Below are 72,089 nucleotides of genomic sequence, written 5' to 3'. Positions count from 1 at the left end.
GTTTCTATTTCTATTTTTCATTTTTTTTTTAAATATGACATGTTTTTTTTTAACTATTAAGTATATTAAATATGACATGTTTTTTTTTTTCAATTTTTATATCAATTTTTTTTTTAAGTACAATAGCGTCTTAATAATTTCCCAGTTTGATGAAATGTATTAGCTCGCAGAAATAATACATTTAAGAAAAAGAAAAAATAAACACAAAGCAGCTAGACTGGGCTGCATGTATTAAGAAAAAGAAAAAATAAACACACAATTAGTAAACAAATTAAAATAAACATAGTAACAAAAAATGAATATAGAATTAATTTATATATATATTCATACTAGTGTAAAACATATTTACAAGTGCATCTAATTAAATCACATTATAATGTCACTTTTATATCTTAACTAGTATAACTTACCAGTGCATTCGCACGGGTTAATGCTCAATGAAAAATATAAGATCATTTTTTTGACGCATTAAAAATATGAATTATTAAAATTTTAATATTTTTTGATTTTTTTAATTATTTGTACAATTAATTTTATATTTAATGTAATAATTTATTTAAATATGATAAATGATACAAATTTTGAATATTTAAGAGAGGAATGATGGAATAGAGAGTGATAGTGATACTCGACTCTCCGTTCCCAACTCACATGTTATAACATCATAAAAAAAATTAAATAATTAAATTCTATATTATTTTGTAGATGAAGGTCAACATACTTTCTTTTTTTGTTAATATATTATTGTACATTTTATGTTTTATGTAAATCAAGATGTATTTATTATTTTGATAAATTCAATTTCTTTTGGCACATTTTACACTTATTTTGCTATACGAAAAATATAATGAACAAATATACAGATAAACACGATGAAATGTTCGAATATACAGAAAAAGATATTTTTTGCTTAATACTTCCATGTAGGTTATTTTTTTTATAAATAACCCCCACATAATAATATTTTATTTGGTACAAATCACCATGTATATTTGAATTTGAGTTATTTCCTTTTTAATTTATTTTTAATAGGTGTATTAAATACGATTTATAAATAATTGAGAAATGATTGAATTTTCAAATTAGCCAAAGGTCAAGTAAAATGTAGGAAATAAATATTGATTTGGGAAATAATAATTACAATAGATTAAGAGGATAAGATCAAAATCAACCAAAATTATGAACATCTTCTCAAATCAACATTTACTTCCTATATTTTACTTGACCATAAAATTTAACAACTCAGTCCCTGTTAATTTTATACTACAATTTCTCAAAATTTAACATTTTCCTACATTTTACTTGACCATAATAACTGAGTTGTTAATTTTATGGATAGGTGTCCCTGTGAAACTCAGTCCGATATAATTCATGGTTTGGATTTAAGGAATAAAATAATTGAAATACTCTAATACTCTCTGTGATTGAATTTTAAGGAACAAATCCATGCTTTTCCCTAATTGACGGCAAAATCCTATTTTTTTTCTCGTTGAAATAAATTAGAGAGCTTTTTTTTTATAGAATTAATGAATAAGAGAATTACTCTTGCCTCTACGTGTCCTCAATATATTATTAAATTGTACTCAAAATAGTGAATATTATCTTTAGGTTCAGTTTATATTAGGATTTTCCTCAATATATTATCTTTCGCTTAAAAATAGCGAATACTTATGCAGAACTAATGATCTAGTGAACTTCTTAATAGATAGCATAATAAGGAATATTATGAACTTTTTACATGATTCTGAAACCAACAAATTAAATGACTAACTCACTACAATAACAATTAAAAATAATATGAAGCAAATTACAAATTATAACGAAACTGTTCTTAATATTGATAACTTTGCAACAACTTTAGAAACGCACTATCAACAAAATGGCAACGACCCAAAGAGAAAAAAAAATAGAATTTAAAGAAAACTTTTGAAAAACTCAACCGTGATTCAAAATTAGTGTGAGATGTGTGAGAATCAAGAACACTATTTATAGCTAAAAATATAAGAGATCAAAATAATTACCCCCAAAATAATTACCCCCTTATTTTATGCATGTTGTAAACCTAAAAAAGTAATTGTGGATTAATACTCATCAATTTAAACAATTGAATTTGAAATTAGAAACAAAATCATACAAATTGAAAGCCACAAATGAACAATAATGTACCATTCAATCACATTAATTATTTTCGTTTTTTCTTATCTCCAAAGGATTATGCCTTATTAATACTAATGGCCAAACGGGCACGTTCCGTGCCAACGTGCCCGTTTGTGTGATACACATTTCTATTATTTTCATTTATGTCGAAGATTATTCTAAATTTTCATACATCTATATTTTTAATTTTTTTTATGAATGGTTGGCTTTTGGAAAATAAAATATTAAATCACATAAAAATCTTGAATTAAATGTAAAAGATTATTCACAATTTTTCATATACATCAATTTTACAAAATAAATCAATTGTCAAAATTCATAAATGCAGAACATCAATCCAATTATCTGTTCATTAGGATGAATAGTTGTAATACATGTATAAATTTTATTCATCTTCTAACCAATTTCAAATGAACACAAAAAAAGATGAAAAAACAAAATAGTGTAGATTATACTAAAAGTTAACAATGACAAAATAGTGAACATCATATTAAAATGTGTTCTTTCACATAAAATGTGTGAATATGTGATATCTATTCAATTAATTTGAATAGTCTGCAACGCATTCCTAATTGCACTTTTAAGGGTACCTGAACACCAAAATTTAGATGCATTTACTTCATCAATTGATCAATATTACTCTTCGTCCTTTCATCAATATTCATCAACCACACGAATCAAGTTAAATCTAAAAACAAAAACCAAACAAAAGTACATAAGTTAAAATCTCTAGACATGTTTTCTGTTTGTATATAATGTCATTATGATTAATGTTAAGAATATGATGTGAGTATTCAAAAAAAAAAATATGTGAGTTTCTCAATTATTGTTTTTACATGTGTGTTGTGGATTGACAATAAATAAGTATGAAATTAATATTATGAATAGAGAGACATTAAAATTAAGCAAAAATAAGGGCATAAAATTAAAAAAAATTAATTCTAGTTTTGATGAAGAGACATAAAATTGTATTTTTCTAATAAAGACATAAAACCTCAATTCCACCCTTGACAAATAAATAATATAACCTGTGATCATGGAATTGAAAACGCACAAAAACAATTAAGAAAATGCAACCATTTTATTTTTAAAGTAAAATGAAATCAAAATAGAAAAAAATAAAATAAAATCAAGAACACAATTTGTAGAAGAAAAATATAATAGAGAGAGGATGAGAAAAATCAAGAGATAATTGGTAAGTTTTTAGTCAAAGCCAAACATTCCAGTACCGACATACTATTTTACTTACAGTTCTGCTTAAAATGGTCATATTTCTCATTCACAATTTCTTCCTCTTTTTTCTATATACAAAAATGTGGTTGCCATGCTCCATCATTCCCCATTTCTTCCGCTTTTTTCTATCTATTTTAAGTTCTTAGATTTTCCTTTCTTTTGTTTTTGTGTTTTAATTTCAAAGAGTAGTTATATTTTGTTTTTGAAATGATATAACCGACTTCAACTTCCACCCTTTAAATATATTTTTATTTTTTTTAGATTTTTGCAATAAATGAAGTGTAAAATTGGAAAGAAAATAGGCTACACCAAAAGAGAAGTTTTCCCTTTATTATTGGTATAGATTCACAATTTCTTCCTCTTTTTTCTATATACAAAAATGTGGTTGCCATGCTCCATCATTCTCCATTTCTTCCTCTTTTTTCCATCTATTTTAAGTTCTTAGATTTTCATTTCTTTTGTTTTTGTGTTTTAATTTCAAAGAGTAGTTATATTTTGTTTTTGAAATGATATAACCGACTTCAACTTCCACCCTTTAAATATATATATTTTTTTTGAAATTTTTGCAATAAATAAAGGGTAAAATTGGAAAGAAAATAGGCTACACCAAAAGAGAAGTTTTCCGTTTATTATTGGTATAGATTAATATTATAATTAATATTATACTATTATAATATTATGATATTATAATATTATAATATTATATTAATTATATTAATTTATTTTATTTTATTTGTTTGAAATGGATACGTTTTATGTTATTTACAACATCATTTAAATATTTTTGAAAAATACGTTTTTTTTTATTTAAAAGTAAATTTCGAATTTTAATTTTTATGAAAAAAATCAAATGTGAATAAAAAGATTATAAAAATGGATTGGTCAAAAAAAAAATATAATAAGAATAATTCATAATGATTGTAAAGAGAAATTAAAGAGAATTGGTAATGTTATTAAAAAAAATTAAAATGTATTCAATTGTTTCCTTTTGAATAATTATTTTTGAATTAGCATTAAATTTTGATTGAGAATGACACCAAAGAAAAGAATATTCCTTATATGAGTACCACACATAATTTTTATTGAAGATCTTCTCAAAGGTTGCCACATAGGCAAAGATGTTCTTACAAGTTGTCACATGGATTATGATAAATGCGAGGTGGCACTCTTTTTGGCGCTAAAATTTAATTTCAAAAGTATCTGCCAGAATTAGAAGTCAACTATTTATGGTGTCATTGATTGAATATTTGATTTAATATGGTGCAGGTAATCACAATCGAAAATCATGGGAAATATTAATGAGGTCAACCATGAAGATTGAAGTGAATGGAAATAGAATGTCCATCAATATAGGGCTTATTTGAAGTTCAATGTGTGATGGCAGAAATCAATCATCAAAAAAACGTGTATCAATCTGCACCTTGACATATGATGGCAGAATTCATCATAGAATGTCCATCAATTTACTATTAAATTAAATTAATATTATTCCACTGACAAATTATTATTAGTATCAGAAGAAAAAAAAACGTGTATATAAAATTATTATTATTATTATTATGATTACTATTTTTTTTTGCTACAGAAAGTATTATTATGACTATTAATTACCAAAAAAATTATATGTTTATTGTTTCTTTCAGTGCAATAATAGTATACAATTATTCAAAATAGAAATATTATTTTTTATTATATACAATTATTTAGAATAAAATTAGAGTTTAATTGATATGCACCGACGGTGTAAAATAGTTTTACACAATCGTCCAATAAAAAACCATTATTTTGCCATGCAATATCAATAAAGCGGGGTGAAGTGGGGTGATATGGCGGAAAACATGGTTTGTATTGGTTGACAGTGTAAAATTATTTTATAACGTCAGTGCATATCAATTAAATCCATAAAATTATGACCTTTATAATGTGTCTTTCATCCGAAAAACATGTATTAATTATTATGCAATTGACAACTAATTCAAAATATCATATACAATTTGTACCAAAAAAAATTCAAAATATCATACAATTAAATATTACTATACATTTAATTTTTTTTTGACAATAATACTATACAATTATTCATAAAAAGAAATTTATTTTTTACTGTATACAATTATTTAGAATTATTTAGAATAAAAATCCGACATGAATGTTATATATTTATAGGTAATAGAACATTCTAATTCAAATTCTAAGTGCATTAAATGCTAATTTGTCTTGTGGAAGAATTAAATGCTAATTTGTCTTGTGAAAGAATTCATAAGAAAGAATTCTTAAGCATTTGCCACATAGGAAATGTCCAACCATAAGAGTGTCACCTATTACATAGATTAAGGAGAGGTTACCATTTAGGAGAAAGAACATGAAAGATAAACTTATAAACAAACTACACAATTTTCTTGTGGCTAGTTTTATATGAGTTACGAGAATGTTATAAGAACTGGTTGTAGATATGTTTGTTTGTTCCACTACTAGTTTGAAGGATTCATTGTGTAGTTTTAGTCAAGTAATGAAAATCTGATAAGAACTGGACCGTGTTTGTTTGTTTGCTTGTTTGTTACCTTAGCCATATAGATTTCCAATCATGTAAGCATTGTCTGATGTTAGGAAACCCAAATTAAAGATTATGAATGAATGTAAACGTGATATCTGCAAGCTTGTATTTGATATATTGATCGAAAATAGTGTCTTGTATGATTTATTTACACTAAACCAATGTGCTTGAAAATAGTTTGAAACTCGCCAAATTGGAAGTAGAGTTTTATAGTATTACTTGTTCACATGACAAAGACAATACTTTAACTATAGTCGATTAGACAAAAAAAAAAAAAGTATTAATGCCTTAAACATCAACTTATAATTGTTTTCTCTTCTTTATGTGGAATCAACATTATGTTGCTTTGAGTGATTTTCAAGTATTAATGTCTTATACTCTATGACAGTTGTCTCGATTCCTATCATGGTTCTTTCCAAACTGTCTGAATCTCTTTTTCCATATTGAGGAGTCCAATTATTTCTTCTCTTTCAAATACATAGAATTTAGTGCTAATTTTACTATATGATATGATTTTTAAGATATTATCTAAATTTCTTATTACTAGACCAAATCTATTGGTTTAATGCTAAATTTTTTATTTGGATAGTTGATCGGGTGCCCTTATAGCATGATACTCAAGCACTATAGTATATACACATGAGTTATGTGTGCCGGAATACATAAATAAAAAATTGTATTGAAAATAATATTTCCTCCGTCCCAAAATATAAGAGCTAATTTGACTAATGCATGTATGCCAACGCACAATTTTGATCACTAATATCTTTAATTCTCTATTAGTAAAAATTATAAAAACTTGATATTTTGAAAATACGCATCAAAACAAATCAAACAAGATCTTATATGCTAATATTTATATCTATATATTATTAAAAAAATATGGTCAAAGCATGATAAATGAATAGTGTCATTTAGTCAAAGTAGCTCAATTTCCTTAATAACATTTTTGTTGGTATTTAAACAAGGAAAATGCTAAACAGTGCCCCTGGGGCACTAGTTAAGGATGCAAAAATAGTAATTTGGCATTGGAGTTTGTGCAGTCAACTCCTCGAAAGTTTAAAAAATATATTTTTCTTTTCAAAACTTTCTGTTTTTGGTTTCCTTAACCAGTGCCCCCAGGGCACTGGTTAGCATGACCCTTTAAACAAGGATAAATGAATAGTGTCATTTAGTCAAAGTAGCTCAATTTCCTTATATCCTTGTTTAAATACCAACAAAAATGTTATTAAGGAAATTGAGAATATTAAAACTAAAATTTTGAAAGAGAGGAATAAGCAAAATCCTAACTACAAAGACGATTTGAAGATTATGGGAGGAACATTTTGGTCTCTCCTCTTTTCGAATCATCCTCAACTTGTTGATAGGTTCACTATGTTTGATGAAGAAGTATTCAATGAATATATTTAATTTCATTTGAGATCAAATTTGACAAAGCTTCGAAACATTCACTGTGTTTCAGATTTGACGAAAATCCTGAATTTCACCAATAATGTTCTTACAAAGAGTTATAGTGTAGATAATGATGGATATGCGAAATCTTTTTTACGTCACCAAACAGTGAAGTGGAAACGTGGAAACATTCCCATCGAAGTTACTAAATAAAATGAAAGGGACGTTGCCGCTTATTTTGATATCAGTTTCTTTCGGTGGTTTTGTACACCTTCGAAAGAAGATGTTTTAATTGAAGATTTGGAGTTTGCAGCAATTCTGAAGGATATCTGGTCAAACCCATTTACTTTTTTACCACAATTCTGAAGGTTAGCACCCTTTTTGAGTTACTTGTAATTAGCAGCTTGATACCTCACATAGATACTATAGAAATGAAGGATTCCTTGATAGATAACAAAAAATAACAACTTCAGATATAAATTAGGCTATTATCCTATTCATTGTTGTCAATTCAAACTTTTTCCATCATCCTCATCATCCTCTTTGAGGAACTTATCTAGGTCTATATCTGGTTCAGGAAGATTGTTTTCAAAATAAACATTTGTCTCCCTGGTATAGGCAATGTGGACCAATCGATGGGCTGCCCTATTGGCGGATTTCGGTACATATTCAAATGTGAGCTCATGTATCTTTCCTTGAAAAACTCTGATTTCTTCATACCTTTCCTGATACTTCACTTCTTTTCTTTCCCTTATTTCCCTAATAACATTCATGGAATCACTCTGAAGTTGAATTTTGTTCAACCCCAAAAGTTTTGTCTTCTCAAGGCCAAAAGCAATGGCTGCCAGCTCCATTGTAATAGAAGTCTCACCTGTAGCTTCGTGAACATATTCATGGAAGCCCATTATAATCGCACCATCATGGTCGTGTAATATCCCACCTATTGCGGTGGTATTAGCCATGCCCCTAAATGTAACAGCCCGGGCCCCTTTTCTACGTATTTAGTAGGCAATCCCGGCTGTCACCTCACGATCTTCTCCACCCCCCTCTCTAGTGGAGTTTTTGCCTTCCGTGGGAATCGAACCACGTACCCTGGGGCTCAAGTACGTGTTCAATCCATTCCCACTACCAATTGGGCTACGTAGCTCAATTGGTAGTGGGAATGGATTGAACACGTACTTGAGCCCCAGGGTACGTGGTTCGATTCCCACGGAAGGCAAAAACTCCACTAGAGAGGGGGGTGGAGAAGATCGTGAGGTGACAGCCGGGATTGCCTACTAAATACGTAGAAAAGGGGCCCGGGCTGTTACAAAAAAAGGCGCCTTTTTTGTAACAGCCCGGGCCCCTTTTCTACGTATTTAGTAGGCAATCCCGGCTGTCACCTCACGATCTTCTCTATCCCCCTCACTAGTAGAGTTTTTGCCTTCCGTGGGAATCGAACCACGTACCCTGGGGTTCAAATACGTGTTCAATCCATTCCCACTACCAATTGAGCTACGTGCCCGGGCCCCTTTTCTACGTATTTAGTAGGCAATCCCGCCTGTCACCTCACGATCTTCTCTACCCCCCTCACTAGTAGAGTTTTTGCCTTCCGTGGGAATCGAACCACGTACCCTAGGGTTCAAATACGTGTTCAATCCATTCCCACTACCAATTGAGCTACGTAGCTCAATTGGTAGTGGGAATGGATTGAACACGTACTTGAGCCCCAGGGTACGTGGTTCGATTCCCACGGAAGGCAAAAACTCCACTAGAGAGGGGGGTGGAGAAGATCGTGAGGTGACAGCCGGGATTGCCTACTAAATACGTAGAAAAGGGGCCCGGGCTGTTACATTAAATCATCCGCCGACATGTGTAATAACCAAATGGCGGTTGTTTATACCGCTCACCGCTGTTACGAGCCTTGCTACTGAACGCCTGCAATTGTTGAAATCCAACTAGCCGTGTAGAGAGCTAATGAATAAAACGTTCAGGGTTACTTCAAAACGTTTGTCGAGATGAAATTTTCAAAATGGACCGGAACATTGTAGCCTCGGTGGTTGGTTAAGATTGCCGTGGTTGTGTTTCTATGCAACCCCCTGTGCTATACAACCTACAAGCTCACAAAATCGGCTTTTAAGGTGAGGATTGCCACTTGCTTATAAACACTTGTCAAAGCCATCTCACAACCGATGTGGGACTTCTTAACAGGTTCACTATGTTTGATGAAGAAGTATTCATTGAATATATTTAATTTCATTCGAGATGAAATTTGACAAATTTTCCAAACATTCATTCTGTTTCAGATTTGACAAAAGTCTTCATTTCACCAATAATATTCTTACAAAGAGTTATAGTGTAGATAATGATGGAAATGCGAAATTCTTTTTACGTCACGGAAGAGTGAAGTGGAAACGTGGAAACATTCCCATCGAAGTTACTAAATAAAATGAAAGGGACGCCACCGCTTATTTTGATATCAGTTTCTTTCGGTAGTTTTGTACACCTTCGAAAGAAAATGTTGTTGTAATTGAAGATTTGGAGTTTGCAACAATTCTGAAGGAAATATGGTCAAACTCATTTACTTTTTTACCACAATTGCATGACAATGAAGAAAGAACTGTTGGAAGCTTTGAACAAGCTGTTGCGACGACAACAGGAGAAGCTTCATATGTTCATATCATAGATGAAGATTGATTTGAGGCTGATTACCTTGTTTTATCTATCGAATTTGTTTTGGGTTTATTTTACACTGGTGAATTTATTTTTACTTTGAGACTTGTTTAATGTTGGATTTATAATGTTGGATTTATTTTTAGATGTGTTTAATGTTGGGTTTATAATTACGTTGAATTCGTTAATATTTAAAGCAATGTGGGTCTTCAAACAAACTCACTCAAAACAATTCAACAATACTCCTTTTGCTCTTTAGTTTTGCTAGACTCAATGCTTCCGTAAAGATATCAGGGTATGTCTTCAAGGAATTTTTGTTAGCTTTTATTTGGACTATTTGGAAAGAAAGAAACAACAGCGTTTTTGGCCACAAGAAATCATCGCCTGACAAGTTAATTTACAATATTAAATTACTTGTGTGGTAGTTGAGAACTAAGAAAAAATATTGTTGTTTCGATTTAAATTTTTGGTTGCTAAATCTTTCCGCTTGTATAGGTTTTTTGACTTGATGTTGTTATGTTTCTTTTGAGTTTTATCTTTGTAAACATTTCTTCCCATTTTTAAGCACACCTTATGCTTAAAATATTTAAATATATTATTTCGCTTCTTCAAATGAAAGAAAGTGCTATATATCTACCGAAAAAAAAAGTTTATAATTCTACAGTCCAAAAGAGAGTCAAATCAATACTACATTCTAGTTATTGTGGTTTATATTTTTTAAATTACATTTCTCTCCAATGAATATTTAAATAGTATTTTTTTTTATTAAAAACTCTTAACTTAAAACTTCATCAAAACAATATTTAAATAGTATTCAATTAAATTAAAATTGGACTTTTGAGTTTTGATAAAACAACTAAAAAACCTAGAGAGAAAAAAAAAACTAATTTACTCTTTCTATCTCCTATTAATAATTGTCACTTTGTATAAAAAGTTAGATGATCAACCAAATTAGCCTAAAATTGATAAAAACAATAAACATTTAATTTTAGGTTAATAAAAGGGCAAATGCATGTGTTTTTTTTTTATTCTTATTTATAAAAACAACTCACAATTTTATCAGAGCCTGGTTTCGATCCAGGGACCTGTGGGTTATGGGCCCACCACGCTTCCGCTGCGCCACTCTGATTATTGTTTGCTTTTTATTCTTTAAGTGTTAATTTGTTTATCATATAAAACATATAATCTAATGTTATTGTTTATCATTCTTAATAATTTTTTATGAAATGATTAAAGATATAAAAATTATATTTCTATTTAATTACTTCATAAATAAATTATACTTAGAGTGAACATCTAAAACGACCCCTTCCAAAATTATCCGTGATCATAATATTGATTTCATCCCTTTTTGCTTGAAACTCGTATCACAATGGACTAATAGCATGATTTTATACGTAGTTACTAGTTCATAAATATAAACCTAAGAAGCACAACAATCAAAAGGTAAATGTCTCAACCACTAACGGGGAGTGTCGTGCCTCCAGTTGTCAGAGTTGCAAGAAGGAAACTGATTGTGGTGAAAGAATGGATGCTTAACCAACTTTTTTCTCTCCTTTCTTGTATACTAGATTAGGGTTTAAAGACTCTTTAAATAAACATATTATTGGATCATGGGTTAACCCGAACTTGGATAAAGATAGCCTAAAAGAATAAAGCATATTCTCCCTTTTGAAACGGTACTCTATCCTTTCCAAATCTTTAGTCCTTTTAACTTTTTAGTTTTGTCCCAAAACTTTGGTTCTTTTAAGATACCAAGACACAATTAACGTTGTTTTACCATTTGTACCCTTACAAAAGCTAGAACATTTATTAAACGAATTTTCTCTTTCTAAATAAAGTAAGGGTGGAAAAGACTTAACTTATCAATTTTTATGATTTCCTAATCCATGTGCAAAATTCTAAAAGGACTAAAGTTTTGGGACGGATGGAGTACCAGGTTAGATCAATTTGTAGCACATAGGAGGCTACAGTTGTCATGTCATTCAGTGGCAGTTTGTTCTTATATTCCTGTCATCGTAGCACTTTTGACTTGCATTCTGACTAACCACAATTTTCGGTTGTACATAATCATGTGTCGTGACTATTATTATCAAATGGAAGCATTGAACCCTTATAATTTTAGCTCATGCAGAACCATCAAGGCACTAGATATAACTAGGTTAAACTCTGTACATCAAAACAACGTGAAATATACAAAACATAGCACAAAACGTTCGTGACTCAAAAAACATAAAAATGACTCAAAACATGAAGTGATCACCATATCAGCGGGTAATAATCAAAGTATCAAAGGCTTAAATATATCACACAAAGTGAATTATCAACAATTAACATAACGCTCTGCATAAACAGTAGCACGTTAGAAATCCTCGCATACCTCAATTATGCACATAGTAAGCGCATTGTACCCGAACATAACATATATGTTTCAAACATACTTTAACTTCTTCGTTCTGTACTTCTTTTTGTCCTAAAATGAAACATAATATGCTATGAATATAACATGTTAGTAATCCAAATCAACAAAGAAGAAGGTATCATGAGAGCATGCTATGAACTCTCTCCATAACTGATAGAAGTAAACTATAACTCTCTCAGGGGTAAAATGGTAGTGGAACTTGAATGACGTTGGTTCAAGACTTTTTCAAAAGTCGATTTGGGCTCATTAGTGAGAGGATGTTGATTTCAGGGTTTAATTTTTATGGGATTTGGAGGTAGTCTTCAATTAAGTGGTATTATCTTAAGGGTCCATTTGGTGCACAGGATAAGAGACAGGATAGGATAACTGTATCATATCCTGTCGCAATCCAGTGTTTGATGACACAACAAGATATGATAAGTTAATCCTGAAGATTATCCTATCCTGTCTCTCTAGTTATAATTCTTATCCTGAATTTGAGCTAGGTTACCAGCAGGATAGGATAAGAAGAAAAAAAATTACTGATTTATTCTATAAAATATATTTTAAAATAAATAAAATAAAATAAAATATAAATAATAAAATAATTAATTTTTAAATATATATGTGATTTTCTCACAGGGTTAATTTTGCAATTAATATATTCTAAAAAATCAAAATTTTACTAAAATTACAATATTTTAAAGTAAAATAATTATTAAAAAATTGAAAAATATGGATATTAATTTAAATTTGATAAAAAATTAAATATAATTCTTTTGCAATAGTAGTTTTATTATTTACGTATGAGATATATCATATATTTATTTGGCTTATCTAACATGTATATTTTATTGAGTTATTTATTTGATCATGATTCATATAAAAAATTAAACTTGATTATTTTCTTATGATTTTTATTTGAAATTATAAAGTTATTTGATTACTTATTTATATTTTTTATTTATAAAATTCAAAGTATTACAAAATAATTTTAAAAAAATAACAATTGTTTTACAAGAGTAACTTTATCATTTAAATTGTTACATATCTTATCATATTATTATGAGCAAGTATGTATTAAAAACAAGATATAATAATTATCATGTTTGTTATCCTGTGTGCACTAAACACAAGATATGATAACTGAGGATAACTGTTATACTGCTGATATCCTATCCTTATCCTGTTTTATATCATATTTTGTCACTATCCTATACTGCGCAGCAAACGGGCCCTAAGTTTATTAACTCATAATAAAGAAACAATAAATAAATTTTATTACTCATAAATGAAAATAAGACATAAGTTAAAATAAAATAAAACCATAATAATGAAGACATTTCACCAAAATACAAAAATAGAAATGAAGAGAGTATATATTTACCAAAAAAAAAAACAGTTGATTTTTACACGTGGATCATGAATATCTCAAAGAAGCAACACTTGCACTATAGTGATGATATTGACATTAACCGTCATTTATATCCATTCTTATACTTTGGTATATGCATTCAATTTCCAACCAAATTTTGACTCCAAATCTGGCCAATATACAATTCTTTGATTAATATATAAGTTGAAAAAAAAGAACAACAAAATCAAATCAGAAGAACGAAAAGTTGAATCCATTACCGAATCAATGGATAACGGAGCGAAAGGACGTACTGTTTTGGAAGTTGGAGCTGACGGTGTTGCTATCATCACCATCGTTAATCCTCCTGTCAATTCCCTTTCTTTTGATGGTACTATTCCCTTTTTAACCTTTTTGATAGATCTGATTATTGAAATTTAATCTTTTATCTGTTTATTTACTACTATTTGTTATTTTGAATTATGTGATTGATGTATGATTGGTTTTACGGTGACAAAAATTGATTTTGAATGAATTTGTTTCGAATAAACCGTCAATTTAATCTCTGAACTATCAATAATAGTTTTACTAGGGACTGAATTGATGGATTAATAATAGTTTTTGGGATTATTTTAGTGTATTTCTATATTTTAAGGACTAAATTGAAAGGAGATTGTTGAGGGTTTATTCAATAAGTTTCTATTGATTTTGTTTAAAGTGGGTTGAATATATTTACGTAAAAGCGGAATTGAACAATAAATTTCATACAAAATCATTTAGGAAGGTAAAAACTTTTCAAATTCTAGCTAGAAGTTAGAATCAGTTATAGACGGAAAATCAATTCTATTTGAGAATACTAATGCATGTTTGGATTACGGTGAGATTGGTAAAGTTACGGTGGGCTAGTGTGATTTTTGCGAATGCTACACTTTGGAGCTTCAAACTCATCGCTCATCCAAACATACACTAAAATTATGTTTCATTCCACTTTTGGAGAAGGTAAAATTGATTTCAGAGGTGTAGAATTGACTTTGGATGTTCTCAAATTGAATTTCCCAATAGAATTGATTCTAAGTTTCTAACTTAAAACATATAAGAATCAACTTTTGACTCTAGAATTGTTTCTATCTTGAAACATATTAGAATCAATTTTATGATTTTAGAATCACATTTTTCTTTTAAAATTGAATCAAACAAGCACTATGTTTAGATTAAATTATTTTAGATAAATAGTTAATTTTATAACAAGTTAGAATTTTTAAACAAAATTGATTATTTCTACTGAAATATTCTAAAACAAACTGCAAATTATCTGTCATACAAGTTCTAATGAACAAATTATGCTCAGCATCCACGAAATTATTTTGTATGGGTTAAGTTAATTAATTCTGATTATGTATTTCATGGTGCAAATTAGTCTAAAATGTCAGGCAATTTGATTAATAATACAGTTCACATTCTGAATGCCACACACATGAAAGCTGTGAAGCATTGATTGACAAAGACAGTAGACAGTAGACAATAGACATCAGAGTTTAAAAATATGGAAGTGATTGAATGTAATCTCATGTATCATTGTTGTGTCCGGTCATATCGATGTCGGACACCAGATACACCTTTAATTTAAAATCATTTAAGTTCAAGTAAATATTTAGGAAACTAACTCATACTACATTACTACATCATGTTTGTTCATTTGTCTGTCCTTCCAGTGTTTCGCAGTTTAAAAGAGAGTTTTGATGAGGCTGACAAGAGAGAAGATGTCAAGGCAATTGTTGTTACAGGTATGCAAAGTGCTTCTGAAATCAACAGTTTATTATGAATGGATTGTTCTAAATTTGAACTTGATTTATTTTGTTCGGGTTAAAAATATGGGTTTGGTAACTGAGTAGAAATGTAGAAAGTGGCTACAAGGTTTTTAAGTAGAAAATGAAAATGAATTATCATTTGGTCCTGTAAAATCTCAGCAGGGGAAAAAATAGACATTACAATATCAACCAAAATCAGGGGAGAAAATAGACATTACAATATCAACCAAAAGCTTTATCTAGGCGAGGTTGAGTATATGGATCGATCAATGATCAATGATGCCTTGTTTAAGGGGGAGAAGATGCATAGCCAATTTGAATAATTTTAAATAAGAAAAGCAAATGTAATTGAGGCAACATGGTAAACAACAGTCAGAAACCTCTTAGATTTTATCTAATTAAATATTCAGGGCCTGTTTAGTTTCCAATAACAATTTCAATTACCATTTTCAGTTTTTATTTTGTATTTGAGTGGCTGGAGTGACATTTGGCTATGAATTATCCTTTTCAACCGTGATAGAGAGAAGATGAAAGCCTAGAGAGAATGCATTTCCAAAACAGTGAAAAAATGTTTTCAAAAATTTCAATCTTTTTTTTAAAATGCATTTTCAAAGACTTTCATTGATAGGACACGATCTCGATTACGACTGAACATTGATCAAGTAGTAAACTATAGAGCAGTATAGCAACCGTTATATTGAATATCTCATAGAACCAAGGTGATTCTATGGTGGAATTACAGAGTTTGGAAAGGAAATTACAATGCAGAAAGTGTAAAATAAGCTAGGTAGTTCGAGACACCTAGAATCTCCCAAGTAGAGTGACTACTAAAATCAATGCCTAACCATACTGAACCTTCATTCCTCCTTGTAACCATCAGATCCTATTTCTCTCTCTTCTATGCCACCTGTCACTATTCATGCTATTCCCGCTAAGTTAGTTACAACACTAGTGTCAATGCTTCTCTGTTGCACCTACATGTCCCTCCTTACATACACCTTACCAATTCTATCATTCATAATACCTTCTCCAATGTTTATTTTAAACCATAAGTAAACGGACCCTAAATTATTTGTTCTCAGCTTAATTGAAGATGGACACATGCAGTCTATATTAGAATAAAACAATTATTGGCCAAAAAGAAAGCAATTATTTGGCCCAGTCGAAACATTCACCGTTAAGAAAGATAGACCATGTAACAATATAAGCCAAAATCCTCATGTGAGATTTTGATTCCATGGTGCATCGTGAGATATGAATTATGCTAGGACATTGTTGCATCATTTAATCTACGTAGTTGATTCCACCTAGTGGAAAAAACTTTTATTTTTTTACAGGGAAGTGGGAAAACTCCTACAACTTGGTCGCCTTTGTTGTTACTTGTTACCCTTAAATTTCAGAGTAGTTTTAAACCTGCAAGGATAGATTGTTAAAACTAGAGTGATGTTTATTGTACTATTGTAACATTTTGAGTAAATTGAAGTATCTCTGTAAAGTGCTAAAGATAAGTGGAAAATGTGATCAAACAGTTCTCAAGTCGAAGTCCTCATAAGTGAATCTTTTGTTATTGTATCAGGTGAAAAGGGCAAATTTTCTGGTGGTTTTGATATTAATGCATTTGGTATAATGCAAAAGGGAATGGGTAATTTCTTCTCTTCTTTTGGTGGTTTTTCTATTTTAGTAAATGTATTTGCACTCATTTTCTAATTCTTTATGGCCATGTGTAGATCATACAAATCCTGGTTTGATATCAGTAGAACTTCTCACCGACACTATAGAAGGTACAATTTCTTTTACAGTTTTCTTTGCAACTCATTTGTCATTGTGTTCGATTTTTATTTTGAATCTTTTCATTTCGTCTTTCAGCGGCAAGGAAACCTTCAGTTGCTGCCATTGATGGCCTTGCCCTGGGTGGGGGACTAGAGCTTGCAATGGTATATGTTGTCCAGTGCTTAGAATAAGAAACCTTTTATTTTATTTTTTCTACAAAATATTATCTGTTCTTCCTCTTACAGGCATGCAATGCACGGATATCAACCCCAGTTGCTCAACTAGGTTTGCCTGAACTTCAACTTGGAGTAATTCCTGGAGGTGGAGGTATGGATCCTTTTTTGAACTAAATCCTCTGTTTATGGCATATTTATTTATTATGACTTATTATTCCTTTCTTTTGACTCCATCCATATATTTTTCTAGTTTATTTGGGTCTGTTTGGTTCAAATAGAGGGGGTTCAAATAGAGGGGAGGGAAGGGGAGGGGAAGGGAGGTAATGAATTTTTATTTCTTATGTGTTTGGTTCAAAAGGGGGAAGGGGAGGGAAGACATTTTAACTAAATTTGTATTTGGTTCACGAGGGGAGGAGAGGGATTTTATAATTAATTTACAATAACAGAATACATAACTTGTTCTAAAATAATAACAAATAAATACAAAATAGCAAGGTAATAGATTTAAAATTAGGATTTGGAAAAGAAAAAAAAAATAAGGATGATTAGGATTGGCGAAGAGATTATAAAAAATAAAAAAATTGGCAAATTGATACTGTGATTGATGATGATCATGAGGATAATTTTGGAATTAAAATGAATAAATGAGGATAATTATGACATTTTAATTAAGTATTAAATAGCTTACCTCCCCTCCCTTCCAAATCCCTCCAATTTGGGGGGAAGCAAAAAGTGGGTTTAGGAGGGATTTTGCTCCCCTCCCCTCCTCTCCCCTCATAAATATTGAACCAAACACATAAAATTTAAAATATTACCTCACCTCCCCTCCCCTCCAAAACCCCCGGACCAAACACACCCTAAGAATCCAAATTTGGTATGTTGAGATTAAAATGACGAAAAAGTTGAAATACATTATTATCATTCAACCCTAGTTTATGCATTTTGACATGATTGTAGTCGTAACGAGGAACATTTTTCTGGTTCACTGCACCCATAAGAGTTTTTTCTTTGACATTTTGACAAATGCACCCTAAGGAATTAAGGACAAGGTAAAGATGGAAAGTACCATGAATTTGATGGCCTTAAGAACCATGCTAAGTTTAATGAACTTAGATTTATTTATTGTCTAAGCTTTTCATGTTGTAAATAGTTGTTTCATTATCTTAGTTTTTGTTGTTGTTATAGACCTGTATGTGGTTGCGTGGACTAATGAAGTTTTTTACCAGAGATCATGTGGTGTAAAATCTACTTATGTTAGTTAGGCTATCCATATTCAAGTATTCAACAATATTAAAATATGGTTAGGCCATGAGTAACAACGCAAAGGCTTGTGAGTCGTGGGCTTGTGGCAATGCTCTTTAGTTAAATAATAGAATAAAATTGATCTGAGGTACTTTTTTTTAGTAAACTTGCATTTTAACTCTTGGCATTTTAAATTGTCTTAGGAACGCAGCGACTTCCTCGTCTTGTTGGCCTGGCAAAGGCACTTGAGATGATGCTGGTATGCTACAATTTATGCTTCCTTTTCCATAGAAAATATTTAAGAGATGTAATATAAACATGCTTATCCAGTGCTTGAGATTTAACTTTTTACCACTTCTCAATTTTTACAATTCAAGACCTCAAAGGCAATTAAAGGGGAGGAAGCTTATAGTTTGGGGCTTGTAGATGCTTTAGTGTCACGTGATAAGTTGGTGAGCACTGCACGCCAATGGGCTCTAGATATTGTGGACCGTCGACGACCATGGGTTAGAAGTCTTTACAAGACCGACAAAATAGAATCCCTTGGGGAAGCAAGAGAGATATTGAAGTTTGCAAGAACTCAAGCACAAAAACGGGCTCCTAATCTTAAGCACCCTTTGGTTTGCATTGACGTTATTGAAGACGGAATAGTCGCTGGTCCCCGTACAGGACTCTGGAAGGTTGTCATATGTCTGCAGTTTTTCTTTTTACTATTCAAATTGCTGTTACAGAAATATTTCTGACAATGTATGTAACCTTTGCAGGAGCTTGAAGCCTTTGAAGCACTGGTGGCCTCGGATACTTGCAAGAGCTTGATTCACATTTTTTTCTCTCAACGAGGAACATCCAAGGTTTGTAGACATTATTACACAAATTTTACCCGTTTATCTCCCATTTTGAGAGAGGGGGAGACCTCAAGGCTATACTAGTTGGTAAGGGGGGGATGTTCATGTACCAACTTATATAACTGGTTTGCATAGAATTGAAACTAGTCAATTTTTTGTTGAAATTTATAGAACTTCTGAGGCGAGAAAACTGTTTCTAAGTCTTAATTTTTTCTTCTAACTTAGCTGTGGCCAGTCAAAAGGTAGAACATATATTGTAAATTAAGGGTTATAAACATGAGAGAGCAAGAGAGCAATAGGGAGCTAATCATATTCAAAGGGAGTACCTGTAGTTCAACAAGATATTTCACGTGGTTGTTACTTTGTAGTTTAGGTGGCTTTATTAGTATTTAGTTCATATTTATTCATTTGATGCTTAAATGTCTAGTATTGATGTTTTCGAATTTATATTTCATTCCAACGGTTTCAATTTTGTCCTGTTTCAGTTTTTTTCTTTAATTGAAATTCAAATTTGTGTATTCTGACCATCTCAAATTGTGCCTATAATATATATATATATATATATATATATAATTTGATTAGTTGCATTTTCTGGCTTGGGATTTTATATGGTGTCGGTAAAGTAACCTCAAACGTAGCATATTAATAGTGATTAAAAAGTTAGAACCTAAATTAGCTATTTGGTTGCCTAGTACTTTTCATAATATCTGTATTTATGATTTTTTTTTAACATCTGTTGGCATGAACAGGTACCTGGGGTTACCGATCGTGGATTGGTTCCTAGACAAGTGAAAAAGGTTGCCATCCTTGGTGGAGGACTAATGGGCTCCGGAATAGCAACAGCTTTAATTCTTAGTAACTATCCTGTAATCTTGAAAGAAGTAAATGAAAAATTCCTGGAAGCAGGTCTTAATAGGGTTAAAGGTGAGAAAATATTTTTGTAAACTAGTTGGTGCTTAAATTTCAGCTTTAATTAAAAATACATAAGATATGTTCTCATGTAGCATATTTATTTATGCAGCAAATTTACAAAGCCGTGTCAAGAAAGGGCAGATGACTAAGGAAAAATTTGAAAAGACCATATCTCTTCTCAAAGGTACCATTGACTATGATAGTTTCAAAGATGTGGACTTGGTGATAGAGGTACTTTAAGAAAAATCCTAATATTAATTTGTTCATTGAATGTTGCAATTGCACTTTATTCAGAACCTCATTATAAACTGTTGGTTATGTTTGGACAGGCTGTAATTGAGAATGTTTCCTTAAAGCAACAGATCTTTTCTGACCTTGAAAAGTATTGTCCTCCTCATTGTATACTTGCAAGTAACACTTCCACAATTGATCTGAACCTGATTGGACAGAAAACTAAATCTGAAGACCGGATTGTTGGAGCCCATTTCTTCAGGTATTGCTTGCTCATGTTCACTCTTCAGAAACTATAATATTTTGTATTGAATTGAATTGGTATGCACTGTCAGTATAAGGAATTTTACACCATCATTAAATTATAATCGTTGAATCACTAAATATGTTTGACTTTAGTATAACTATTTTAAAATTCACATATACAGTATTTTTTTTTTTAATAAACATATATGATTTGTTGTAATTGATTGAAAGTGTAAATTTTTCTACATGGACGGTGCATCAAAATGAAACTCTTGGGGCACGTTTACTTTGTGAAAACTTTTTTTTTTTTCATTTTCTAGAAGATGGGAGACTTTTGAAGTGAGTCATTGTAATGCAGAGAAGATAAAATGCTATATCTAGGAATGATGCATTTCAGGAAATAATGAAAATAACTCTTGACTTTTTTTTCACTGTTACCAGAAATGCAAGACAAATTTGCACTTCAAGAGTCTATTTTCTCCTTATTACCAAGTAAAACTAACAAGTTTTAGAAGATGAAAATAGAAAATGTTTTCATAATGTTAACGGACCTTTATATTTTTCTATGGTATATTTTTGACTGATATATTTGATGTATGCCTCTACAGCCCGGCACATGTTATGCCACTTCTGGAGATTGTACGTACTAAGAAGACATCTCCACAAATAGTAGTTGACTTACTAGATATTGGAAGGAAGATAAGGAAAACTCCAGTGGTGGTTGGAAATTGTACCGGATTTGCGGTCAATAGGATGTTCTTCCCGTATACACAAGCAGCCATCTTTCTTGTTGAACATGGTACAGATGTTTATCAAATTGATAAGGCAATTACCAAATTTGGAATGCCGATGGGACCTTTCAGGTATTAATGCTTTGAAAAATTCTCGATATTCATAATCACTTCTTGAAGGGTCTATCTAATCAAATGTATGATATACTTCCAATGAAGATTGATTGACCTCGTTGGTTTTGGCGTGGGGGTCGCAACTGCCATGCAATTTATTGAGAATTTTCCTGAGCGAACTTACAAATCGATGCTTCTTCCACTTATGCAAGAGGATAAGAGAGTAGGTAAAGATAAATCTCTCATGCACTAATTACTTGTATCAATTGAAAATCTGAGATGTTCTTGTGAAATATATTTAATTAACAGTAACATGCTCAGGTGTTTTACCACTAAAAAGACATTGACATTCTGTGTGAAACTATAAAATTGCGCTTCTAACAGGTGAAGCATCTCGCAAAGGATTTTATTTGTACGATGACAGACGTAAAGCTATTCCTGATCCAGAGTTGAAGAATTATATTGAGAAGTCTAGGAACATTTCTGGTGTCACTGTGGATCCTAAGGTATTTCACCCAGCCTAACTAATTTATACCATTGACTTGACAGGTATCTGAAGCATAATTTGTCTTCATTATCATGGTTATCAAACCCAGATTCAAATTTTGAATTGGAAGAACCTTTTTTCAAATTGTGAATCAAATCTTATTATAAATCGTAAGATACATTGGCAATAAAAATGTCATTTTTATGTAAGAAAAAGTGACAAAATTATAAGCTGATACAATCATATATATGTGAACCTCAAAATAATTCAAAATTCCACTCATATCAAATGACAAAAGAAAAATGGTTGGATATACAAAGTTGACAAAAAAAGTACTCGGCTACACTAAGTTTAGGTAGTGATTTATTAGAATGAATCGGGTTTCACATAGTGAAGCAGGATTCATCATAATGAACTGAGGCTTGAGATGAGATTAATTTCCAATACACACTAGAGATGTGCCTCAATTGGGTTCATTAAGTATCGAATCGAGATACGACTCATGCATCGTAAGATACTAATAACCACGTTCATTATAAATTCCACTGGATCTGATTTTGTTGGTTTGGGTAGCTTGTAAAATTATCAGAAAAGGACATAATAGAGATGATCTTCTTTCCTGTGGTGAATGAGGCTTGCCGGGTCCTTGATGAAGGCATTGCAGTTAAATCAGCAGATCTTGATATTTCAGCTGTCATGGGAATGGGCTTTCCACCTTACAGGTTTGTCTCATCCATTTACTTTCTTTACACATTCAAAAGTTTGTGCTTCTGGTTCTGACTTTTGGCATTAATTTAATTAGGGGAGGTATCATATTCTGGGCTGATTCTCTTGGATCCAAATACATATACTCAAGATTGGCGGAATGGTCAAAACTATATGGAGAATTCTTCAAGCCCTCTGCTTACTTGGCTGCAAGAGCTGCCAAGGGAATTCCATTGGTAAGAAATCTAAGATCATGTGTTCTTAGTTTTAGTTATGGATCATATACTTGCCTCTTAGGCTGCATTCTATTTCTGTTTACCCAACTTCATTATCAGTTTGGTCATTGCCACTGGAGTAGGATATTTTTTTCGATTATTATATTGATTCTTTAACTCAAGATACAAGATATATACAATTCAGAAAGGTCATTGTTATATTGTCCAAAAAAAAAAGGTCATTGTTATATCTAAGCATCATTTCAACAATGCATTGCACCTACAATTATAATCCCTTGTATATATGAGGGATCTACGTCTACCCCCTTTCTAATTTAAAATTACAACCCCTTTAAACGGAGACCTTGCGTTAAGCAGCTATATGAACCGAAAAAATGAGAGGTTTGGGGGACAATGGTGGCAATGACATCAACATGGAAGTAATTGCATGATTTTTGAACTCCAAAAAGCTTTCATTTGTAGAACAATTATCTTTAGACCATATATATTATAGCTTCTAATGGTATCTTTACTGTCATGTTGCAGGGTGCCTCGGTGGAGCAAACCCAGTCGCGGTTATAAGTTTCAAAAGCACATTACAAGTTTTTTTATTAGATTTTCATACCTCCTTTCTTTCTCCTTTCAAAAGATAGGAACATAATTCAAAAAGTGCCAAATAATATATGATGGGGGAACAAGAATAAATATTCAGTTCTGCTAAAATCTCTTCCTAGAGATTAATCTGTGTTAGTTTGTTGTCACTAGCAGAAGAGCTTAGTCTGTTTAAGTTTCTTGTTACTAGAACTGATAATGAAAATGAAGGGTTAGATTTAATGATTTCTTGTTGGAGGTTTATGGAATTGGTAGTTTGAGTATCATTTCTTCTCTAAGTTTACTGTTGCTGAGAATTGTTAATGCATTATTGATGATAATCAAAATCGTAACACATTTTTTACTCCTTTATCAAACCTGAAATATTCATAACTACTGATATTAATTATGAATGAATTTGGCTGTTTGCAAGTGAAACTATAACTGGGTTGAAAACATTTAAAAAATGATAAATAGAAATGAAGATATCTATTCTGATTCACAAATGAAGATATCTATTAATATAATTTAAGGTGTTTGAACTATGAAGACACATTTTTTAGAATTGGTGATATAATTAGACTTGGGTTAATAGCTCTTTACCTATGCAATGTTGGTGATTTTTGCTTTATCCCTTGTAAAATAATTTTTTGCTTTTACACCCTTGCAATTCAAATATTTTTTGTTTTTAGACCCTCACCGCACATGTAAGCATCTGACTAGACATTTAGATGATATGGCTTGCCTACATGTCAAATTATTTTATTTTATTTTATTTTTTATGCTAGTTGGATATTTCTTTTTTTATTAAAATAAAAAATATTAAATTTCCTTTTTTAAAAAAAAAAACTGAAATACAAAATAAAAAATTGATATGTTCATCTTTCTCCTTATTCCATAGAAACCCAGAACAACTTGTTCCTTCATCTAACAACATTCCTCCTTAAGTAAAAACCCATAAAATGAAAATTTATTCTTCATATAACAACAAAAAACATTAAAACGACAACCATGAGGAGCAAAGATAGTTGCAGCAAGAGGAACAATTGAATCATTCTTTTGAGGCAAATCCAAACACCATATGAAACATTTCTCTCCAAAATCATTAACGAACAGATTTGCAAAACTGAAAATCATAAAACACATACATTAATCAAACCCTAAAACATCAAAAACAACACAAATCAAAATTAATGAACAGATTTTGATGAAGAAGATCCGTCGATTTAGTTTTCGCCGTCGTCACTGTCGATTTCATGGTATGGGTTTGGGTTAGTGGTATGGGTATCTATTTTGATGTTGAAAGGAACATCACAAATTGAAATTAAACCCAGATAATGGTGGTGGTGCGAACGCTTGCGAGAAACAGAGGGAATGCGTGCGCGAGAGAGAAGAAGGTTTTGGAGATGATGAAAATGCAGATCAAATAAGATGGAGAAAATGTAGGTTCAAGGAATGTTGTTGTTAGTAGAAGGAACAAGTTGTTTCAATTTTAAACAGAGGGAATGTTCTGGGTTTCTATGGAACAAGGAGAAAGATATGAATGTTTTAATTTTATTTTGTATATTTCAATATTTTTTTTTTATTTGTTAAAAAATGAAATTTAATATTTTTTATTTTTTTTAATGAAAGAGGGAATATCCAGTTAGCATTAAAAAATATTAAAAATAAAATAATTTGACATGTAGACAAGCCATGTCATCCAAATGTCCGGTCAAATGCTTACATGGGGGTAAAAGCAAAAAAAAAATTTACAGGTGATAAAGCAAAAATCACCAACATTGCAGGGGGTAAAAAACTATTAACCCATTAGACTTTTATATACTCAAAACTGATATAACTTAAGGTGTATGAAGACACATTTTTTAGAATTGGTGATATAATTAGACTTTTTAGAAAGTGGGAATTGATTTTAGCAACAAAAATAAAAAATAAAAAATCAGTCAAAATACAACTTTTGAAGTTCCTTAAATTTATCCTTTTGTAAGTAGTTGGTCATTTAATTTAAGTTATACTATCTCCGTTCCTTTTTAAGTGTCGTTTTAGATCACTGTACACATGTCAAAGTACAATTTTGATCACTAATATATTTAAGGGTTAAATATCATTTTGGTCCCTATAATTTCCCAGAATTTTCATTTTAGTCCCTGATGATTTTTTTCCACACTTTTTAGTCCATGAAGTTTTTTCCGTCAATGTTTTTAGTCTCTACTTTTCATTCAACTCGTGTATACTTTCACAATTTTGAATGATTTTTTGTATTCATGTTTATAATATTATAAGAGCATCGCCGATAAAAATTTAGAATTTTTTAACATCAGATTAATTATTTATGAATTTTTATATGAAAAAACTAAAAAATTCATATTAAATTTATCTTTTGTTAAAAGAATTTAAATTTTTATAACAGAGATTCATATATTGTACTAAACATGACCGCAGAAAAAAAATTAAAATTTAAAATGATATGCACGAGTTGAATGAAAAGTAGGGACTAAAATGAAAATTCTGGGAAACTTCTGAAGTAGCAATAAATGTCACAAGAAAGGGGGGGTTTGAATTGTGACCCTTTTTAAAAATCTTTTAAGTTAGTTTAAAATAACTCAAGACAATATTTCTTTTAATTGGTTAGTTCACAATTAACAATATAAAAAGAAATATAGTTAGCAACAATAAAATATAACTGAACAATATAAATATTAAGTTAGTTGCTGAATAAATAAATGTTTAAGGCCTAGAGCACTCTGGTATTACTCAGTTAGTTAGTTTAGTATGTTTTAAGGATTTTAGAGTCCAAGAGAAAAACACACAGAAGTTATCCTGGTTCACCCAACTTGGGCTAGTCCAGTCCTCACAGTCCTTGTGAGATTATCCACTAAAAATGCTAAGATCAGAACCTTCTGCTTCGCATCAAAAACTTGATCACAACTGGATCAATACAATCTACTTTTCTTCACTCGAAAAGACTTTTACACAAATGCTTTTCTTCACTCGAAAAGACTTTCACTCAAAATGCTTTTCTTCACTCGAAAAGACTTTCTCACAACCACTCAATCTAACATGAAAGAAAGACTTGAGAGGGTTACAATATTTGTGGGGAATATGGGTTAAATCAACTCAAGTGAGAGATTGATAATAGCAAGCTTTGTCTATTTGTTTTTCACAAATTTATGATATAACTTTGATGATTTGCTTTGCTTTTGAAGAGTTTATGACTTGTTGATTTTTGCTTCAACTAAGTATATGATTTGATTCTTTTTGCAAACTCTTAATCTTTCCTTCGTGTAGCTCCATTGTATTTATAGGCAAATATAACCTTTGGAGGAGCGTATGAGAGAGGGATTTGAATTTCAAATCCAACTTGACATGTCACAATGTTGTGCTGTCAATTTGCTGTGAATAGTGCGTTATCGTTGCTTCAGTAACATTACCGTTATGGCAATCTGCACTACACTTTTAATCCAATGACAACCACTGCATTTACGTGGCCCATATATGTCCATAAGAAGGACAACTTGTATGCAAGTGGGAAAAATATCATGTAATAATTGTACTTGTTTTGGTGACTCATTGTCCTTTGTTCACAAAGGATAGATGTTGTTGGATTCTTGTCCCCTCTATGTTCCCTTGATGAGAATGAGACTTGCTACAACTTGGCTTATGGTAAGACTTCACCTTGTTGGCCAATTTTCGTCCATGCCATCATTGTGTGATGTGGCTTTCATTTGAATTTCAAATCTTCTTCAATCATTGATGGAAGCTTCCTTTGTTTGTCCAAAGGGGCTTTTATTCACTTTAGTCCAAAAAGACTTTATGGCCCATGATTCAATTTATGCCATGTTTGGCATATTCCTTACATAAGTGTTTCCTTAAAATACTACCACTTTTGATGAGGCAAAGGAATAATATCTTTGTGAAGCACTTCATCATTTAAGTCAAGACCTTTGTTTCTACTCATGCGTGTAATGTTTTGCTTGTCCATTAGTTGCTCATCCATAACGTTACCGTTGACAGATGATATCATTATCGTTGAAACATTTCTCACAAAACACATTAGTAGATAACAAGATAATCATAATTAAAATTAATTAACATGTTTGTTGTTCTGGACTGGGCCAAGAGCTGGCCCAATCACTTATGCCCGACATTTGGGGCATGGCCCAATAAGGGGATACTTCCCCGACACGTCAGCCAATGACGTGTCCTGCTCGACATAACAGATTAGCTCCACGCTAATCACGTGCTCGGCTATCCGTGCACGACGACTCATTCAGCCTTAGCTTAACAGCTAAGCAGCACGTTTAACACGTGCTCCATTGACCAACCATATCCGTCACGGAGTCATCCATTACCCGCCAATAGCGGAACGACTCCAAACCAGGATAGAGGCAAATAACTGCCTTCCCCTACGATACCGGGGCTATCCTGGCAGTTGGGCCTATTGGGCCGGTTATTCAGGCCCAATAGACCAACCTTTGGCCCAGCGCTGGGGGCACTATATAAGCTCTCCTATACAGGAGAGCCAGGTATTCTGAATCATTATTCAATACACTTTCTCTCCCTTCTTTTGTATCTCTCTGTTCACTTTGCTGACTTAGGCATCGGAGCACCTGCAGGTACAAACCCCCCCTTCGGTGTGGACGCTCGCTCAACGGACCGGCCATCAACCTTTCTGATCATCAGGTTAGATCAGTGGCGCCGTCTGTGGGAACTGAGTTCCTCCCCTTCTTTAATCTTTCCTAAAGAAACAAAGATCAAAACTGATTCCATTCTTCAACAACTTTCACCATGGCTAGTTCATCACAGCAACTCAACACCGATACCGGCGACGAGAACGTGCTCAACGTTCCACCCTCACCGCCGCCGCAGCATAACACCGTTCTATCACCGGTGCGCGACGATACCACCGTGACACGCGGTCCAGAAACCGACCCCCGCGACGGAAGGGAAACCTCACTTTCCTCCGATGAAGAGGACGTCGAGGCCCTAACCGATCGTCAGATGGGCAAACGCCCGCAATTGAAACAAGAAACTCCGGCAAACAACGCTGGACAGCCCGCCAACTTGGCCAATTCCGAGATCACGGCCTTGATCGCTGCTCTGAAACAAACAACGGAGGCCATGCAGGCTCAAGGCCGTCATCTAGACGAGCAGAGTGAAAGAATCACCGCGCTGGAAAGAAGCCGACGCCGTAAAAAGACCAACTCTCCCCCGCGGAGACATCAGGCTACTCCTTCCCCTCCCCGTCCGGCGGCCGTCAAACATCGACGCCCCGACCTAGAGAGGGTCGAAGTTACTCCTCGGAAGAGGGATCGTACTCCTCCACAACGCGAGGGCAGACTCTCCCCGGGCAAGAAAGGGAAACACGAAGCTCCGCGCCGCCATTCACCTCAAGGGTTGACGAACATGGCCAAGCATGGCGCGTCGGGCAGCTATCGTCCTCGCAAATCTCGCAGTCCAACGCCCATGCCCGGCGACTATTCTCCACGGTCTTCCGAGGACCATTCTCCTAACGGGAGTGACGAGGGTGATCCCCGATGCCCCCTGTCCGCAGACATTCTGAGGAAGCGTGTTCCAAAGGGCTTCGAGAGACCTCCTACGCTCCCCGCGTACGATGGCTTGACTGACCCCGACGATCACATTGCTAATGTCAACGCTAACCTGGATTTCAGGAATATTAGCGGTGCCATCAGGTGCAGACTATTCCCGACCACATTGAGGAAGGGAGCAATGGCATGGTACCAAAGTCTGCCCCCTCAATCTATCCACTCGTGGAGAGACCTTACAGAACAGTTCTGCAGACACTTCACCGCTTCCCGCAAGCATCCAAAAACTGTGCACGCCTTGGAGGCCATCTACCAGGCCGAGGAAGAAACTCTCCGCAATTTCGTCGAGAGGTTCAATAAGGAGGCTGTGCAGGTCGAAACAACCGACGACATGAAGAAGTACTTGCTGCAGAGAGGCCTTCGCCCGGGCAGCGATTTTGCCAAAGCTGTTGGCATAGAAAAACCACCCACCTGGGACGACCTCCTCCTAAAAGCTCAAAAGTACATTGAGTACGAGGAAGTCCAGGCGGCTGATGTCGCCCGCCTTGCCCGACCTGGAAGCAGCCACCCTGCCCGCGAGTCCTCCCATAGGAACGATGACAGGGGACACGATAGAGGCGGCGATCGGGGTGGCGAGAGGGGCAGAGACAGAAGGAGGGGTGAAAGACGAGAGCCTCGTGGCCCTCCAAGCACATTCGCCACCTACACCCCCCTCGTCAAATCACGGGGAGAGATATTCGCTGAGGTTCACATCTCTGAGTTCGACAGGGCAAATGTGAAGCAACCAAAGCCAACCCCCCTGAAGCCCGGCCAAGACAAAAATAGGTATTGCAGATACCACAAGAGTTATGGTCACAGGACCGACGACTGCATCCAACTGAATGATGCTATTGAAATCATGATCAGAAACGGACAACTAAGACAGTTCGTAAAAAGAAATAATGATCCTCGACCAGATACCGCGGAGACTCGCGCGGTCGAGGAGGTACCTCCACAGCCAGCCGGGCAGAAAAACGCCAAGCAAATAGCTATGAGCGTATCCCGGCCAGAAGATTTTGCTATCCCCAGTGATTTTGGGGACACCTATACTGCTCCTACGCTTAGCACGTGGGAATATTTCACTGACTCATTCGTCATATCCGGCGGTCATATGGACAAGCACACCGTCGGATCGATAAAAAGAAAATTCGAGGATCTCATCAACACGTCCTCGAATATGAACGCAACACTGGACAAGGCGAAAGGGCGATCAATGCCTTTAGCCTTCTATCGAGAAGAGCTGCCCGGCGGGACAGCCAATTTCCAAATTCCCCTCCTCGTCCGGGCAGACATGGCCAACATGGACGTTCGTCGGGTCCTCATCGATCCGGGGAGCTCCTGCGACATTATGTACGCCAGTTTGTTCAGGACCTTACAGCTGGACGAGACACACCTCACCCCGTACTTGGGTTCAGATCTCACAGGATTCAACGGGGCAACCACTAGGCCTTGGGGCTATGTCGACCTCATAGTCACTTTTGGCTCCGAGGAAACTGCCAAGTCGATCAGAGTCAAATTCTTGGTCGTGGACTGCCCCTGCCTCTACCAATGCATCATCGGCAGGACGGCCATAGCAGACCTGATCGCGGTCCCCTCCACTGCCCACCTAAAGATGAAGTATTACACTCATAAGGGGCAGGTTGCTACTCTACACGGGGACATTGAAGCTGCGAGGAGGTGCTTTGACGCAGCATCCAAAGGCAACAACTTCATTGGCAAAGCTCCTGAAGCAAAGAAGCCAAAGCCTTCCTCGGAAACACCACCAAAGCCATCCCCGGAAGCACCACCAAGTCTGCCCGGTCCAAGTGTGAGCTCTGTTGATCTTGACAGCCGCACCTCCAAGAAAGAGCATAAGGAGGAGAAAAAACTGAGGAAGGAGGAGAAGGAGGACGACGAGGCGAGCAAAGAGCATTATCGCCCCATTCCAGATGGAGACTTTGAGATAGTCCAGTTTGGCGAGGATCCAGAAAAAGGAGTCAAGATTGGTACGGGGCTCCCCGAGTTGGCGAGGAAGCAGCTGAAAGCCTGCCTTAGAGAAAATGCTGACTTGTTCGCATGGCACGCTGCCGACATGCCCGGGCTGGATCCAAACATCGCTTGTCATCAACTTACCGTCGACCCACTTGCTAGTGCTGTAGTGCAACGTAGGCGTAGGCAGTCTCCCGAAAAAGCGGAGGCTGCTGAAAAAGCTGTAAAAGACCTCCTAGAGGCAAATTTTATTTCTGAAGCCAGATACACTACCTGGTTGTCAAACGTTGTACTAGTTAAAAAATCTAATGGAAAATGGCGCATGTGTGTTGACTATACCGATCTCAATAGGGCTTGCCCTAAAGATTCCTATCCTTTACCTTGCATTGATAAATTAGTCGATAATTCTTCTGGCTTTAAATTATTGTCTTTTATGGATGCATATTCAGGATACAACCAAATCCCAATGGTTGTGGCCGACAGGGGAAAAACAGCTTTCATGACCGAGTCGGGCAACTATTACTACAACGTAATGCCCTTCGGTCTAAAAAACGCTGGTGCTACATACCAGCGGATGATGAACAAAGTATTCCGGGCAGAAATAGGCGACATGCTCGAAGTCTACATGGACGACATGATCGTAAAATCCCATGAGGAAATCGACCATACCGCCCACTTACGTAAGGTCTTCGAGCAGGCCAGAAAACACAACATGCGATTCAACCCAGAAAAGTGCACCTTCGGGGTACGAGCAGGAAAGTTCCTCGGATTCTACCTAACAGAACGAGGAATCGAAGCCAACCCCGACAAATGTCGTGCCTTTACGGAGCTCCCAACTCCGAGCAACAAAAAATCCATACAAACCCTGAACGGAATGCTGACCTCATTGTCTCGCTTCGTAGCAAAATCTGCTCAACACGCATTACCGCTTTTCAAATTACTAAGGAAAGAAGCTGTGTTCGAATGGACGGAAGAGTGCGAGCAGGCCCTCCAACATCTTAAGAAGGCCCTGTCCGAACCCCCAGTCCTCTCACGCCCGGATGTCGAGGAAGTGTTATACATCTACCTCTCCGTCGCATCTGAGGCCGTCAGCGCAGCCCTTGTCCGTGAAACAACGGAAGGACAAAAACCAGTGTACTTTACAAGCAAGGCTCTTCAGGGGCCCGAACTCAGATATACACAAATCGAGAAGGTGGCCCTTGCCTTGATCAACGCAGCAAGAAGACTACGTCACTACTTCCTAGCACACACAATCGTAGTCCGAACCGACCAACCAATCAAGTCATTGCTTGGTCGGCCAGATATGGCGGGCAGGATGCTCAAATGGTCCCTCGAGCTTTCCGAATTCGACATTCGCTATGAAAGCAGAAAAGCGCTAAAATCACAAGTCCTAGCAGACTTTGTGGCCGAAATGACGAGTCCATTCTCCACGACAAGCGAGGCAGACAAATGGACAATATTCGTCGACGGAGCATCGAGCGCCACGGGAGCAGGAGCAGGAATTATCCTGGAAAACGAGAACGGGATCATCATCGAGGTATCCCTAGCACTATCCTTCCCGACATCGAACAACCAAGCAGAATACGAAGCCTTCTTGGCAGGACTACGGTTGGCCGAGGACATGGAGGCAAAAGAAATTAAAATCTTCACAGATTCACAACTTGTTGCCTCACAAGTATTAGGAGAGTATCAAGCCAAGAATGATAACCTCTCCGAGTATTTAGCGTTAGTGAAGGAAAAAATCACTAAGTTCCAGTCCGTGGAAGTGCAACACGTTCCACGCGAGCACAACAAACGGGCAGACATCCTGTCCAAACTGGCGAGCACAAAAAAGAAAGGCGGAAACAAATCCGTCATTCAAGAAATACTCCCTCGACCAAGCATCGAGAAGACGACCAACGTCCTCGACATAAATGTCATCGGCGACAAAAACTGCTGGATGACCCCCGTTTATAACTTCCTCGCAAACGGAACCCTCCCCGACAATCAGAAAGAAGCTTCAATAATAAGACGTCGAGCATGCGCATATGTCATCCTCGACGGAAAGTTATACAGACGAGGGTTCTCAATCCCACTCCTAAAATGCGTCGACGAGGAAACAGTCGATTACATCCTGCGCGAGGTACACGAGGGGATCAACGCCCAGCACCTGGGAGGAAGATCGCTGGCCAGAAAAGCTCTCCGAGCAGGATACTATTGGCCCACCATGCAGCGAGACGCTAAGGACCATGTGAAAAAATGCGACAAATGTCAACGACATGGGGACATGCACCTAGCTCCTCCCCACGAGCTCAAATCTATGTCGTCGCCATGGCCCTTCGCTTGGTGGGGCATGGATATACTTGGCCCTTTCACAAAGGGACTCCACCAAAATAAATTCCTAATAGTCGCCGTGGACTACTTCACCAAGTGGGTATAGGCAGAACCCCTCTCCGACATAACGTCATTCAGGATACTCCGTTTCTTCAAACGCGACGTACTCTGCCGATTTGGGATACCACAAGCCGTCGTCACGGACAACAGGACACAATTCACAGACAAAGGATTCCAAGACTTCCTCGCTGCCCTGGGAACCAAGCAACATTTCACTTCCGTGGAACATCCCCAAACAAACGGGCAAGCCGAGGCCGCCAACAGGGTAATCCTGCGCGGCCTACGACGAAGATTGGACCAAAACAAAAAGAAATGGGTCGAGGAACTAGAAAGCGTCCTTTGGGCCTATCGCACAACACCACACTCCACAACCGGGGAGACTCCATTTAGAATGGTATATGGAACAGAAGCAGTCATCCCCGTGGAGGTGGGCGAGCCATCTCACCGAACCGAGCAACCGCTCGAAGAAGAAATGAACGACGAAGCTCTCCGTGAAGAGCTTGATCTCGTCGAAGAGATCCGCACGGGGGCATCCCTTCGGGAAGCCACCCTTAAACAAAAAATAGCTGCCCGACATGACGTCAAAGTCATCAAAAGAGAATTTGAAGTGGGCAGCCTCGTCCTAAGACGAAATGCTAAGGACTCCCAGGATGGTAAACTGGCGGCCAACTGGGAAGGACCATATCGCGTCATTGACAAAACAGAAAATGGCGCATACTATCTCGAGGATCTTCGAGGAAAGAAACTTCCTCGACCTTGGAACGCCCAAAAATTAAAACAGTATTATAGCTAAGTTATTGCCAAACTAAAAAACAATTCTAAAAGGCTGCTCGGATCCTCTAGCAACGAGCCCGACACCTCGACAACGGAAAGCACGCGGGCACACGTGCTCGATCCAATAACTGAAAAAGAGATACTTTGGCTCAGGAAGGGCAGAGCGTCTCCCCGACGAGGATGACCTTTGAGACAAGCTCCTCGTCTTCGTGCCAAGGCTTAACGCCCAGCTCGCGATGGGAAGTTCAAGCCGCGGGGACGGGCACAACAACGTGTCGGTCTCCGTATTAGCCTCAGAAAACGACTCTAGGCGCTTAGTTAGTTCCCTAAACTTTCTAAGTTAAATCCGAGGACGACCTCCTCGACGAAACGCGCTCGCAACAAAAAACTTACAAATATAAAAACGGTTTTGTCGAGCAGGCATACAACAATGTCGAGCAAGTATACGAATATCAAAACCAAAAATTTGTAAAGTTAAAAACGAGCAAGCATAAAGACATGCATATTCCACGCAGGCATAACTTAGCAAAACGAAAACAATAATTTAAACATACAAACGAGGAGCATAAAATGGACGAGCAGGATGAATAAAACGGGCATCATTGTTATAAATCACCGGGCATAAAAACCCACTTGTTCAAATGTTACAAAAACCGGGCACGCAGGCCCCCAAAAGTAAATTATCATGAAACAAAAAAGACAAATAAATTACAAGTCATTGGCGCGCAGGCCCAAATAAAAAACCGAGGAAGATCAGGAGCTTTCATCATGACCCTCTGGGTTATCCTCTGGTGCCCTCTCCTCCCCGACAGCTTCCTCTCCAACTTCCTCATCCTCCTCGTCTTCACCATCACCTTCCTCTTCATCCAACTTTTCCTCCTCGAGCTCCATCTCCTTGTACTCTTCAGGGATGATGATCTGCCCGTTCTCAACCCGTTTGAGCCTATGAATACCTTCAGTGGTCAAGCCACCCTCGGCATTCACAACCTTGAGTTGGGCGATCGCATTTTTCCACCCATGAATCATGCTCGCCAGCATCAGGCCACGCTGCCTCTTGATTTCCTTGACTAGGTCAGCTCGACTTACCATCTTGGAAATCTCAGTACCCTCGTCGGCAGCTGGAGCAAGCTTGGACTGTAGGTCAGCTATCACCTCTTCCAATTGTCTCTTCTCCTCGGCACTCCGGGCCTCCACTCCCTCAAGATTTTTCTTCACAAGTTCTAGTTCATCCCGGCTCTCCCGGACATCTTTCAGCAGCTGGCCATAATTCTCCTGCTTCCCCCTCAGATCGATCAGCTCACCCTCCATCAGCACAATTTTTCCCTCCAGCTTGGCATTCCGAGCAGCCAACTTCTCCACCTCATGAGTTGGTCCCCCTTCATTCAGCACCAAGGCTGTCTCCGCCAGACGGATGACAGCAGCAACATCCTCGTTGAGCTGCTTCTGTCGGGCAGATGCAGAAGCGCCCAGTATATAAGCCTTCTCTGAAGCCGGCACCTGGAGGGGATTCTTGTCAAAATATTTCTGGTCGCTCAAACATGCGGGGAGAACGAAGCCACCGTCCCCCTCTGACAAGTCGACGATAGGCGTCATCTGCTCCTCCCGCTGCCTCTTCGAACGACCACCCGGAGTCCCAGCTGAACTGCCTACCGGGGAAGATTGTGAGACGCTCCCCGAAGCACCCTGATCACCCATCAAAATGGTTGGCTTGGCCCTCCTCGCCTTTTTCCTAGCCTTCTCTCCCTTCTGTTCAGCAGCTATCCTAACAAGCTCACTAGCAAGATCTACCATCCTACCTGCAAAGTTAAAAACGTGGTCAGAATCACGGGGAGAAAATCAAACATAAAAATACTGAAATTTATTACAAGTAAAAGACGGGCATGCAGAAAAACGGATACCCAGCAGAGTGTCCTCGGCTGAAACAGTCTTGCACGACAACAATAGTTTGGTATTAACAAAACGAGGCTCGATCCTCGGTTTACCATGCTTGTCCAAAGCAACCTCCCCTAAGCTGGTCATGACCTTGCAAGGCTTAAAGCCATCCACGTATGTTTGGAGCTTTTGAAAGCCCGCCATTTCGGCCGGGGTAAGATCCTCGGCAGCAGTTAGATACTCGTCGGTCCGCAACTCAAAATGTTGCGACGACCACGATAATGGAAACCGGAGAACCCACTCCGTTACATGCTCACCCGCCTCGTCCAACTGAGGGGACCCGTCCTCATTGAATACAGGCTTCTCCATGTGGAGGGAATCTTCGGCAAACTCCGTCAATGCCCTCACCACATAATATCTCTCCTTGAAGCCCCGAGCAGACTCAACGAACATCCTAAAAATCTTGCTCGACTGATGCTTTAAGGAAATCCAACCTTGCCGATCCCCGACTCTCTGACGTTGGATTTGGAAGATATAAAAGAACAGGGCAACAGTAGCCTCCACCTCCAGATACCGACAAAGGATCTGGTAGGCCCGGATAAACGCTAGTGAATTTGGATGAAGCTGGGAAGGAGCCACTCTTAGCCGGCCAAAAATTCCGGCTTCGAGATCGTTGAAGGGCAGCCGAAATCCCAACTCCTTGAACGCCATCTCGTACATGGTGAAGTTGCATCCCGTGTACGACGAGCAAACCCGCTCCCCCTCAGCAGGCGCGCGAACCTCCCAGTTCTCCGAACCAGCTTCCTCGACGATGGTAAAAAGCCGCGGATCCTGCGCGGTAATCGTCGAAGCAATCCCCCGGGGCTCGGGCGCAACCCAAGCCAGCTCTGGGTCAGTAATAGTGTCGACCAACTTGTGTTTCGACGTAGCTTGGCTCCCCGTTACTTCCTCCACGTCGGACATTTTGAGTACCTGAAAAGCAGCGAAATAAAGTGAATTCGACAGTAATCAAATCCACCCTTTCACCGCAAATCAAGTGAAAGGGCGTAAATTAGGACGAGGACGCTGTCCCCGACCAAAAGCCCTTATCAAAATGGCAAACAAAACAGAGAAACCGGGGAAAACCACTTAACAAAGCCTAAAAACGGGGAGAAGGTCCCCGACACAAGACATGGCTCGACACTTGAAACCAAACTCTAATTTGGATAAAATCCCAAGTTAAAAACGGGGAGAAGCTCCCCGACATAGAGTTTTTACAAACTCATTTATCCACAAATTTCCCAGCGAAATAACGGGGAGAAGGTCCCCGACAGTTAAAACATTCGCGAAAGCGAAAACGGGGAGAAGGTCCCCGACACAGAGTTTCTGCAAACTCATTGAAAAAACGGGGAGAAGTACCCCGACACAGAGTTTCTACAAACTCATTGAAAAAACGGGGAAAAGGTCCCCGACAATCATACAATTTGCAAAAACACTTAAAAGATTCGCGAAGGCGAAAACGGGGAGAAGCTCCCCGACACAAGGTTCAACTAACCTAGCTTTTTGCTACAATAAACGGGGAGAGGAAACAACATTCTCCTCCCCGACAAAACGCATAAAGTCCCAGAAATTTGAACACTGTTCTTCGTGTTCATCAGTTTCGCCCAGAAAAGTATGAATGTTCATCAAACATTCAAAGCAATTTTCCAGAAACCCATCAACCTCCATGGGTGTTCTTCAAATTTCCAGAAAAATGACCCAAACACAGAACCCAAACAAAGCAAACGAAATGGGTGCAAGAGAAAGAGGGTCAAAATCCATTGCATAACATGCAAATCTAGCAAATGCTAAAGGAAAAACAACAGATAAACTGGAGATAATCACTAACACACAAACGCAAAACGCAAACTTAAGAACAAAATGGGTACAAATTGAACAACATAAACCAAAGATAATTGAAGAGGTTACCTTAAATCAAGCAAAGATGGAAGCTTCGAATGAAGGAAAGAAGCACAAAAACCTTGAGTTTGATAGCCTTGAATCTGGGAAAATAGGAACAACAGCAGTAGCAGTGGAGCAACGAATGAAGAGAAGAAAGGAAAAGTTCCAAATGAACTTTCCCCCTCCTATTTATAGACTCTTCAGATCCCTGCACCCGCATCACGAAACAACACGCCTAATCGTCCCATAGCCGTTGATCCAAATCCAATGGTCTTGATCAAAAGCCAATCAAAGGCCAAGATTCGATCTTGAAGGAAATCAAAGGACGTGATGATCTAATGGCCGAGAGGCCCCCTCGTAAAACGAAGCAACGATCACGCTTCCCCAAGTCATAATTACACTCTCTAATAAAGGTAACACGTGTCAAGATCAGACGAAACGTCTGTCTTTTCACATCCCATCGAACAGACCACGCGTCTCTCGAGGGGCTCATCGTTATCACCAACGTAATGATCTCCCCGACTCTGCGGACAAGCGCGAATTACGGGTAAACAAAACAAACGTAAATAAACGTGCCCACAAAAACAGGCAACATCAGCTAGATGTAACATACACAATGTGTCCTCGACAATTTGTCGAGGAACTAAAAGGCCAATAATTTCAAAGGGTAAAATCCTCTCCCCGTAATTTCCGCCACGAACATCGTGGCACGCGTTACGAGCAAAGAGAAATTTCCCCTTTGTAAAATCCTCCTCGTCGTGCCACTGAGGAATTTACGAACAACATATAAACTCTGCTCGCGCAAACGAGCAACAAACATAATCAATGAATTATGAACTCCTCCTAGGATTGACGAGGAAAACAACTCCTCGACATACGGGCATGGACCTTAAGTCATTACTCCTATACCTAGGAGCAACGACTTGGGGGGCTCCTGTTCTGGACTGGGCCAAGAGCTGGCCCAATCACTTATGCCCGACATTTGGGGCATGGCCCAATAAGGGGATACTTCCCCGACACGTCAGCCAATGACGTGTCCTGCTCGACATAACAGATTAGCTCCACGCTAATCACGTGCTCGGCTATCCGTGCACGACGACTCATTCAGCCTTAGCTTAACAGCTAAGCAGCACGTTTAACACGTGCTCCATTGACCAACCATATCCGTCACGGAGTCATCCATTACCCGCCAATAGCGGAACGACTCCAAACCAGGATAGAGGCAAATAACTGCCTTCCCCTACGATACCGGGGCTATCCTGGCAGTTGGGCCTATTGGGCCGGTTATTCAGGCCCAATAGACCAACCTTTGGCCCAGCGCTGGGGGCACTATATAAGCTCTCCTATACAGGAGAGCCAGGTATTCTGAATCATTATTCAATACACTTTCTCTCCCTTCTTTTGTATCTCTCTGTTCACTTTGCTGACTTAGGCATCGGAGCACCTGCAGGTACAAACCCCCCCTTCGGTGTGGACGCTCGCTCAACGGACCGGCCATCAACCTTTCTGATCATCAGGTTAGATCATTTGTTATCTTTAAAACATCAAATAAGGATTTTGTCCTCAACAACTTCAAGAACTAAAAAGTGTGAAAAAAATCTTCAGGAACTAAAATGAAAATTCTGTGAAACTATAGGGACAAAAACCATATTTTACCCTATATTTAATTATCTATTATAACAAATTATGAAAATTATATATTTTGAAAATACTCGTCGAGACAAATTGAACATCTTATATGCTAATATTTATTTTTATATATTAATAAAAAAATTACGATTAAAGTAGATTATATGAATAGTGTACACGATTCTCAAACGACACTTAAAAGAAACGGAGTGAGTAATAAAACATTTGCACAATTATCATTTTTCATCAAACTCTATTACTAATATGATTGATGTTAGCTTAATACAAATTATATTTTTTTTGCTGAAGAGGCTGATTTCAGTTAAGATATATCTCATTTTAGCTTCTTTAAAATAAAAAATACGAATTATATATTTTTTATTTTTTGTTATTTTAATATTGATTCAGTATCAATTAAATCATTATTTTAATTGTAAAAATCATTATAGTTATTCTACACAATAATATATATATATATATATATATATATATATATAGGGAGTGTATCTGGTGAGAACTGGTAATTATTGTGAGAAATGAGAACTATTAATAGTAACCATTAGATTTAATTGACGTATCAGATTAAAATCTTCTCACTCGCTTAAAATCTCATGTGATTTTATTTGTGCAGATTGAAAAATCTTCTTATATATAATCTTTCCTAATTCATTTGCAGCTCATTCAAAACTTACCTAAATAAACTTTTACTTCTCTGTTCAATTTTTTAACACAACAATGTCGTGATACAATTTTCTCTTAATTTCACGAATATAGTTTTTTTTTTATAACCAAAAGCATTACGCTTAATATATATACCACTGGTTCTTTTGCAGAAAATTATTTAGAAACACAAAATATCAAGCTAGGAGTGCAAATCAAACAACATGCAACCAATTAATCAATTCCATACCGTCAACAACTTTGTCACAAATTAAAAATTCACAAGTACTTGACTCGATGCCTCTCCTCAAGAAAGCACCAACATGACTTATGTGTTGCTGTATTTAATTAATTGTTATGGTAATTTTTCATTTTGTTTAGCTGAACAAATGCACACATCTTGGGTTAGAATTATTGTCCATTTTCTATCTCAAAAACCTCAAACATGAACACAAAAAAGCCAAGAAAAAAAACTAGAAAGACAAATATCCAATATTTTCTTAGAGGGAATTGAACAAGCCGAATGAATGTTCAAGTGTTAGAATAGAATTAGTGAACAGTTTCTGAGTTAATAATAAATTAAATTAAGAAAGATTATAGGAATAAATTAGGAAATATTATATCTAAGAAGATTTTTCAATCTACACAAGTATGATCACGTGAGGTTTTATGTGAGTGAGATAATTTTAATCTGATACGTTAGTTAAATCTAATGGTTATTATCAATAGTTCTCATTTCTCATAATATTTATCAGTTCTCACCGGATACACTCTATATATATATATATATATATAAAACAATAATATATATTCATTTCTTTATAAAAATTTGTGGAGTTGATCTACTCAATAAGATCTTTAAATTCAACAATTGGTTTGAAGAAATATAATGCCGATATCGAGTTATTAAGCAGAGTAAGTCAATGGAGAATTACTCCTGGAGTCAACGGATCCCTCCCCATATATATATAGGGGTTTTCTAACTTAGACCCTAGTTAGGTCTAAGTTAGCAAGGTGCACCTTTTCAATTGGACCAAAATACCCATTCTTTTTAATTAATTAACCAAAATACCCATTAATAGACGCAGATCCAGTGTCGCTCGCGTACCGAAGGACCATGGTTACAGACCGTTGATTTCCATCAAACAGCCAAGATCTGATCTCATCCAGACTGTCTGATCAAGCAGACAGCCCAGATCATCCTGATCCATCAGATTCCAGCGCCTGCGCCACACTGGATTACAACCTGGAGAGAGAAAAATTTGCTTTTTAAAAGTAGGACACGTGTCACACAATGGTTGGCTGGGCGTGATTTTTGTTCATTTAATACTTTGAACTCAATTATTTCGTTGTAAATTAATTTTTTATTTTTTTATTTTTATACCAAAATTCATAATTTTTTTTTGTCTACAAATAGAGACTTGGTTCGTTTGATTTGGACACCGAAAAAAAAACGCAATTTTTCACTACCTTAATCTCATTTTTTGTCTACTAAATACGTTACTTGTGTGTTGTAATTTAACACGCACCACTCAACCAACTCACTGAAACCATTATACCAGGAAAATAGTAGATAATATTCTGGAACTTTTGGTATATTTTATGAAATTTTTGGAGACCTGAAACTATTTTTAGTTAATTAAATGAGATAAAACGGTAATTAAAAACTAATGTTTGCTTCTGAAACCATTTTACTGGTAGAATGGTTGCACATAGTTATATTCTGAAACCATTTTACTGGTAGAATGGTTTCAATGAGTAATTTATTAATTGTGTTTGCTTCTGAAACCATTTATCTGGTACAATGGTTTCAGAGAGTTGTAATCTGAAACCATTTTGCTGGTAGAATGGTTTCAGTAAGTTGATTATTAGTTATTTGCTTCTGAAATCATTTAGCTTGTAGAATGGTTGCACATAGTTGTATTCTGAAACCATTTTACTGGTAGAATGGTTTCAGTGAGTAATTTATTAATTGTGTTTGCTTCTGAAACCATTTATCTGGTACAATGGTTTCAGAGAGTTGTAATCTGAAACCATTTTGCTGGTAGAATGGTTTCAGTGAGTTGATGTAAGGTAGTGAAAAATGAGATTAAGGTAGTGAAAAATTGAGTTTTTTTTTCTGTGTCCAAATCAAACGAACCAAGTCTCTATTTGTAGAAAAAAAAAATTATGAATTTTGGTATAAAAAAAATTAATAAAAAATTAATTTACAACGAAATAATTGAGTTCAAAGTATTAAATGGAAAAAAATCACGCCCAGCCAATCAGACAGCGACACGTGTCCTGCTTTTAAAAGTAGATTCTTCTCTCTCCATGGTGTAATCCAGTGTGGTGCACGCGCTGGAATCTGATGGATTCGGATGATCTGGGCTGTCTGATTGATCAGACAGTCTTGATGAGATCAGATCTTGGCTGTCTGATGGAAATCAACAGCCTGTAACCATGGTACTGCGGTACGCGCGCGACACTGGATCCGCGTCCATTGATGGTAATTTGGTTAATTAATTAAAAAGAATGGGTATTTTGGTCCAACTGAAAAGGTGCACCTTGCTAACTTAGACCCAACTGGGTCTAAGTTAGCAGCCCCCATATATATATATATATATATTCATTATAATTTTAAATTTATTTTAAATGTTGATCCACGGTCGACCACTTTGTCAAAAAAAAATTCACGATAGACCGTCCACTTATAAATGAGGTATATATTTTCCTTATTTACTCTTTATTTTTTGGAATTTTATTATAGGTGCTATCATTTTATTGATGTCGTGCTTATTTACTCTTAATTGAAGGTTCTATTTAAAGATAATATAGAAACAAAAGTAGACAGCGGATCATTCATACCATCATTTTTTGGACTAAACATAGTATGAGTTCTATCATCACTTCTTGTAATTTTAAACTTGTTTGTGTTTTTTTTTATTACGAGTTGTTTGTGTTGTTTTCTATAAAATGGAACCTTACATTTTTTTATTTTAGAAATAAAAAGGATTATTATAACCTTATTTATGGTTAAAACAAGATTATGATAAATTGATAATCACTGGTTGCACGCATAACACGTGATAGATGTCATTGTCAGCCAACAATAAAGGAAATTGATTGACGTTGAATTAACAACAAATCTTTTGTCTTTTTCGTTTTAATATTATTAAAATTATAAAATAATGTATAAAAAAAAAGAGGATAAAATCATTTTTATTTTATTGTTGTAATCAATAATATAATTCTTTTAAAATGAGATCTATATTACCTCCTTATAATTTATAAGTAAATATTTAAAAATCAATGAATACAAGTCACATAAGGAGATTTGCATAGAATATTTACAATTAATTTTTAATCAAGTTTTACTACATATGAGAGATGTTAAAATGGACTAACCCGCAAGATCTGAATAAATGTAGGGTTTAGACCTTAAAATATTAGCTCGAATTTTTAGAGTACCCGAAAAATCCCGAATTCAAATATGGATTTTTTTGCTCGGTATGATAAAACCCGAAGCTCATTCGGGGGGCCGTTTAGGGGAATAAATGTAGGGCTTGGGCCATAAAATACTAGCCGAATTTTTTTATGGCTTTTTAGCCCAACCTTAGAAAGCCCGGATTTTAATATGGGTTTTGTGGCCCAGGCCGATAAAACCTGAAGCCTATCTTGACCGGCATGTTAAGTGCTGGGTAGCCCTTTTTTGATAGCTCTCTCTCTCTCTCTCTCTCTCTCTCTCTATATATATATATATATATATATATATATATAGTTTATTCTCATTGATTGTTGAATAAATATCCTCAAATGATTAAAGGGGTAGTGTAAAAAGAACCTTCTTTTAATAATTAATTCTTTACTAGATAGTATTCCAATTTTTTTTAAGAAGCAAGAAAATATATTATTACAATAACAAATTAAACATAAGACATGCCTAAAAGAAAAAGCGATCTTGAAATTGAAAACAACGTTATATACTCCCTCCCGTCCTTAATATAAGAAAAAGTTGATTTTTTAGGTACATTGAAAAATTGATGTATCTAAACCATATCATAAGACTAGATACATCAATTTTTCAATATATCTAAAAAGTGAATTTTTTCTTATATTAAGGATCGAAAACAATATATATCAATTTATTGAGCCAAGTAAATTTTTGGCTACCTTGTGGACCCTTCTAAGTCTTCAACACTTTTTAAGTTGAAGACTAGATACATATTTTTTTAATATATTTAAAAAATGAATTTTTTCTTATATTAAAAACTGAGAGTATATATTAATTTATTGAGCCAAGTAATTTTTTGGCTACCTTGTGTGCCCCGCTAAGCCTTCGGTGCTTTTTAAGTTGGTGTAATAATTTTATGGCATGTTGTTGTTCCAATAGTAACACTCCAAGTGAATATATAAGTTATAAATTCATAACATCTAATTAAATGGAAAGAGACTCAAATATATCACTAGATATTGGATCTTGGTGCTTTGATTCTCCTTTACAATAATTTCTAAATAAATAATATAAACTTTCAATAATTCAATACTTAAAAAAAACGCATTCTATTGCTACTTGTTATTAGTATATTCTAATGCTGAGTCAAAAGTGCTAATGCCATTAATTAAAAAATAAAGGATAAAAAAAATGAGAGATAAGAGTATAAATTATATAAATATATACTAAATTAACAAAAGAGACTAAACTTTCACAATGTGGCAAATTAATTTTTAAATTTTTATACGCCTAAAATTATGAGTATTGTGTTTACCCAAAAAAAATAATTATGAGTATTGTAGGAGAAATCTATTAAAAATTTAAATAAATAAAATAAGGATTTTGCTAACGAGTGTTCCCGAAACATTATTTAAGCATTTAATTTTAAAAAAAAATTATTAAAAAAAATATTTCAATTTTCAATACGTTGATTTCATACATTTCTATAAAATTTCAATAAAAACTGACTATATTATTTAAGATACAAGAGTGTCACATAAGTACTAATTAGCATTTCTCATAAAATAAAACGAAAGAAACAAACAAAGAGACTACAAAAATATCATTGCATTATTAATTCCTATCCAGACAATAAAACTTTTTTTATTTAATTTTATTACAACAAGAAAACTTCTCTTTCCAACTCATCATTAGTTCTCACTGTTCTCCCTTCCCTAGCCATAAATAAGCACAACAAAAGAAGAAATTGAAACTATACCATTAATTCATAATCTTTGCTTCTTGGTGTTTCCTCATGGCAGATCCAAGTTTCTTTGTTGGAGTCATAGGTAACACATGCATATGCATCTTTCACTCTTTTTGCACTTTACATTAATCTTATAGTAGTAACAATCTTTTATTGATCCATGCCCAAAAATAGAAATTTTTTATATTGATATATATCTACTTTTTTCTTAATTTTTTTGATATAGGTAACATCATCTCAATTCTCATGTTTCTTTCTCCAGTGTAAGCTCTTTATTAAACTCAAATTAATTAAATAATTATTAATTATTATTGTCTCAAATTTGTTAATTGATGTATATATGTAAATTCAAAAATGCAGACCAACATTTTGGAGAATAATAAAGCATAGATCTACAGAAGATTTTTCATGTTTTCCTTACATATGCACATTGCTTAACTCTTCATTGTGGACTTACTATGGAATAATAAAGGATGGAGAATACCTTGTGGCCACTGTTAATGGCTTTGGCATTGTGGTGGAGATAATCTACATTCTTCTATTTCTCATATATGCACCCCCAAAAATAAGGGTATGAATATCATCTTTTTTTTTTTAAATACAATAAAATGATTGACAAAAAATAATCAATTTAATTTTTTTAATAATACATAAAAGTAAAAATAGTGAATTTTTTTTTAAATATTTTTCCGTTTCATTTTTTGAGAGATCCATATTAAATAGAACCTTTTTATGTTTCTAATTTTCGTTGTTAATTCAAGTTTTTTTTTTCTTTCTTATTATCATTCATAAAAATTTATAATCCATCTTATAAATTAATTTTATTTTGATCAATTGGTTAGGTAATTAATAAACTGAATTTATGTAACAAAAATGAAATAAACTGAATTTTGTTTTTTTTAATAAAAAAAATGAAGGTTAAGACTGCAATTATAGGTGGAATTTTGGATGTGGTAATCTTGGCAGCAGCAGTGGTTACTACTCAATTAGCATTGGAAGGAGATGCTCGTAGTGGTGCTGTTGGTATCATGGGTGCTGCCTTGAATATTCTCATGTATGCTTCACCTCTCGCCGTCATGGTAAGTTTTTTATCGTGTTTTCTGGTTTCGTATATAAGCAATAAAAATTTTAGAATTGTTAATCTCAAATATAATATAAGTAATAAAATTCAACACCAATAAAAAAAAATTAATTTTTTTTTTTATCAATTTTATAGTTAGTGCAATTATTTTCATTTTGTCTTTGGGATAAGTTTTTATTTATCCATGAAATTAGTATATACAAATTTTGAATTCATATGATCGACTATAAATCTCAGGCTCCCTAAATCTTGCAATAGCTAGAGATGCTTGAAAGGCCACGTATACCACTAATATTATATACTAGTTAACTTTAATATCAACTAAATAAAACAATAGTAGTAGGTGATGAAACGAACAAATAAAAAAACAGAACAATATTTGTGTTGATCTGAACATGTAGATTTTTGTCAACATATATGGTTCACACCTTGGCATTATATTTTAGGCTTAATTAGTAAAATGGTCCTTAAAGATATTTTTGGTTTTAGATTGGTCCCTTAAAGAAAAAAAGATCTGAATATGTCTCTTAAAGAAAAAAAAGATCTGAATATGTCCCTTAAAGACATATTCGTTAATCAGTTTGGTTCATAAAAAAATGTTTGAATAGGACCAAACTGATTAACAGATATGTCTTTAAGGGACCTATTCGGACCTTTTTTTTAAAGGACTTATTCCGACCTTTTTTTTTTTAAGGGACCAATATGAAACAAAAAATATCTTTAAGAGACCATTTTACTAATTAAGCCTATTTTTTAATAGGAAATTTCAATAATTGATGACAATGACGTTAGACCTTATTTATTTCTCCCAAATAAGTGATCATTATTTTTTTTTTAACAAGCAAAAATCCAAATATATTAACACTAATAAAATACAGTAATAATCTGTTTAGCATAAGGTGTGTCAGAAAGACCACTAAACAATACAAAATATCATCTGAGGAAAGACAAAAAAAACCCAAATTTGTCGATGTCCAAATAAATAAAAAGACTCTACCATCAACTATAGTAACTAAGGGGCCGTTTAAATTGACTTATTTTTGAATTTATGCGAAATAACTTATGCAAATAAATAAGCTTTTATGCATTATTATAAGTTTTTCAAGATAGTTTATGAAAAAATAAATTATAAAGATATAATTTTTGTTAGCAAAAACTTATGAATTACTATAAAACTTTATTTATTTGCATAAATTACTTTCATAAGCAAAAATTCAAACGTCGCTAAATACATAATTGATATTTTTCACCTTTATCCACCAAAAAACAATTTAACTTTTTCCAACCGAGCAATAAGTTTGCCTTCATCCACCAACTATGGTTATTCTCATTCTTATTTTGAACTTCATATGAAACTTGATGATGGGTCTATCATATCTAAAATTTAAAGACATAAAATATATATTATTATAAAAAAATGAATGAATATTGTTTAATAAGTCACAAAATTATTGAGTCTTATTTATATATGATCTAGATAAGCTATCTTTTGAAGTCAACTTAAGTTGATACGGTTTGGTTTGGTTAATCAAAACTCCAAACGTAAGCGATAAGCGAATAAATGGTAGGTGTACTTTCCACTAGTAGTGTCCCACGTGACAGTTCTTTTTTTTTTTATTTTTTTTTTTATTGTTTTATGGTGACAATTGCACATGCCATCACACCTTTGCAGAGTTTAATCCAACACTTGTGTACTAAAAAATTAAATCACGGTACGGTCACAATATGGGTGTTTTTTTTTCTTTTCAACAAGTCAAAATGAGATATATTAACAAACAAGTCTCCTTAACATAAGATGTGCTAAGATAGACTACCAGAGTTTACAAATAGTCACAGAAAGAAATGAACAATCATACAAGACTCAAACATAATAAAGGACTAGACCACCAACTATGGTAGTTTGAGACTAAAGTAACACTCGTCGTCTTTAACCACTTATAGGAGAAAAGCTTGATCTTGTCCAACAACTGATAAATAGTACTAACTGAGCCTCTGAATACCCTGTGATTTCTTTCCGCACAACTCATACGCTAGCAAGCCAAATGAGTTGTAAAAAAGACCGATGTGCTATAGATTCAACAGCTGATAAAGTAAACTGAACAAAATGATCCCGATAGAAGTAGAAGCCACTGAAGAAATGTCAATCCAAGTCCGAACTAAATCCCAAAGAGAACCAAAAGTGCTGCAGAAGATGAATAAGTGATGAGCCGACTCTACAACCCCACAACCAGATACACACAAATGAGTTGCAGAAGATAATATGCTTCTAGTAACCAGGTTTGACTTAGTGGGCAACCTGTCACGCAGTAAACGCCATGCAAGAATGGAGACCTTCAAGGGAACCTGAGGGTGCCAAATGAGATGCTCAGCCTCATCTAAAGTAACCGAGTCAAGAGTAGTCAAGAGATGATATGCTACACGGACAGTGAAACCTGTATCAGGGTTTGGCTGCCACTGTCACCTATCTGAAGATTGTGCCTGTAAAGAAATGTTAGAAAGTAGAGACTGACACTCCCCTAACATCTCCTCCTCCCATGCCCTCAACTGCCGACGCCACACCCAGGCCGCCCCATCCGTCCCCCACCCACGATAGAACATCTCAGCCACCGTAAACGATTTGGTCTCAGCCAACTCAAACAAACGCCCAAACCGCTCACTCAAAGGGACCTCATCTAACCAGGGATCGGTCCAGAAAAAAGTATCGACACTGTCCCCCACCCTCCTAACAACATGATCCCCAAACCATCTACCCTCTGACACACCAACACTCTCCCTAATACTTGACTTTAATCATAACAAGATGAGAATATGTTAGGCTGAACTTACTTTATCAAACCTAAGTTTGATCCATCAAAAAGTTGAAAACTTAAGTCTAATTTGTAGTCTATTATAAACTATTTATTTTTAGTTTTGAGCATGGTTTTTTGAAAGTTTCATTTGATATGTTAGTTTGTTATATGAGTATATTTAAATAAGTATTTATTTTTTATTTTATTTTGTCAAGTTAAATATGTATTTATATCTATATTTAAATAGATTAATGACTTAATAGATCAATAAAATTAACTTACCATTTGATTTTTTTTTACACAACTTACCATTTAATATTTAAAATATACATTTTAGACAATTTATCTATATATGACATCATATTTCAGAAAACGGTGGTGAAGACAAAAAGTGTGGAATATTTGCCATTCCTCCTTTCGTTTTTCTTCTTCATAAATGGTGGCGTTTGGTTGTTGTACGCCTTTCTTGTTCGTGATTTAATTCTTGGGGTAAGTTGTTTGCACTTTGTGCTCTAAGTATATGCATCACATGAAACCATTAATATATGTTTTCTTATCATATTTATATTTGAAGATTCATTTTGATTTCTCATATGACCTAATTCAGTACTAGTACATGATAAAAATAAAATTTAAATTAGCTTTATATATTTTTATACTTAGGATAAATTAGTTTATAATTTTTTGTAATAAAGACACAAATTTGTCTACAGTATAAAAATATTAAAAATTAATTTGAATTTTATTATTGTCGATGACTGAATTGGATCATCAAAAAATTGTGAAGACCAAATAATTCTTCACTCGTAAATTTTCCTCTAGATGAAAAAAGAAGGAAAAATGCCAAAGATTATTTGCAAAAATAGTATTTTTTTTTTTAAAAAAAAAAATTAATAAAGAAAATGGACACTGTTAGAAAAAATTAAACTACCCTAAATTTTTATTAAAAAATATATAAAATTTTTCAAAATTCATTTCAAAGAATTTATTATCTTTTTATTATTGAGTAAAACAAAACAAAAAAATCTACAAAGCAAACAAGCTGTCATGTTTTTTATTTTTTATTTTTCCCTCAAAAAGACCTAATTAATATAATCAATATTATTATAACAAAAAAACAGGTCCCAAACGGTACAGGATTTGTACTTGGAGCTATGCAGTTAGTGTTGTATGCAGTGTACAGAAATGGAAAACAATCAAAGAATATTTCAGACAAATTGGAAGAAGGATGGCAACATGAGCCTCTCATCCTCAAGTGAAGAGTTGAATTAATGATAGGGATATTAAACAAGTCTATTTAGTAATTTTGCTATTAAGTTTCAAAGTTATGCTAGTTAGCTAGTGAATGAATTTTAAATTTTTTTAGAAGATAAAACTATAGGGAATAATAAAATGTTTCAAAATATTCGTGATTGATTGATGTTTTTGCTCTTCAAATTTGTAAAAAAGAAACAATATGGTTATTAATTTAATGAACCTTTTATATGCCCAAATTCTACGAGCCTGTATATATTGGTTTATTGATTTTATGTACCTTTTATTTTTATAAGTTAAACAATTTAGCACTTTTTCATTATCACCATAATAAGAGGTTAGGGACTCCGACGGTCCAAATATAAAGAAGATCTAATTAAATTGTATAACTGCTTTACATTTAGATCATCTGATTTTAATTGGACGGTCAAATCTTACCTCATTGAGTTTTGACTACATGCAATCCATCTGATTTTTTTATCTTGTACTCACTTGCTAGTTACTTTCCCCCCAAGTTACTATGATCACTAACACTATGTGATCTATGCAAGCTTAGATAGTTAGCTATAAATATCTCCAGTATATTAGTTTCATTTTGATGACAATTTCTAATGGATCTTAGCCATCACATCGGTGACCGGCTTTCATAAAAACACCTTTGGGCTATAGCCATCACATCTATGATCTTGTTTTAGAGTTTTTTTTTTTCTCCATCAAGTTTAATAGCTTATGGAATCTAACAAACTCAACTTAGTATATATGATATCAATCGCCTTTTTTATTTCCTTAATTAGTGCTCAAAAGTTAGTATGATTTATGCTATATTTTCAATAATTAAGATAAATTTATTTGTTGTGCACAAATAGTAACAGAAGGTAATAATAACGAAATTGCAAACAATAAGAACACAAGAAGTTTGATAACGGAGTTCCCCTTAGGTACGTCTCCGGCTGCAGAATTCGCTACAGCTCGTTTCTATTAGATGAAAGAATGAATTAGGGTTTCAGAGTTACAAGCGGTATATATAATAACAAGAGAATGTCGAAAATACCCCTGCACCATACCGCGGGGGGCTATCGCCCCCCGCACCCCCCTAGCGCCCCCCAAAACATCTGGTCAAAGCCCATATGGCCGCCCCCAGCCTCTTCCTGATGCATATATGAATCATACTCAACATTATTAAAAAATACCGAACCTGACATCAAAGCAACAAACTTTACCCACCTTTTATGAAGGGCTATAGAGGCCACAAAAAAGCTAGCAAGTTGATTGATCACACATACAATATCAAGAGAACACCAAGCAACCAATTTGCAACAACTGAGAAAAAAGGAAGCCACACCCAAGATGAAGATAAGATACTTACCCAGACTCCACACCAAAGAAATGAAAAAGAGTAAATCTAGACAAAATAACTCCAAGAAACACAAATCTAGCTAGGCATGTCACCAATATAACTCCTATAAGAACCAAGTTGAACTTCCATGATAAATCGATCGGGATTTTGTGCAGTTGAAATTCAATGCAGTCAGTAAGTTTTAGGTTATCCGATCTTGATTAGACGGTCTAGAGATGTCATATGAGAATTTTATATTAAACAAAAATAAAAAATTGTCTTAAAATCTGAACCGTTTAATCTTTAATCAGATGTCTCAAAACCATTGACTGCATATAGTCCAACTGAATGTAATTCAATTCCATGATAAACAATCCAAATCTTGCAGAAGCACATGCCACAACCAGGATTAAAAACACCATCTTAGACTTGAGAGTTGACTTTAACTCAACTCTATAGAACCGACTTATAAGGTGATGAATACCCTCACTTATAAACACATTTTAGGCCAACTCATATTTGATGTGAAGTTTGGTGCGTGGATATAAATTGTGGGTGGTCCGATAGCTGGTAGCCCAACAAATCTTAGAGGGACATTCGGGTCACCGCTGTCCCTCACGCCGCTGTCCTCGATTCACGACGGTGTCATCTATTATGTTGCTTGCAGAGAAGAAGATCTGAAGAAGCAAGCAAATATAATTTTCCTTTTGGCCGTATCACTCGGTTTTAAATAGTGTGCCAAAAAAGCAAAAAAAACTGTTCCCTAAGACAATAGGTAACGCTCGCTTACAAAACAGTTGGAAATTGTCGCCTAAAGAGATAGGCAACATTTTTCGTAGTTTAGGCTACAATTTTCAACTGTTGCTGAAAAGGAAAAATGTTATAGTGTCTTAAGGTCGGCGGCTTTGATTTCTTTTTACCTGCTGTTGTCCAAGAAAATCTCGCCGTTGAGGTAATTTTCGCTCATTGTTCTTATTCATTCATTGATCTTATTCATGTACAATTCCTTCTTTTTATCTTTCTTTTTTTTTACCTTTATTTTTTTTCCAATAGTATCAGTTATCGTCGTCTCAGTTGTCGCCATCTTCATCGTTGTCGTTGCCTCAACTCTATTTCATTCTTCACCGGTCCACCGTCTTCAATAGCACCGGCCACAATCTTCGTCCCCGCCACCATCATCAATGGCAACGACCACAATCTCTAACGCCTCCACCATCGTTGAGTTTCTATTGATAATCTCTTTTTCTTCTTATCTTTATATATACCGTATAATTTTTATTTTTATTTACTATAAATAGACTACCTCCTAAAATAACGACTTCAGACTTGAATTCTTTTTCAAGAAAAAGTCACGTTTCCAACACTCCATATAGGGACACAATATTGGTAACATTGGTCTGGTTTTTTTTTTTTTTTGAAACACAACATTGGTCTGGTTTTAGAAAACAAAAAATCACAATTAATTAGAGTCTACAATAATTATTAAAACAATTCAAATGGAGATTGTATAACCTCTTAGTGAGCTTATTGTTGTGGCAAGTGTAAGGTAGTTAAAAGTTTCACATTGCTTGAAAAAATGGAGGTTTAATACTTTATTAGTAAGATGATCCATAAATTATTGTCTTAAGGTTTTGAATAAAAATGTAGTGTTTAACACTCCAACTCACTTGTATTATATATTGTTCTTAGTCTGATATGGATGATTCCCGACTGCCCCTCGTGACCCAACATTTATTTCAGTTGATACGAATGTTGCATTTTATATAAAAAAAACTCAGATTTAAATCTTAGTATTCTAGCTTATTTACTTTAAGGTAGAATTTTAGTTAATAGACTACCTACCTAACAAAAAAAAATCAATAATTTCAAAAGATTTCTATAATAAATTGCTCTACAAAGTGCAATCATGACCACAGCTCCTTCTAAAAATCAAAACACTACCTCAAAAAAAAAAAAAAATAGTTGAAGAAAACAACAAAATTGAGACATGAGATTGAGATAGATTTTGATCACAAATTCATAACTTTCCTAGTGACAACTTTACACATGACCCATCTGAAACAAACAACAAAGAATTATTTGATGACCCACAGGCCACAACATCATTTGACCTTGAACATGTATTAGATGATATTTTTTCTTCGGGCCCCCCATGTATCTTTTATACCCCCCAATATTTCAATTTTGCCCTTGATAAAAATTTCGATTCGCAGAAACCGAAGTTTTTTCTAGTTCAAATTCAGGAAATTTTCGGTTAACAGAAACCGAATTTTTTTTTCAAGGCAAAAAAAATTCGATTCGTAGAAACCTAAGTTTTTATTGAAGGGCAAAAAAGTAAAATCCGGAGGATGAAAAAGAACCATGGGGGCCTAAAGAGAAAATATCGTATTAGATCGATGTCAATGGTTAAACCATTATGGGCTCTACCATGCTTTCATTAGGAGAGGACCACTTTGCACTCTGATATCAAACATTTTTAGACAAAAAAAAAACAAAAAAAGAGAAAATAACTCTTAGATATTGTTTCAAGGAAAATTCTATGGTACATTCCTTAGTTAGAATGTTTTGATACATTCCTAATCTGACCAATAAGGATGCAGTGTTGACTAACTTTAAATTATATGGTACAAACAACATATATGGTACTTACCATGTACTTTTATATTTATTAATATTTCAACTAAATCCTTAACATATTAAAAATTACAAAATTACCCCAATATTTAAATTATTTTTAATTTTAATTGTGATTGTAAATCAATTAAAACAAAATTACAACTAAAATTAAATCAAAAATCAACAACTTCATCGTTATATTTTTTTGAAGCAAACTTCATCATTTTCCTTTTCCTGAACTTATGTTCATCATCAACAAAAATAATATATTTTAGTTTATTATGACATAATAGATCTGGATCTAACAAACATGCTACTTCATCAACTGTTGTAAAACGGTTTACTGAGTTTAATAATAAAAAAACAGAAAAACGATTTTTTCAAAATGGCAACGAAACAATTATTGGCTGAGTCGCGTACTAGGTCGCTTTCTTTAAGACGTTTCGCGGAACTACTCGAAATAGTGCACTGTAGTATATCAACCGCGAAGTCCCCAGGATAAAACAGCCGTTTTCAATGAAAATACCGATAAACTACTGCACTGTAGTATCGGCCAGAATAACACCAAGTATGGTCGAAAATTTCGAACCACTCTAATTGATATACGAATATCAATTCTACGGCAACAACCGTTCAAATTTTGAAACAACAAAAATTAATTTCGAAGAAGAAAAAGAGAGAAGGAAAGAAGCAGTTTTCTCAGAATGCAGAGAAAAAGAAGTGAGTAAAAACTGAAGAAAATAAGTGGTATTTATAGGCAAGTAGGGAGCTGGAATCAGAGCAATTTCAGGAGCTGAAGGCTCACGTTTTTGACCGTTTAAAGCTCAGTCAAATCTCAATACGTGGCTAAAAATTAGGGACACGTTTTTGACCGTTAACAGATTTGAAAATCTGGTTCAGACTTGGTCTCAGCACATTTAACATGTGCGAATTAAGGGACACACATAAAAGAAATTTAAATTCAAAAATTTCTTTTTTCTTAGTATTAAAAAATTAATATATCACCCAAGCCCAAACCGACCCGGCCGGTCGGACGGACGGCGGCGGCGCGCGCGCGCGTGTGATTTTCGACATTGTGGTTGCCAACTTGTGATATATAAACACTACCAAGTGGTGTGATTTTTCCAATGTGGGACTCAAAGAGCCTTTTTTCAATTCACACTACACATGGCTCTTGCACTTGTGTTTATTTCAATACCAAGTTCCCTCCAAATTCTTCATCATGTTCCAACATCAACAAATCAAATGCAACAATTTTGTTGATGTTTGGGTAACTGCTAAGTTGTTTTCAAGTTTTTGGAAAATATGATTTTAGGTTTTTTGTTTTAGACCATTTGAATCAAAATTAAATTCATAAATGTATTGTAAACGATTTTTGTGATGCTTCTGGGTAATTAATTATTATTTTCGAAATGAAACAGCCGGGTTAATGCTTGGGATCGCGGGTCTGGAACCGGGTCGGAGTGACCCGGCGGGAGGTTGAAGATGATGTTAAGTATTTCTATCAATCCTAATTGTATATATACAACATACCGCAAACTTTAACAATATGTATTGTCATGGCCCAGCGGTTTGCCTCTTTGTAAATTGCTACCATGTCACGGGTTCAAGTCCTTACTGCAGCATTTTTTGAATTAATTTTTTTTAAATAGCCTTCAAACAACAGAAAAAGTAAAAACAAAATCACAACAAGGGTTTCGAACCCAAGACCATTAGAAACTTGGCAAATAACTCAAACACTTGGCTATGATCACCTTTGTGAAATTTTAAACGCTAGATGTATATATATCTGTTTTTATGTGTTATTATCATTTTAATAATATAATTATATGAATTAAAGTTGTGAAGGAATTATATGAACTAATTTTTTTTTACGCATATGTAATTTAAATTTTTAGACGCATGAATTAAAGTTTTTTTTTTTATTTCATGAGTGGGAATCGAATCCATAACCTATAGCGTACTATCTAAACCCCTCGCCACTAGACCAAACCTAGTGACTTACGCATGAATTAAAGTTAATTGCTTAATGTTTATGCAATTTAATTATCTATTTACATCTAATACAATAAAATCAATTACTACCAAATTTACTAATTTATCCTTATTAGTTTTAACCATGTTTTTATATTGTAATTTTACTAAAAAAATATTTTTATCAAAATATAGAAAGTATATAAGAGCATCTCCAATGGTGACACCGCTTTGGGTATCATACATCTACAATGTCATGTAATATTTATGCAACTTATACATATTTTGCTCCAATGGAATGGTGATACCACTTTTTGAGTATCATACATTAATAACAAGTGGTCCCTTCTATATATATTTTTTATTGTCTAAATAAAAATAAAAATAATTTAATTTAATAAATACGTATATAAATAAGTTAATAATTAAATATAATAAGAAATACATGACAATAAATAAATAAAAAGTGAAAAACGCATAAATATGACGGGAAATATATAATGAAAAATATAATAATTAATTTTTGTTATTATACTAGGATCTATTTGATAGAAAACAAATAAAATATAACTTGAGAACAAAACAAATAAAAATTGTGTAATATCTATTCTATTCTTTACATACAATAAATAGGATACATGATATTGGTATGGATTTTTCATTATCCTAATTTTACCCTTTAATAATTGTTATTTTTTTATTAAAAAAAAAAAGAAAAGAAGGGAAAGTAACTATAATAAGCAGATTTTCTATCTATACATCTATAAATCTATATCTATACATATAATAAATAGGATACATGACTTTGGTATGAATTTTTCATTATCTCAATTTTACCCTTTAATAATTGTTATTTTTTTATTAAAAAAAAAAAGAAAAGAAGGGAAAGTAACTATAATAAGCAGATTTTTTATCTATAAATCTATATCTATACATATAATAAATAGGATACATGACTTTGGTATGAATTTTTCATTATCCCAATTTTACCCTTTAATAATTGTTATTTTTTTTATTAAAAAAAAATAGGAAAAGAAGGGAAAGTAACTATAATAAGCATATTTTTTATCTATACATCTATATCTATACATATAATAAATAGGATACATAACTTTGGTATGAATTTTTCATTATCCCAATTTTACCCTTTAATAATTGTTATTTTTTTATTAAAAAAAAGAAAAAAAAGAAGAGAAAGTAACTATAATAAGCAGATTTTTTATCTATACATCTATAAATCTATATCTATACATATAATAAATATGATACATGACTTTGGTATGAATTTTTCATTATCCCAATTTTACCCTTTAATAATTGTTATTTTTTTATTAAAAAAAAATAGGAAAAGAAGGGAAAGTAATTATAATAAGCAGATTTTTTATCTATACATCTATATCTATACATATAATAAATAGGATACATGACTTTGGTATGAATTTTTCATTATCCCAAATTTACCCTTTAATAATTGTTATTTTTTTATTAAAAAAAAAGAAAAAGAAGGGAAAGTAACTATAATAAGCAGATTTTTAATCTATACATCTATACATATAATAAATAGAATACATGACTTTGGTATGAAATCACAAAAAAAAAAAGTTTTCATATTAATTTTGTTTTTAATACTTACTTGCTCATAATAATATGATAAGATATATAACATATTTAAATGACAAAATTATTCTTGTAAAACAAATGTTATTTTTTTAAAATTATTTTGTAATACTTTGAATTTTATAAATAAAAAATATAAATAAGTAATCAAATAACTTTATATAATTTCAAATAAAAATCATGAGAAAATAATAAAGTTTAATTTTATACATGAATCATGATCAAATAAATAACTCAATAATATATACATGTTAGATAAGCCAAATAAATAATATTCTATCCTGCTGGTAACTCAGCTCAAATTCAGGATAAGAATTATAACTAGAGAGACGGGATAGGATAAGCTTCAGGATTAACTTATCATATCCTTCTGTATCACCAAACACTGGATTGCGGCAGGATATGATACAGTTATCTTATCCTGTCTCTTATCATGTGCACCAAACATACCCTTAGTCTTTGACTGAAGATTGTATTTCGGTTCAACTTGAAGCACTATTAACTATAGTTTTTGACTGATGGTAATACTCGGTTGAAGTTAATGAGTTACAAATTATATAAAATAATTAAAATTAAAAAGTAAAGTATAATTTGACTTAGATTATATTTCAGTTCAATTGAAGCACCATTAACTCTAGGCTTTGACTGAATATTATATTTTGGTTCAACTGAAGTACTATTAACCCTAGTTTTTGATTAAGGGTAATACTCTGGTTGAAGTTAATGACTTAAAAATTATATAAATAAAGCAACATTAAAAAAATAAAGTATAATTTTGTTTTAGAACAAAAATATAGTATAATTTGACTTTAGATTATACTTCGGTTCAATTGAAGCACTATTTATCCTAATATTTGATTGAAAATTATACCCTGGTTCAACTGAAACACTATTAACCCTAATCTTTGATCGAGTGTTTTTCACCGGTTGAAGCTAATAACTTAAAAATTATAAAAACAAATTAAAATTTAAAAATAAAACATAATTTGACTTAAGATTATATTTCGTTGAGTTTAATTGTTATGCACCGTTGGTGTAAAGATTCTTTACACATGCATCCAATGATGTTTTGCCACATCATGTGTTATTAAATATCATACATGATGTGTTGATATATTATTAAATGCATGTATAAAATAATTTTACATCGACGGTGCATATAAATTAAATTCTATTTCAATTTAACATGTAATTATCATATAGCCCAGCGGCTAAGTTTATGTTTGTTGTCGGCAGGTAGTGTTTTCGAAACTTGGCTCTGCCAATTTTTTTTTTCTTTCTGTATTTACAAGGGTGTTTTTATAAAATATAATTCGCAAAAAATTGCAACAGATGGGATTCGAAGCCACAATATGCTAATAAATGATAAACGCATCAACCGCTAAGACACATTGGTAATTAGTTACCTTTTGTGCGTTGTATAATATTTATAAAACAATATTGATAAAAATATATCAAATCAACCTTCATCTTCAACCTTCAGCCGGGTCACATCGACCCGGTTTCAGACCCGCGATTTTCAGCGACAACCCGACGGTTTGTGGTCATTCAAACGTCGATAATAACAATTAATTAACCAAAAACATCACAAAAACGATTTTCAATACATTTATGATTTTAATTTTGATTCAAATGGTCTACAACAAAATACCTAAACTTACATTTTTTAGAAACTTGAAAAGGAGATCTTGCCACCACTAATACTATTCGATTTAGATGAATCAAACCCACTAATACTATTCGATTTTCTTACTCGATTTGTTTAAAATCTTATGAGTTTAATAAAATTTTCTAGAAACAACGGATCTTGAGATTGAAATTTTGAGTTTGAAAACTTATGGGTTTAAGATTTTCTGGTATATACACAAGGTGTTCTTCATTTGGCCGTGTTTTGATTTTGTATTTTGTTTTTACTTAAGGTTTTGATTTATTTAGATTATTATAATTATAATTATGATATAATCTATATTTAATATTAACTTAATTAGGGACTGATATGTAATAAATAAAAGTTTCATAGAATTTACCATAGACATGCGCTGATGTGGAATTAATTGAGATTCTATTGATCAATTAAAAGGAATGTACTAAAACAGTCCAAAATAAGAATGCACCATAGAAGCTCCCTTGTTTCAATTCTTTTTAAAGTTATAATTTAATGTCACATTCACATTTATTTCTTAATATATTACAATTGCAAACAAATTTCTTTTTTATTTTATTTTATTAAGTAACTTGGTGACTTAAAAAAAATTGGATTAATATTCTTGACCAAAACAACAACAATGAGTCATTCACTCAACCATCTCGTTTTCTTTCTGATTTACTATGCATAAACTTGCTTCCTAGACCCAGCATATTTGCTTCCTACACCAAAAGTCAGCTCAAGCTCAAAATTAGGCAATCCATTACTCGCGCGCCCCCCATATACTACCCCATTACTTGCGTGCCCCCCTTTTGCTTAGCGCACCCCCTAATTTTTTTCCTTTTTCTCCTAGATTTCTTGTGAGCCCCCCAATTTTTTTTCCTCCCCTAGATTTCTAGCGCGCCCCCAATTTTTTTCCCTCCTCCAAACTTCTAGCGCACCCCCCAAATTTCTAGCACGACCCCGTTTCCAATTAAATAATAACTTTTGTTCCTTTGAAGTATATATTATAAAAATCCATTTTTAATTAATTTTCGTCATACACCCCCTCGAAGCCCAACATAATAACGAATGGTTCACGTATATATAAAGCATACTTGTCAAACATACAATTTAATTTTAAGTTTTATCAATCATAATCACATTATAAATAAAATCCCATACATTAATTACATATATATATCGATTTTCTTTACAATAAAAAAATGATCGAATCCAATATCTATGCATACTATCCAAATTTTTTTCAACTAAACTAACCCTAATTGCTTTATATGATTTTTTGCTTTATGTAGCATGGTTTTGTAAAATGGTTATGTGATGTTTTACTTAATAACAATAGTTTCAGTGTATAACATCTTGGCACTAATGCCCATATGAAACCATTTAACTAAAATAATGGTTTCAGTGTATAACGTTATGAAACCATTTAACTAAACTAATGGTTTCAGTGTATAACATCTTGAAACCAAATAACAAGACTAATGGTTTCAGTGTGTAACGTTATGAAACCATTTAACTAGAATAATGGTTTCAGTGTATAACAGTATGAAACCATTTAACTAGACAAATGGTTTCAGTGTATAACATCTTGAAACCAATTAAAAGGACAAATGGTTTCAGTGTATAACATCTTGGCACTAATGCTCATATAAAACCATTTAACTATAATAATGGTTTCAGTGTATAACAGTATCAAACCATTTAACTAGACAAATGGTTTCAATGTATAACATCTTGAAACCAATTAACAAGACTAATGGTTTCAGTGTATAACATCTTGACACTAATGCTCATATAAAATCATTTAACTATAATAATGGTTTCGGTGTATAACGCCATGAAACCATTTAACTAGACTAATGGTTTCAGTGTATAACGGTATGAAACCATTTTTGTTGTGGAATGGTTTCAAAGAGTTGTTCTCCAAAAACATATTTAACCCTTAATAAAAATTGTAAAATAAATTTAAATTTTGAAGACGATATAAAACCGGAGAGAGTGAGGTATCCCCAACCGTTCCAAATAATTCAAAATACCCTAAATAAAATTTTGGGAAAATTTTATTAATATCTGATATTTATAAAAGCATATTTACCTCATTTAATTAACTAAAAATAGTTCCAGGTCTCAGAAAAATACCTAACTGGTCCCAAAATTCCCAGAAAATTATTTACTATTTTTCTGCAAAAACAATAAAAAAAATTGGAGTCTCCTTGGCACCGCACGCGCCCCCACGCGCCGCTAGTGAGAGTGGGCGTGGAGGCGCGTCACTGTTCATCATCTTCCTCACCCATTTTATGCAGAAACGGGTCGCGACGACCCGGTTCGTCGACCCAGTTCGTTCTCCCTCAATAATCAACGAAACTAGACCCCCCATATACTACCCCATTACTTGCGCCCCCCAATTTGCTTAGCGCACCCCCCAGTTTTTTTTTTCCTTTTTTTTCCTAGATTTCTTGTGAGCCCCCCAATTTTTTTTCCTCCCCTAGATTTCTAGCGCGTCCCCAATTTTTTCCCTCCTCCAAACTTCTAGCGCACCCCCCCAAATTTCTAGCGCGCCCCCCGTTTCCAATTAAATAATAACTTTTGTTCCTTTGAAGTATATTTTATAAAAATCCATTTTTAATTAATTTTCGTCAAACACCCCCTCGAAGCCCAACATAATAACGAATGGTTCATGTATATATAAAGCATACTTGTCAAACATACAATTAAATTTTAAGTTTTATCAATCATAATCACAATATAAATAAAATCTCATACATTAATTACATATATATATATATATATATATCGATTTTTCTTTACAATAAAAAAATGATCGAATCCAATATCTCATGCATACTATCCAAATTTTTTTCAACTAAACTAACCCTAATTGCTTTATATGATTTTTTGCTTTATGTAGCATCAGTGGCGGAACTAGAAAAAATATCGTGGGTGGGCCGAAAAATAGTCAATCTATTTTCAAATTGAATTTTTTGCTCTTCTATTTTCACATGTTACTATTTTGGTACCAACAAACTATATTTTTACTCTAAAAATTGTGATTTTTGGCTATAAAGGTGATTTATTGTCTCCAACATTGAATCTAAAGATGAAATATCAAATTTGAGACCAAAATTCACAATTTTTTCCCATTAAAATTCGCTAATTTTACAGCAAAAAAGTAATAAAAAAATATTTAGATAGGACTAAAATTGCAACAAATGTGAAAATATGGGACTTTAAAAATTTAATATTAATTAAACATATTTTTTATGTCATTTCATATTTATATACGCTAGTTCAACTGCTAATTTTATCTATTATTATAAATTCAATTAATTATGAACTAACATTTACACTAGTACTTGAACTAATATGTATACCGAATTACTTATAGTCATCAATAATATACTCTAAATTAATATTTATATTAATATTTGTACATATATATACCGGGTGACTTAAAATCATTAATAATATATTTAAATTAATACCCTACATATAAAAAAAAAAAAAATTTTGGGGGTGGGGGTGGGCCGCGGCCCACCTCAGCCCACCCCTAGGTCCGCTGCTGTGTAGCATGGTTTTGTAAAATGGTTATGTGATGTTTTACTTAATAACAATGGTTTCAGTGTATAACATCTTGACACTAATGCCCATATGAAACCATTTAACAAAAATAATGGTTTCACTTTTTAACTCTCTGAAACCATGTAATCAGCATAATGGTTTCCAGGATTTTTAAAACCATAAAAACACAATATTGATTTCAATAAACACATAAAACCATTTTATAATACAAATGGTTTCACTTTTTAACTCTCTGAAACCATTTAATCAGCATAATGGTTTCCAGGATTTTTAAAACCATAAAAACACAATATTGATTTCAATAAACACATAAAACCATTTTATAATACAAATGGTTTCACTTTTTAACTCTCTGAAACCATTTAATCAGCATAATGGTTTCCAGGATTTTTAAAACCATAAAAACACAATATTGATTTCAATAAACACATAAAACCATTTTATAATACAAATGGTTTCACTTTTTAACTCTCTGAAAACATTTAATCAGCATAATGGTTTCCAGGATTTTTAAAACCATAAAAACACAATATTGATTTCAATAAACACATAAAACCATTTTATAATACAAATGGTTTCACTTTTTAACTCTCTGAAACCATTTAACCAACACAATGGTTTCCAGAATAATTGTAACGAAAATTCATACTTATGGTTTCACTGTTGTAACGAAAATTTATATTCTCGAGGAAAACATACAACCAGAGAGAGTGGCTGGCCTCAAAGGGTCTCAAAATATTCAAATAATTTTGTATAAAATTCTGCGAATTTTTCAAGAAATATTAATATTTTTAATAACATTTCTTCCTCATTTAAATAATTAAAAATGGTTTTACAGTATAACACTCTGAAATCATTCCACAGCATAAATGGTTTTGACATGTAAATCGATTTACCTGAGAGGGAAATCGATTTACATGTCAAAACCATTTGTGCTGTGGAATGGTTTCAGAGCGTTATACTGTAAAACCATTTTTGCTGTGGAATGGTTTTTGGTGTTGTTTATGCAAAAACGAATTCATCTTCATCATCTACTGTTCATCTTCTCTTACGCGAAACAGTGAAAACGCGATCACTGTTCATCCGCGATCACTGTTCATCTTCTTCACCTTCTCTCACGAACTTACACCTTCTCTCACGAACTCACTCCCTCTCTCACTAACTCCGATTCCAATTCATCTCAGAACTTGCAAAACTCGGATTCCGATTCATCTCAGAAATTGCAATTCCTTCTCGTTTTCGTTCGATTCAAGAGAATCGATTTGTAAGGTTCCGATTGGAAAACGAAGATAGCGAGAGCGAAGAAGATTGAAGAGATTCCAGCGGTTACAACGATGAAGGGTTTCGTTGGTTTCGTCGATAACAGCGATGAAGGAATTGGACGAGAGAGAGAGATAGCATCATGCACCCTCAGAGCTTTGGTCTTTGATCAGTTACAATCTGATGGTTCTTATTGACTGATGCACCGTGTACATAAATTTGGACTTATGGATATTAACTTTTGCCGATAAGAATAGTTCAGGCATAAATAAATTGTTGGATTTGATGTCAAGATACCTTAAATATGGGCCTTTAAACCTAACAAATCTTGGACCCCTCTTAACTATCCAACATGATAATTTCTCTTGGCTCCCTATGTGTTTCCTTACGCGCACTTTTAATTTTTATTTCTACTTTTCTGCTACTTAAGTAGCATTCATTATAAAAATGAGAAATTTGACACCCCTGCAGTTCTCTACTTAAGTAGCGGATTCAATTCTCTACTTAAGTAGCGGACGTGTAAAATCTTAAAATTTTCAATAGAGAATAGTGTAAAATCCTAAAAATTTCAATATTTTACACGTCTGCCATTTAAGTAGAGAACTGCAGGGGGTCAATTTTTCATTTTTATAAATCCATGACTTAAGCAGCAAAAGAGTCAAAATGAAAATTAAAAGGGCGCGCGAGAAAATATATTGGACGCGAAAAGAAATTTTCATCAAACTTATCTCTATTGGCCCAACGCAATTAGGGATGGCAAAAATATCTGCACCCGCGGATATCCGCGGATAGATAAATGGATATTTCAACTACCTGTTACTTCATGGATATGGATGCGGATTTAATGGCATCCGCGCCCGCAGATATCCGTACCCGCTAATAGAAAAAAATTACTTAAATATCCTTAGTCATTAAATATAAAAGAGGCTTTTATATTCCATATAACTTTGTGATGAACTTTATTTTAATTAGAAATTAATGTATGTATATTATTGTTTGAAAGATAAATATATTGATATTATATTAAGTTTTGGTAAAAAGAAGGAAAATGAATGTGGTGACTTTGTTGTTAAATTGAAAGTGAAATGTAGGAATATTATCGTGTGTTAATATTTTATTTACTTCTTTTAAGAAATTTTAGGTAATTAGAAAAATATTTTTTTAAAAAAAATTATCATCCATGGATATCCGTAATATCCGCGGATACCTCAAAACCCGCGGATTATCCTCTTAGTGGATACCCGCATGAATATGGAGTGGATACATATATCATATTTATTCAATGGAGCGGACACGAATAACATACTATCCGCCCCCATAGATATCCATTTACATCTCTATAACGCAGTGGTCTAAGACTCAACAAGTGTAAATATTTACGGAGCTTAACTAAATTTGAAAATAAGATGAGATCATGAGTTGATAACCACGTGATTTATATTTTGGAAAATGTTAAGAATTGAAAAATATTCTTGAAAATTATGCATTTAATATTGAGTTTGTCTAACATATGCAATATTGCACTTTTTATTTTTTTTATAAATTAAAAGCATCTAGAATTCTAGATATCAAGAAATATGAAGAAATGAGACATCCCAACTAAGGTGGAAACCCTGCACACTCACATCTTATACCTATATGTCATATTAGATAAATAAATAAAAAAGAAAATAAGTAATTATAAGAGCGATTAGACATTACCCCAAATGATAGCCTAAAAAGCAAACTACATAGTACAAATGCATGGAATCCCAAGCTAGTCACGTAAAAAAAAATCATGTCTAAGCTCTTGAGATAAGGAACCACACCACTTTAAATCAACAAAGGAATAACCAAGATTTGCAATTTTATCTGCACAAGAATTCCCCTCGCTATACCCCTCCCTGTAGATGTGATCATAAAGACAAATGAGACGGTGCATCTCGTGAGCGGGTGTTATATGTTAAAACAACTAAAAATAGTAATTTTTTTATTGAAAAAACAACAATTATTTATTAAAAAGTTATTCGCTTAATATAAAATGCACAAGTTTCAATACAAACTTACTATTTTAAACTTATTAACCTGAGTAAATTTGCACATGAAAGAAAAATACTTCAATTTTATGCATTAAATTTTCTACATCATTAATTATAAAACTTCTATATTTATTTACATTAACATGTGTCTAACCATTATATTTTTCATGCAACTTAATAATTTTATTTATAGTTTTGTATTATTATGATTATTATAAAATCAAAGTGAAATGGAGCTTCACATCTATCAATTTCACAAATGTGATCATATCGACAACAAAATAAAAAAGGATATGAATAATGTAGGATATGAGTGTGAAACTTACTATTATAATTGGTGGAGGAGTTTATTTTCATGCAATTAAGGTGTTCGTGTTCCAATTGTTCCCTCACAAGGTTTAATAATGCACAAGTTGTTTTGGCACATTGCTTTAATAAGGTCAATTTATTATCTTATCATAATTATCACCATTATCATCATATATGACATGAACAAAGTAATGCCACACACTTCACTATATGATGGTGTAGTGATGTTATTGCATTTTGTCTTTGTCTTTTGGATTTTTTTATAATATTCAACACTTGAAAATCAAGGTGGATCGCTTTAATTTATTTTGTTAAGCAACAATATTTCCATTGACATGAAAAATTAACATTAGGAAATATAATCAATAGTTATTAACCCGATTTCATCTCCAATATCCTTTATCCATGAAAAAATTATATGTATTAAAGATCATTCTTCCAAGTTCTAGTCTTATAATTAAAGTTAGATTAGAGTTATAGATAGATTTTTTGGCGTATGAATTTTTGGTTCGTCCTATTTGAACAAAAAACATTGTATGTTACTTAAAGGTGTCCGCTACTTAAATAGTGGATGGTGTTTGACAAATTCATGCGACACAAAAAAAACTTTCAGAGTTATACTATTTATAATCACCTATTTGGCCCAACAATACAATATATTAAATAATTTTAGTCTTAATTTTTATTATAAAATATATTACATCAGTGTAAAGGTTTTTTTTTTTTACACATGCATCAAATGATATATTGTCACATCATTTAATGAATGTGACACGTCATGTGTTTTTAAACACAATACATGATATATTGGTATATTATTGGACCAATGTGTAAAATAACTTTACACTAACGATGTATATAAATTAAATTTTATTTTCTTATTATAATAAAGTATATATTTTCTAGTATATATACATGCATTATGATACTATATTTTTTAGGTTGAAATGATATTTTGGTCCTGTAAATTGGCTTGTTTTTGCTTTTAGTCCTTGTATTTTTTTCTAGGAATTCATATATGTAAGTTGACGTGCTTTTGTTTTTAATCTCAAAAGCTAAAATCTGTAGGTAAATCTGCAGGAAAATCCGCAGGAAAATTAAAAGGAAAATCCGCAGGTTTTCTTGTGGATTTTCCTACAGATTTTAGCTTTAGGGACTAAAACCAAAAGATTTTAACATACATGGATGCTAAAAAAAAAAGATACAGGGACTAAAAACAAAAACACGCCAACTTACAGAGACTAAAAGACCATTTAAACTCTAAAGCTCTATCCGTCTTGAATTGCGGTGTCGTTCTCTTACCCTAAATTTTTATCGTAAATAAACAATATGTTTTATAACATACCTTATTATACTAAGTCCATAAAAATTAAATCTTTAAATTAAGTTATTGTTCATCAAATATAATAGAAAACATATTTATTTTCACAATTAAAGTAAGCGTAAACAGTCAATTTAGTCCCTAAACTATCAATCTCTCACCAATCTATTACCTAAACTATTAAAAACAACTAAAATGTCCCAAAATTATATTCACATCCATCAATTTAGTTCATCAATTAACTTTTCTGTTGAGTGGTGGTCCCTAAACTATTAAAATACTTTAATTTAGTCCATAAACTATCGCGAAAAATAACAAAATAGTCCATAAACTATCATAAAAAACTACAGAGTCGTCCTTAAATGTTCAAAAAATAAACACATTCACAAGTGATTGTCAAGGAATTAGTTTAGGAATTACCAAGTAGATCACATATTTACATTAAGATCATAGATAAGTAACTTTAATCCCAACACAAGACAGGGTAGTTAGCTACTCATATTCTTGAGCATAATCTATAACAATATATAAAAAGGATAGGTGAGTTTGGGATGGACTTTTCAATATACCTATTTTACCCTTGACTTAGTTTCACAACTTCCATTAACTAATCAATTTAATAAAATAAAAAATAAATTCAAATCATAAAAATGTGAATAAGTGGCAAATGAGTTGTCTATACATGAATGATTACCAACTTAATACTACATTTATACTATATAAAAAGAGAATACAAATATTTTTTGTGTCGATTTTTCATAATACCAACAATACCCTTATTTTTTTAGCAATAAAAATCTTTTATTAACAAATTTATCATAACATAAAACATTTTTTTGGACATAAATTAGACACAGGCAGGCGCGGAACGCTTCCGCGCCTGTCTGGCCCGCTAGTTTACAAATAAAGAAGAAAGAGAGCAGATTACATCAATGACTTGAAAACAATGCTCCAAAGTTTCCCAATTGCGGAAAACTACACTCTCTCAGCCTTTCGCTACTCTATTTCGTGCTCTCCACTTGAATTGATGATATTTACATTGAGTTTGAGCTTTATTTATAAGTGGAAGAAAAACATTACCACGCTAGGTGAACAATGTTCGTTGAGTGACCAATCTTTCTTCAAAGGAGGAAAAAATCATCTCATAGACATCTTACACTTTCAGTCGCTCGGCAAGGAACTGAAAGTTATATTTGATATCACGGTAAATATATCAGAATCATAACGATTCATCATAATTTTCTAAAAACTATACTTTATAACTTATAATCCTGATATATTCACCGTAATACATATACACTGGAATTATTGCTTACAAAAATATTTAATCCTAAACAATGGAGTTAAGTTTGGAGAAATAAATTTGCTTTTACAAAAATCTAAGTAGAAGAATGGAGGAGTGTCTTGGATAGATTCTTGTGTTTGATCTATTGAGTATTGACACCCTCTTACTCTCACATTAAACTCACAAGTGCTTCTCTTGTCTCTATCAAACTTTTATTTAATTCATTTCCAAGTCAGTCTCCCACGTGCTCCCTCTCTCCCCTTTCACACCATAACTTCAATTCAATCTACCCTTTTCTTCACTTTCATTCTTCTCTTCTCTCCTTTTCTTCACTCCCCTTTCTCTCTATAGCTACCAATACCATAAAGCATATCATAATATCTCATAACCCTTTTCACAAAACAAAAAGAACCCTATAAAGTACATAACCAAAAGCACCATAATCATTCATTCATTGATTCATATATCTACAAACTTCATCATAATCCATCTTCATGGAACCAATGAAACAAGAAGAAGATGGATCAATGCAACAATATTGCATTAATCATCCTACAAAAAAAAACCCTGGTGGAATATGTGCTTTTTGTCTTCAAGAAAAACTTGGTAAACTTGTTTCTTCTTCTTTCCCTCTTCCTATAACAACTCCTTCATCTTCTTCTTCTCTTTCTTCTCCACCTTCTTCTTCACCTTCTTTCAGATCTCAAACTCTTCCATCTTCTTCATCTTCTTCTCTCTCTATCCCTCCATCTTCATCTTCCAAACATAACCATCACATGCGTTCTCGTCTCCCTTTTCTCATACCAAAGAAAAATCACAAAAAAACACCATCTTTCACCAACATGAATACTTCTGCAAATGGTAGTTCTGATATTGTTTTCAAGCGTAGCAAATCAACTACAACACCAAGAAGAACAAAGTTTCTAGATGATGATGATGATGTTGCTGAAGGTGATTTCAATATCAGAAAAAGAAACCGTTTTTGGTCTTTCTTATATCTTTCTTCAAAACCCTCTAACTCATGCAACAAGAAAATTGAAGGAAATAGTAATAATAGTCCAAGAATCTCAACTATGAAGCCAAAGATGTGTTCTTTAGGAAGAAACTGTGAAAGGGTAGTTGAAGAAGATGAAGAAGATGAACAAGTTTCTGGTTCAAGTTCTGGTTCAGGTAATTCTTTAGAACAAGAACAGAGAAAAGTTTCAAGATCTAGATCTGTTGGATGTGGAAGTAGAAGTTTTTCTGGTGATTTTTTTGAGAAAATCTCAACTGGGTTTGGAGATTGTACACTAAGAAGAGTTGAATCACAACGTGAAGGTAAGGGTAATAAGGTAAATTCATCATCAACTGGAAATGGAAATATTCAACATTGTATGAAAGAAAGAGTGAAGTGTGGTGGAATATTTAGTGGGTTTATGATGATGAATTCATCTTCATCTTCTTCTGTTTCATCTTCATCTTATTGGGTTTCTTCTTCTTCTGATGATGGAAGAAGTAGAAGTAGTAGTTGGAGTTGGGCACTTGCTAGTCCAATGAGAGCTTTTAGTAGTAAAAGCACTTCTAAGGATAACAAAAGCACTTCTGAGAAAAGGAATTCACCAAATTTGTCAGCTGTTCCTTCATTGCTTATTGCTAGAGGATAAACCTTGATGTGGTACATTAATTAGATTATGTTTGGTATCATGTTGGGTATGTCATAATCACGGTGACCTACCGGTGATTTTCCAAAAGTGTGTAGTTTCTGCAAAATTACGGTGAATCACCGTAATTCTGACATAATCATCTACCAAACATACACTTAGAAGGATTAAAGAAAAGAACTACTTTCATAGTGTTTCAGTTTGATTAATTTTATACACATTTGTATGATGTATTATTGTTCATTACTTTGTCAATTAGTTCTGTTATGTGTTTATTTTGTGGATGGATCATAATTTTCTTTCATTATTAATGTAATACTTTGAAGAGCAAACAATTATTTTGATCATTAATGTGTGAATAGCTGTCATAATAGTAGGTGAATTTTATCAAAATTAAAGAAGCATATTCACTCCGGTCTCACAGCTAACTGATGTATCTGGTCTATAGACATAGTGACCCGAGGGAGTATCAATTGTGTTTCATTAGTCCGTTTTGTTTAGATTGGTTCTCGAATGTTTCTTTTGTTATTAATTTGGTAGTCGAATGAAATTGATGTTGGTCAATTTAGTCGACAAAAGTTAACA

At 33.7% G+C, this 72,089-nt stretch overlaps 3 protein-coding genes across 3 annotated transcripts; all 3 read left to right on the top strand.

Annotated features, from left to right (window-relative positions):
- Positions 1 to 13,800: 13,800 nt before the first annotated feature.
- On the top strand, positions 13,801 to 24,103 carry LOC123883358 (peroxisomal fatty acid beta-oxidation multifunctional protein MFP2-like). The gene is made up of 18 exons (XM_045932133.1): positions 13,801 to 14,134; positions 15,456 to 15,527; positions 17,128 to 17,193; positions 17,279 to 17,332; positions 17,418 to 17,485; positions 17,567 to 17,648; positions 18,943 to 18,998; positions 19,117 to 19,419; positions 19,504 to 19,590; positions 20,334 to 20,508; positions 20,606 to 20,727; positions 20,826 to 20,989; positions 21,582 to 21,836; positions 21,924 to 22,045; positions 22,203 to 22,324; positions 22,879 to 23,027; positions 23,108 to 23,246; positions 23,772 to 24,103. The coding sequence occupies exons 1-18, from the start codon at positions 14,032 to 14,034 to the stop codon at positions 23,805 to 23,807; spliced, it is 2,175 nt and encodes a 724-aa protein (XP_045788089.1). The 5' UTR covers positions 13,801 to 14,031; the 3' UTR covers positions 23,808 to 24,103.
- Positions 24,104 to 45,682: 21,579 nt separating this feature from the next.
- Positions 45,683 to 51,140, top strand: LOC123886557 (bidirectional sugar transporter SWEET17-like). Its single transcript, XM_045935864.1, has 6 exons — positions 45,683 to 45,859; positions 46,004 to 46,040; positions 46,138 to 46,348; positions 46,695 to 46,856; positions 50,017 to 50,136; positions 50,769 to 51,140. Exons 1-6 carry the CDS (start codon positions 45,826 to 45,828, stop codon positions 50,904 to 50,906), a joined length of 702 nt encoding a protein of 233 aa, XP_045791820.1. The 5' UTR covers positions 45,683 to 45,825; the 3' UTR covers positions 50,907 to 51,140.
- An 18,836-nt stretch (positions 51,141 to 69,976) lies between these two features.
- LOC123885871 (cell wall protein RBR3-like) lies at positions 69,977 to 71,851 on the top strand. Its single transcript, XM_045935210.1, has one exon. The coding sequence runs from the start codon at positions 70,359 to 70,361 to the stop codon at positions 71,505 to 71,507; it is 1,149 nt and encodes a 382-aa protein (XP_045791166.1). The 5' UTR covers positions 69,977 to 70,358; the 3' UTR covers positions 71,508 to 71,851.
- The last annotated feature ends 238 nt before the right edge of the window (positions 71,852 to 72,089 follow it).

This window comes from Trifolium pratense, linkage group LG5 (genome assembly GCF_020283565.1).
Source record: "Trifolium pratense cultivar HEN17-A07 linkage group LG5, ARS_RC_1.1, whole genome shotgun sequence".
Lineage (NCBI taxonomy): Eukaryota > Viridiplantae > Streptophyta > Magnoliopsida > Fabales > Fabaceae > Trifolium > Trifolium pratense.
Note: the sequence above shows the minus strand (reverse complement) of the source record. Positions and strands in the feature narration are given on the sequence as shown.

What these genes read in the sequence shown, in the direction of transcription:
- LOC123883358 (XM_045932133.1), top strand. Translation starts at nt 14,032, where the DNA reads ATGGATAACGGAGCGAAAGGACGTACTGTTTTGGAAGTTGGAGCTGAC. An exon ending in AGGTCTTAATAGGGTTAAAG is followed by an intron (nt 20,509 to 20,605) that starts GTGAGAAAATAT and finishes TTATTTATGCAG; the next exon opens with CAAATTTACAAAGCCGTGTC. An exon ending in ATGGGCTTTCCACCTTACAG is followed by an intron (nt 23,028 to 23,107) that starts GTTTGTCTCATC and finishes TAATTTAATTAG; the next exon opens with GGGAGGTATCATATTCTGGG.
- LOC123886557 (XM_045935864.1), top strand. Translation starts at nt 45,826, where the DNA reads ATGGCAGATCCAAGTTTCTTTGTTGGAGTCATAG. An exon ending in TTTCTTTGTTGGAGTCATAG is followed by an intron (nt 45,860 to 46,003) that starts GTAACACATGCA and finishes TTTTTGATATAG; the next exon opens with GTAACATCATCTCAATTCTC. An exon ending in TTCGTGATTTAATTCTTGGG is followed by an intron (nt 50,137 to 50,768) that starts GTAAGTTGTTTG and finishes ACAAAAAAACAG; the next exon opens with GTCCCAAACGGTACAGGATT.
- LOC123885871 (XM_045935210.1), top strand. Translation starts at nt 70,359, where the DNA reads ATGGAACCAATGAAACAAGAAGAAGATGGATCAATGCAACAATATTGC.